Source organism: Hakea prostrata, chromosome 7 (assembly GCF_041222555.1).
Source record: "Hakea prostrata isolate BN-2017 chromosome 7, UWA_Hpros_2, whole genome shotgun sequence".
Taxonomy (NCBI): Eukaryota; Viridiplantae; Streptophyta; class Magnoliopsida; order Proteales; family Proteaceae; genus Hakea; species Hakea prostrata.
The window spans coordinates 26,565,664-26,637,752 of record NC_142606.1 but is presented as its reverse complement, the minus strand read 5'-3'; the positions used below and the strand labels follow the sequence as shown (position 1 = coordinate 26,637,752).

The following is a 72,089-nucleotide window of genomic DNA, read 5'->3' as shown; positions in this document are numbered from 1 at the left end:
CAAAAAGAAGTGAAAATAAAAGAAAGAAAGAAAGAAAAAAAAGTAGAAAGTAAAAGTTGAATTTCTTGGAACTAGACAGGGCACTCCGACTCAGGAATCGAGGTGACTTGATCGAAACTCTTAGGAATGATATTATTGAAAAGAACTCTCGTATCACTGTCTATGTGGGCATATACAAAGCAAAGCTACAAAGTAACTTGGGTTTCTGGTGTTTGCTCCACCATGTCATTCAAGCCAACCGTAGTGGAGTAAAGTAGAGTTCACTACTCAAAAGAAAGAAGAAAGAAAAAGAAAAAAAGAAAAGAGAAATAAGTGCAACTGTCATCAATGCCTTGGTAGAAATGTTTGGTCAAAAATACTTCAAAACCTTAGTCCTTGGTCCTATTACTTTATTAGTGGTTTTGCTTAAAGGAGAGGTGTACTTGAAAGATATAAGGTGAGTCTTTGATTGAGATATATGCTTAGTCTCAATAATCGATATGGGGTAATAAAGTTCAAGTGTGGGGGATCTTAAATCAATGGTGAGGAAAGTTGTCATAGCTATTGATTCTGTATAAGTACTTACCAATTGTTAGAGTTGAAAATTTGCAATATTTTATTTTGAGCTGAATTGGAATTTTGGATGTATATTCTCTGCAAACATCCACGAGACAAAACTCGTCCTCTAGGGGTAACCTAGTGGTTTAAAGGCTTGTTGCACATGCTAAGTGTAACCGTGATTCCTACGAAAGTGAGTTAGGATTTTATGTTGTTGCATTAGTTTCTTTTCTGCATATGTCATTTTTTTTTATTCTTGCTTGAGGACAAGCTTAGTCTAAGTGTGGGGGAATCTGATGAGCACATTTATGTGTGAAATCTTAGGGCATAAATCATGCATTTTTAACACTTTGAGTAGAGCTACCTTGGGTTTTATGTTGTTTTTGCAGATTTTATGAATTTTTAGGACTTTAGCGAATATCTGGAGTTTTGGGTATTAAACATGCGGTTTTACACATCAAGAGGTCCGTTCAAATTCTCAAGTGCAAAAGTGGGCCTGATTTGGAGCATGATGGGCTAGAGATGTAATTATGGGCCAACTCCAGAATATCTTATAAAATTAGATTAGGATTTTTATTTTATTTTTGTTTATTGTAATTGAGAATTGTATAGGGCCCACAAGTAGTCAAAGACTAGGATTTTCTATTTTTTTAAGAATATTTTATTTTGTTAGATTTTATTTATTTCTCTAATTAGTTTTTTCTCTTTCTTCTCACTTTCTATTTTCTTTACTTTCTTATTTCCTTAGTAACCAACCCACCTTTATTTTTGTTAACAAAATATATATATATTTTGTTTTATTTTATTTTCTTTCTCTTTCCTTCTTCCACTTTTCTTTCTTTCTTCCACCTTGTCTCCACGTGAACTTCAAAAGCAAGGTTTTATTTTATTTTATTTCTCCACTTATTCTCTCTCTTTCTTTCTTTCTCTCTCTTTCTTTCTAACGAATTTTTTTTGCTCCTTCTTTATTTGTTTTTTTCTTTTTCTATTTTACTCTTATTATTATTATTATCATTATTTTTCCTTGTTTGTAAATTATTCTCATTCTTCTATAAATATTACCTCCCTCTTAGGTCTAACATACTTGATTTTCTCTTTAGTTTTACACTTTACTTTCTCTTTAGTTTTACTTTAGTCTTGCACTTTCTATTCTCTTTAGTTTGCTCTAGTTTTCTCTAGTTCTTTGATTAATTTGTGGGCTCTAGTTCTAGTTTTTAGATTGAATGTTTAGGAAGATTGAAGTTGTGTAATTTTTCTTTTATGCAAGTGTAATTCCTTTAGTTTTATCAATGCAATTTCAAGTTCAAGTTCAAGTTCAAGTTCAAGTTTCAAGAGGATTCGCTTTCTCTCTGGGTCTAGCAATTGCAGATCTGGTTGTTAGGGTTGGTTGAGATTCGAATTGTTTATTCAAGTTTTGTTTAGAAGATGCAAGTAAGTAAGATTCTTCAATAGTCTTCTCTCCCCCCTCCATTCCCGCTTCTATCTACCCTTCAATATTCTTAATTTAGGATTTACTTTCAGCATTATTTACTGTTCTCCCATCCTTGATCAGAGATGCCTACAATCGTGCCTCTCTTTGGTTAAGGATTCATTTTCCTTTTATTGCTTTGTTATTTACTTTCAGTTAATTACTTTCTGCCTATTCATTCATTGTCTCGAACCACATAACCGGAGCAAGCCTACAGTCGTGCCTCTGTTTCTGGTGACGGGTGGTGTTGCATTTGCATTATTTTTCCTGTCTTTTATTTCTGCGTTGGTTATGTTTGCTTTATTTTTCGTTTCAATTCGATTGCATTAGATGTATGGATTAGGATTTTTGGTTTAGTTTAAGTAATTAGTTAACAAAAATTGAACCATTCCACTCTCGCATTACTATTAAGAAGTTGAATTCTAGGTGGCATATCTCCCTGAGATCGACCCGTTAGCTACACGATACTGTGCGCTTGCCGTTTTTTTTATTTTGCAAACAGCATCACTAAAAGTTTATCAAAGGCTTTTCTTTTGGAATGCAATTAGGTAATGATAGAGAGTTATTTAACAGCTCAAATTCAGTTAGTAATCCTTCTGGGCAGAGTACAGCTTTTGGAAGCCTTTGCTAACTGAAGAGGGTGTCTGTGTGTGAGAGAAGCATTGATGAGATGTCCTGTGTGACGGCTAGTTTACTATACAGCTAATTTAGAACAGCTAGTTAATGGCTAGTCTATGCTGCCTGGTTCGCATATAGTTTACCAGCTAAGTTTATGATGTTGATTAGCAGTTAACTATATGTTGTCTCAGAATAATAGATTTGTTGCAAGCAATACTTAACGTCAGTCTCTGTAACAAGGAACCACTCTTTGTATCATAGCCTATTTGATTGAGAACTAATACTGTCAAGTTTAGTTCTGTGCAAATTCTGAGGGAGAACACTAAAATTAGCTCAATAATTAATTTGATTATGTTGAGAAAGTCTCCAAGCTACAAGATTTATAAGTTGGCTCATCAGCTGCAAAACAAATGCTTTGTGGTTCCGTTAGATAAAAACTTGGATCATCATAATCTCTCCACTCGTTGAGCGTCTTGCATAATTGAACAATGCAGACATCTTGCCTGGTATATTTTCCCCATTTGTCTCTGGAATACTTATGCTCCTTCATATTCTTTCTTCCACTATTTAAGGACCCTGATTCTGCGAAAGATTTAATGGAAGCTTTCAAGATCTTTGACAAGGACCAAAATGGTTTTATATCACCTGAAGAGGCAAGACTCTTTATCGTTTCCTTCTCTATATGATGCTTGCATCTGTCTCCTGCACCTCCTGCACCATCCCAACCCACAACCCACCCCACCAAAGAGTAAAAAAGGTTGTCCCCCATGATACAGTTCCGAGGGCTTTCTACAAACTTCTGAGACCTTTGAATATTCATGGATAGATTTCATTGTTTTTTTTTCTTTGGATTTTGAGCAGCTGCGGCAAGTGATGACAGATCTGGGGGTAAATCTGACTGATGAGGAAGTGGCCAAGATGATTCAAGATGCAGATCTGGATGGTGATGGCCAAGTCAATTACCAGGAGTTTGTGAGGTTTATACGGTTTAGATGAAGGCTGCTGGTGGCAGTTAAGAGTGAGTTTGAAGATAGACTGAGCCTCTAATTTGTATGTCATAATCAGCAGCTGTAATTACGCCAAGACTGCCAGTTGTATTCTATCTCATTTGTTTCTTATAGGTCAAAGTTGTATTTTCTCAGCTTCAGAAATTCCAAATGTATAGGCTCATTGTAATATCTCCTATGTAGATCTAGCATACTGCTACCTGTTTTTTTTTGGATACTGTTACTGATCCCAAGCGTTGATGATTATGCTTATATATTGAGTAGTACTTGAATTACATAGCTTGGTCACCTGGTGTTGGTTGTCACACCCCACTCAGCCGGATCCGGTCATACCCGAATACCCGTGGGGGTGATACACCGCAAAACCTAGGTTCAGTGGCAATTTCATACAACATATAATATAAAATAATTAAAAGGACAAGAATAAATAAAGTTCAAGTATACAATTATCAAATCTGAAGTATCAATAGGTTACATCATCCATTATCTAAAGTTAATCAAAATGGACATCGGAGTTTAAAAGAAGAATAGTTTGTTGCAGCGGAGTTTAAACTAAACTGATTCTCTAATGGAATCCAACCCTATAAGAACAGTCCTGGCACGGGCATAAAGTTCCATGCGAGTCAACATCTTCTTTGGTCACTCCTTCAAGAAATTCTACCAACGACGAATCCTCCATTTGAAAAGAGTCCTCATAACCTATTGTCACATCCCCCCAGCCGGTACCCTAACTGGCATATCCGGGAGTGTGATCCACAGCCCCAAAGATCAAGTATCGAGGAAATCATCCTCCCACATATACAATAACATAATCATAAACAGGAAATAATCAAGGTTTAAATATTATAAACAAAAGATTAAAGTCAAGAAATGAATAAACAATAAAATCAGAGTGCGGAAAATGATACCAGATGTAATCACATCAAAAGAAATAGAGTGAGGCGGAAACTCACTCCACAGATACAGCGGAACGTAGCATAAGTCTAAAAGGAATAACAATTGAAACAAAAAAAATAAGAAAGATAAACTAAACTTAAGAGTCTTCTATTCTATAAATAACATATTCAAAATAGTGGACTTCGTCAGTCCAACAGAGATGCTCCAACTCCATGTTGCCTCTAATCGTAGTATGCAACTTGATCACTTAAGGGATCATCAACGTAATTTTGATTGTCGCCAACACCTTGCGTGTAGTACGCTTCATCGGCTTGCGCTTCATCGTACTGTCCGTCATAGAAATCAGTACCTGTAGAATAGTCTAACAAAAGATTGTACAAAAAGGAATGAGTTTCGAAAGAAACTCAGTAAGGCAAGTTAACTCATAACATCATAGATAACATATATCAGAACATAACAAGATGCAATGCAGTATGAAACAAATAATGTATGTATGCATCTAAACTCTATGTATGTTGGTCTCTATTGGCAGACATGCTTTAAGTCATAGCACCATACTTCTTTGGGTAGGTCACGCGTACGGCTCCAGTTGGTAGTGGGTCCGGCATCCCTCGGGACAATCCATGGCTGGGGGTTAAGTCACCTCTTTCTCACATCACCATTTGGTCTAAGTATTTGCGCATGTTAGGGTAAAGCCTAGCCCAATGCAAGTCATCCACTCAGTTACATCAACTCAGGTCCAGATACTTCCATTCCTCGCCTCGGGCGATCCTTTCCGGTATCCTTTCCACTAGAGTCTTAATAGTCCCGGACTATGGACTCATCAACCCTATTGGTTATCCACATATGGTAAACGGGAAGCTCTCACGTCCCCTCACGGATCATTTCACCGGTCTTGAGGGCCCATGAGCCCAAGTCTAGCCATATGCAACCCTCCAATAAATGTCCCCCACAATATGATTCCCGTCCTCTCACGGGTTGGTTACCGGTCTTGAGCGCCCGTGAATCACACTGCTACCATGGGTCGTTCGGTCTCAATACCCTTTCGATTTGGGTCTGATATAACGGGGACATCCTAGCCAAACACTGCTAGACAGCCCTAGGTATGACAACCAATGATTCGGGAAAGCGTCGATGGGCATCTTCGGAGAACATCCCATACTATTCCCTCTGATGTCCAAGGACAGAAGCGTCAAAAGGACACTTCCCAATCCCAAACCTTACCTAGTCAAACACATTCTTATATCAGTCATGACATACACAACCAAAAATTCATCGTACAAAAGAGAATGTAAAAGCATAATCCGATCAAGCAGTAATAAACATCACATATAAGCTTGAATAATGAAAAAGAATACATAAACAAGTGCTACTGTACTTACAGTAGTATATTAGAAGTATAAAGTACAAGACAGTAGTTAAACTCATAGTTTCATAAAGTAGAAACCAGAGAGTATGCGATCTATGTTATTATGAAATAACCGTCCTTACCTTGATTATCGCCGAAGATAATCCAAAGATCAAAGAGAGTAACTCCAAACTTGGCAAATAAACTCCTAACAATCATAGATACAACATTAGGAAAGATGCCTAAAAGATCAGAGAGCAAACAAATTAAATCGGGCGAAAAACGAAGCTACTGACTCCTTTGGTCGAGTGCTTGGTAGACTGGCCCAGTCGACCAAGCAAGTCAGTACGGAATTGTACAGACTACTTTGGCCATAACTTCCTCGTTTGAAATCGGATTGATCCGAAATTCGAAGGAACTTCCTAGGATGTATTAGAATCATATGGGAAGATAAAATCATCAAGTCATGGTCGAAAATTGGGTTCTTGATTTAACCCAAGAAATTAGGGTTTCAACCTTTATGGCTCCCCAGGAAAGGTTATGATCACAGGATGAAAGGGAATGATTGCAATCAAGAACATAATAAGAAAATCATAGAAAATCTAGTTTAGGTTAATAGAAACATTACCCATGAGGTTTCCCTCGCATGGGAGGTCACCAAAGTTTTCCAGAAATCAAGCAAGGGTTAGGGTTTTAAGAATTTTATTCGGCTAGGGTTGAGATCATGACGATGATCATAGATCTCAAAGAAACGAATGAGATCATGGAATAGATGGTTGCAAGAATGCATCATCTTCTTCCTGATCTCAATCAAGAACAAGATCGAAGAAAAGAAATTCGCAACGTTGAAGCGATTACTAACCTTAAATTGTCAGAACAGTGATGAGAGGCTTTAGATCTGCAGAGGAGTCTTCGAAATTACCAGAGAGAGTTTCGGAGAGATCTTCTCACTTTCAAAAAGTGTTTAGGAGGCAGCCGTAGCAAAGAAACACGAAGTAGGGTTTAATATAAGTGAAAAACCCTAAAATTACAAATTCTCGGATTTCACACTCCTTTGGTCGAGAATTTGTAATTTTAGGGTTTTTCACACACATCAAGTGACATATCTAGTGTATAGAAATACCTTCAAAAGGTTTAGGCTTTAGACCAAGGAGTCGACCAAGGCAGACAGTAAGGCCAAAATAGGGAATTGGAGGATCAAATGGGCTCTAAACCTTATGGGCTTTTGCACACACATCAAGTGACATATCTAGTGTATAGAAATACCTTCAAACCAAGTCAGATAATGTCACACCCCACCCGTCGGTCTCGGTTACCCGCCCGACAACCCTTGGGTGCGATCCTTCACAAGATCCAAGGTTTTAGTCTATCAACAATATTTAAGACAAATAAAGATAATCAAGAGCAAATAATATTCAATAACTGAATTAAATGAATTACAGGAGTCCAAAATACTCCAATATCAAAGGAAAGAAATAAAGAATAAGGATAAAACAAAAATGAGGGTAGCGGAATAATTCAAAAGTGTTTATATCAGTTTCTTTCCAGTTTGTTTTTCTAAGTCAATGAACTTAGACTCAAGTTTAATAAGGTGAGGGGTCCTCCAATTCTTCTCCAGTCTCTGTGCAAACTGCCTGACCACCTTTCGCCTCTGACCATCAACCGGTGCGATAAGCACACTCCATGCACCCGCAGGAACTCCCGCACATGCTATTTCCATCTCCCACTGGCGGTCCCACATCTTCTTCATATGGGATGGTTCCTTCATAGGAAACTAGCCCATCTTCAAATATAATTCCTTCTTCTGTGCAGGCTATAAACATACAAAGAATAAAGGAATGAGTTCTAAAGAACTCAGTAAGAAACAATCATAAATCTCATCCATCATTCAATAATGCCATGATACAAAAGTAGTATGAATGAATGCAAAATATGAATGATACTATGATTTCTAACTATGCAAGTCTCTAACAGTTGACATGCTTTAAGATAAACACCAGCCCTCCTCTGGGTAAGTCTCATCACTCTGATCCGGCAAGGACTGGTTACCTCTGTAGGGATCCAGGGAAAAAGGGAAAGTCCACACATGGCTCACAAACCATGGTTAGGGGTTAAGTCAACACTCTCTCACCACGACCATTGGTAATGAGTACTGGGGCATGTCGGGGTTTCTAATCCAATGCAAGGTCATAATGGTTACATGTCTACATGAAGTCCATATACATCCCCTATGGCACCAACCAACTCGGTTCAGTATCCTTCGCAACCTAGGAGTAAGAATCCTCACGGACTGGCTACCTCTGTTGGACTCCACTCCTTAACCCTATGGTCATCCACATATTATTGGGGCAGCTGCTCTCATGATTCCTCACGACACCCGGTCCGGTCCTTGGACATCCATGAGCCCAACCCTAACATATGCAACCCTACCATTCATATGACTAACAGTGGACCACCAAGTCACATCACTGTCATTACGGGTCACTCGGTTTCAATCCCCCTACCGAAAGGGTAGTAGCATGTGGGGTACCTAGCCATGCAATCTAGACTCATCCTAATAATGTCATCAATTAGTCATGATAGTGCTGAAGGCATCAGCAGGCATGTGTCCCATTCCACAGCCTTCTGATATCACTAGCCAAGATATCCCAAAAGGAACACCTCAACTATCAGAACCATATACCAATTACCATCATCATATAACATTCATAATTCACCAGGTAATTATGAAATCAAGGCAAACAACAGTAGTATATCAGAATTAAATACAACTACAGCAGCATATAACAATAGAAATTAAGACTAACAACTATCAGATTAACATGTTCAAGTATATGTAGATAGATAAGATAGATTGTCCTTACTTGCATATAATTGGAATGTCCGTAAAATAGAATCTAGTAACAATTAGAAGACTTTTCTTTCAAACAGTAAACACCTAAACACAGGGTTATTAGAATATATAAGTCACATGAATCAATTTGAATCAGAACCAAATGTCAATTGGTCACTGTTTACCAGCCGGTCGCTTAGGTTGAGTGACCGCCACTAGTGACCGCCCCAAAAACAGTGAGTTTCAATCCGAAACTCAAGCTTCTGATTACTCAATTTCAATCCAGATTTCGAGTAATCTTGACCTAAGTCTCGAATCAAACACTCCCTAAGCCAAAAGGGTGAGGGAAAACTAACCATTACCATCAATAGATTACCCATAACCCTCCCCTTGACTGGATTAACCATCTCACGGAAACAGGGTTTCGTTTACGGTTATTCCATCTCAAGTAGATTAAAAAGAGAGTTAAAATATTCAAGGGGGTAATCACAAAGACGAGGGAAAAAGGGTTAATACTAAATTAACGGACAAAGAGAGTAAAGAACGAAGGGTTAATTCAATACCTCACGCCAGAGAATCAGAGAAGGAAAGAACTGATCTTCCAAGTCACTGTCAGTACTCCAGAGAATCTTTCGGATCTTTCCCGCAGCCGTCTAACCTCCCAAATAAGCAACCACGAATTAAGTATTCGTTAAATAGACGGGGGTTGCCTTTTATAGAAGTCAGGGGGCAAAATAGGGCAAAATCCCCGAAAATAGACCTGGCGGTCGCTTGTGCCGGTCGCTTAGGTTGAGCGACCGCCCCCATGTAATTTGCCATACAAGGGTGCTTTTACTAGGGGGTTGATACCCAAGGCCAACCTAGCCTTAAATAAGAGATGGGGGAGATCTTACCTTCATTCCGGACATCTCTGAACAACACCTGACTTCCAGAATTCCAAAATCCAACCAAGGCAGGTTCTTCAGATAAAGGATTCAGATCCATGGGTCCTGGGTATGGATCATGGGCTTCAATCTGGATACTCCACAAGTTCACCCGACTAGACCCTCGGGTTCTCGGACCTGAAATACAGATCTCGAGTTAGAAATATGGGGGTTGTTACATTCCTCCCTCCTTAAAAGAAATTTCGTCCCCGGAATTACAACGTACCTGAAGGTCCAAAAAGGTGAGGATACTTGGACCGCATCTCATCTTCTTTCTCCCAAGATGCTTCTTCAATGGAGTGATTCTTCCATCTGATCTTCACCAAAGGTATAGTCCGATTTCTCAACTGCTTGTCCTTCTGATCCAAAATCTCAGCCGGTTCTTCATCATACGTCAAATCCGCACTCAAACCTTCTGGTTCATGCTGGAGCAACTGCTCTGCACTTGTCAAGCATTGCCTTAGCATAGATACATGGAATACATCATGCACACCAGCGAGAGACGGGGCCAGAGCCAACCGATAAGCTACTGGTCCAACTTTTTCAATAATGTCAAAGGGACCAATATACCTAGGGCTAAGCTTTCCTTTAACATTGAAATGCATGACTCCTTTCATCGACGAAACTTTCAAAAATGCACTCTCACCAACTTGAAACTCAAGGTCAGACCTTCTTTTATCTGCATAGGACTTCTGTCGAGACTGAGCAGTTTTGATCCTTTCTCTAATCATATCTACCATGGTGCCAGTGGTTTCGATTAGATCAGGGCCAAGAACACGCCTTTCCCCAACTTCATCCCAATACAGAGGAGCTCTACAAGTCTTTCCATACAGAGCTTTAAACGAGGCCATTTCAATAGTAGACTAATAACTGTTATTATAAGCAAACTCCACCAAGGCTAGGTGGTCATCCCAGTTACCACTCATATCTATGACACACGCTCTAAGCATATCTTCCAAAATCTGTATGGTCCTTTTCGATTGGCCATCGGTCTGAGGATGATGAGCAGTACTCAAATTCAGCTGAGTACCCAGAGCTTTCTACAGACTATTCCAGAAACGCGACGTAAACCTCGGGTCTCTATCTGACACAATGCTAACAGGAACACCATGCAGTCTAACCACATTATCAACATTGAGTCGAGCCAACTTATCCATAGAATAGGTGATCTTCATTGAAATGAAGTGTGCCGATTTGGTTAATCGGTCCACTACCACCCACATCGAGTCATTCCCTTTTCCAGATCGGGGCAGACCAGTGACAAAATCCATAGCAATGTCTTTCCACTTCCAACTAGGTACTGGAAGAGGTTGCAGAAGGCCAGACGAAGGCTGCCGGACAGATTTCACACGTTGACAAGTCCCACACTTAGCAATGAAATCTTCCACATCATTCTTCATGCCAGACCTCCAAAAATACCCTTTCATATCATGGTACATCTTCATGCTTCCGGGATGAATAGTAAAGATGGACTGATGAGCATCAGTCAAGATTTCGCTTCTGAGGTCTTCCACAGCAGGAACACAAACTCTTCCTCTAAAAACAAAAGCACCATCAAAGGCTAGGGAGAAATCTTCCACGTCTTTAGTCTTTGAAGTGATCAAGTCAATCTTCTTCTTCAATTCTGGACCAGTAGACTGTAGAGCAACAATTCGGTCCCTCAAACTCGGTCGAACTAACACAGCTGCCAAAATAGCACCAGAACTTTCTGACAAAATCTCAAGTCCAAATCTTACGACGGAGAACAATAAGGGCTTACTGAGACACGTCAGAACCACACTTCCTCGATTACTCTTTCTACTTAAGGCATCAACAACCACATTAGCTTTTCCTGGATGATACTGAATATCACAATCATAGTCCTTCACCAGTTCTAGCCATCTTCTCTGTCTCATATTCAACTCCTTCTGAGTAAAGAAATACTTGAGACTCTTGTGGTCAGTGAAAATCGATATCTTTTCACCATAAAGATAGTGACGCCAAATCTTCAGAGCAAAAACCACAGCTGCCAATTCCAAGTCATGAGTAGGATAATTATGCTCGTAGTTCTTCGATTGCCTAGAAGCATAAGCTACCACCTTCCCATGCTGCATCAAAACGCAACCCAAACCAACTTTAGAGGCATCGGTATACACTGTCAAACCTCCAGAGTCATCTGGTATCGTCAACACAGGAGCGTTAGTTAACCTTTTCTTGAGTTCTTGGAAACTCTCTTCACAGGCTTTCTTCCACTCAAACTTGACTCCTTTTCTGGTAAGCTTTGTCATAGGTGCTGAAATTCTGGAGAAATTCTCAATGAAGCGCCTATAATATCCCGCCATACCAAGAAAACTTTGAATCTCAGTGGTTGACTTAGGTCGGTCCCAATCAGCCACAGCTTGAACCTTTGCAGGGTCAACTTTAATTCCGTCAGCAGAAACAATGTGACCTAAGAACATAACTTTAGGTAACCAAAAGTCACATTTGCTGAACTTGGCAAACAACTTCTTCTCTCTCAAACGCTGCAAAGCAAAACTCAAATGCCCAACATGTTCTTCTTCGCTCTTTGAATAGATCAGAATGTCATCAATAAATACAATGATAAATTTATCTAAGACATCCTGAAATACTCGGTTCATCAGATCCATGAACGCTGCCGGAGCATTAGTAAGACCAAAAGGCATAACTCGGAATTCATAATGCCCATATCTAGTCCTAAATGCAGTCCTGCAGACATCACTGGACTTCACTCTTAACTGATGATACCTAGATCTTAGATCGATCTTCGAGAACACAGAGGCACCTTTCAACTGATCAAACAAGTCGTCGATTCTAGGGAGAGGATATTTATTTTTAATCGTCAACTTGTTCAATTCCCGATAGTCTATGCACATTCGCATACTACCGTCCTTCTTCTTCACAAACAACACCGGGGCTCCCCACGGCGAAACACTGGGTTGGATAAACCCTTTGCTTGACAAATCATTTAACTGAGTCTGAAGTTCCTTCAACTCAGTCGGAGCCATCCGATACGGAGCTTTCGACACAGGAGCTGCTCCAGGAATTAGATCAATTGAAAACTCTAACTCCCTCTCTGGAGGCAAACCAGACAAATCATTAGGGAAAACATCAGGAAAGTCCCTGACAACTTCAATATCAGACAACTGTTTCACACCTTCCGAGACATCCATAGAAGAGAAAAGAAGTCCAATATTCTTAGTCCACTGCCTGACTTCCACAGTTGCAGCCACTATCTTCTTGCTCAACTTCTCTTAACTACTTTGATACTCAAACGGACTATCATCCCTAGGATGAAACAGTACCTTCCTTTCCGAACAAAGGATAACTGCACCATACTTAGATAATCAATCCATTCCAAATATCACATCAAAATCAGACATGTCCAACTTGATCAAACGGGCTTCAAGGGTTCTACCAGCAATAACAACGGGACAAGATTCAACCACTTCATCTAATCCAACAACAGATCCGGTTGGAGTACTAATTACTAGTCCTCTTTCCAACTTCGCAAGTGTAACAGGAATACGACTCACAAATGAAGATGCTATGAATGAATGCGATGCACCAGTATCAAATAATACAAAAGCAGAGGTAGATGATACTGAAATAATACCTGTCACAACATCGGGATTTGTCTCAAATTCTGAACCAACAACACTGAACACTTTACCAGTGGGAACATTCGAAACAGGCTTCAAAGCTGACACCTGAGAATTCAGCTTCTGAGTGCAGTTACGAGAATAATGACCCTGCTTCCCACAGTTAAAGCAGATCAAATCCCTACTGCTCACAAGAGCTGCTGAAGAAGGATATGCGGTCTCTTGGTTATTAACCACTGGATGAGGGTTACCATAGATCTGTCCAGTACCCGACTACCCTGCAACAGACGCACCGGTGCACCACTAGAACCATAGCTCGAAGCAGAGCTGAAACTGGAACTAGCTCTTTTAGGCTAAAACGAAGGGGCAGTATAAGGAGTAGGCCTAGAGAATCTCCGGTTACGGTCATCAAAATGATTCCTGTTCGAAACAGAACGCTGGAGCAGATAATCCTCTCTCTCATTATCTTCTACCTTCTTCGCGCATTCTGCACCATCTCAGCATAATCCACAATAGGATGAATTGCCAGGTAAGTCTTCAGTGACGGCCTCAAACCTTTGAAGAACTTCTTTGCCTTCTCCACCTTTGAAAGCATCAGGGGCAAAGTAGAACAATTCTTCAAACTTCTTCTGGTATTCCAGAACAGTACTAGGTCCTTGCGTGAGTGCCATGAACTCAGCTTCCTTAGCATCTCTCACGGACTCAGGAAAGTAATTCTTGCAAAATGCATCCTTGAAAATTTCCCAAGTAAGAACCAGGTGCGAAGCTTCCAAAATAGGTCTGGTAGCATTCCACCACACATTAGCTTCATGCTGCAGTCTCTGCTCTGCACAAAGAATCTTCTGAGCTTCATTGCAACGGAGGTTGCAAAAAGCTTTTCCCATCTCTCGGATCCACTTGTTAGGGAACAATGTATCCAACGAAATAACAGTAAAAGCAGGGATCTGAAGCTTCAAGAAATGCTCCATCAACCTTGCATGCGGACCAGGGGCAAAATCGTCCACAAAAGTACCAGCTGCAGAAGTACCAGCTCCATTAGGATTAAGAGCTGCCTAGGCATTCTGCTGAGTAGTCGCAAAACCTTGCATCATAGTAGTAAACTGATTCTGCTGCTGATGCATCATATTTCCCAGAATGTTCATCACATCCTGAATAGAGACTACTTGCGGTGCCAGCGGAGGATTTCCACCAGTGGAAGGAATTTCAACTCAGGGAGGCTCAGTTCCTGTAAAACCCAGCCCTAACCTTGACCCGGAAACCTTGTTATTTGTAGGTCCGATGACCCGAAGTAAAGTAAGAAGTCAGCTTTGGGCCATCCCAGTGGAGGACTTGGTGTCTGGCTTTGAATCCATGAGAGTTGATGATGAAGTTCTATTTATGGAAACTGAATCTTGATGAAGATCGGATTAGTTGATGGACTTGGAGTGCTCTCTATCTTGGTTTGAAGGCATTTCTACCTATTAGGTAAGTCACTTGTTATGTGTGCAAAACCCCTTTAGGATTGGATTTGATCTGGGTCTTCAATTCCCTGTTTTGGAATTGCTGTAGCATTGGTCGACTGATTGGTCGACTGGACCAGTCGACCAATCCACTCGACCAATGAGTGCTGTCTTTGGCAATTAGGTTTTGCTTGCTCTATTTAAGTCCAATCTCGAGTCTACTTCGTATTTGCTGCCTCCAAACTCTTTGGAACGAACCAAAGACATCTGCAAGTCATCTCCCTTGCATCCTTGGTGATTTTCTTGACGGATCTTCGTCAAAACTCTTCCTTTTGCATCAAAGGTATGTCTACACTCTCTTCTTCCCCTCCATCTCTGTTTTTCTTTCCTTTTTGAGTTGAGACAGTAGAGGAGATGCTGCATTCTCTGTTGCAAACATCTCTGGACTTGTCTCTCATGATCATCCTAAGGATTAATGGCTAGAACAATGATCTTAACCATGATCATTGCAAGCTTTTGAAGGAATCATGATCAAACCATGATCTAGTCTTTGTTTAACTTCTGATTTGAATTCTGATCTCCTTGGATCTTCTATATTGATCATGTTAGTAGTCAATTGCTGTGTTTTCTTTTCATGATCCATGATCTATCAATCTCTAGTTGTTTCTCTTCTACCATACCATGTTTTCTTCATGAATCATGATAGTTACATATATGGTAGGTTTTGTTTCCTTATTTAGATTTATGCTTTTAAGCCTATTTCCTTGAAGATCTAAGTATGCTTTTCATGATACCTTTACATGAAGCAATGATCCATTCCCCTATTGTTCTTGTCTTTGATTTCTATCTTGAATTCTTCAAGATCCATGGTTGATCTAATTATGGTAACTTTTTGTTTCCTGATTTGGATCTTGATGGCTTGATTGGATTAGTGTTTTGAGGTCCCCTATATGTTAGGATACTACTGATGTAGTTTACCCCTTGATTAGTACCCTTTTGAACCACCAAATTCGGATTTTATATCTTAAAACTCTGTTTTTTTTAGGCTCTCGTTCGCATTGGTCGACTGGACAGTCGACCAATCCACTCGACCAATGAGTACAGACAACTCCAGAATTGGTCTGTGTTGGATGTTTTGGTATCTTTTCTGTTAGGGATCTTTCCTAATATGTTGTATACACTTGTTTAGGACCTTCTTCTCAAGTTTGCCAAGATCTTACTTGATTTCTTAGGATTCCTTTGCGAGTTATAAAAGGTAAGGATGGTTACTTCTTTAACAACATAAATTGCATATCTTAGTTTCTATATTAGAATCTTGTTAAGTTATTTCTTTAATTAGATTCTTATGATGTTATACTACTGTGGTACTATCTTGATATCAGTAGCATTACTTAATCATATTGAATTGACTCATGTATGATTTACTTACCAATTATATACAAAGTGATTGTAATTATTGATTTCTTTCCATATATAAAGTTACCATATACGTGATGATATGAATTGATGCATGTGTATGCTTAAGTATGGTTTGGAAAGGAGAGGTGTCCTTTTGACACTTCTGTCCTTGGACTACTACGGGAATATTATGGGATGTTTCCGGAGATGCCCTATGGACACCTTCCTAAACTGTTGGATGACATATCTAGGATTGTCTAGTAGTGTTTGGCTAGGATGTCCTGTTATGTCAGACCCTAATCGGAGGGGTATTGAGACCGAACGACCCGTGGTAGCAATGGGGATTCATGGGCGCTCAAGACCGGTAACCAACCCGTGAGAGGACATGAATCACATTGTGGGGGCCATTTATTGGTAGGGTTGCATATGGTTAGACTTGGGCTCACGGGCGCTTAAGACCGGTAACCAACCCGTGAGAGGACGTGAGAGCTTCCCGTTTACCATATGTGGATGATCAATAGGGTTGATGAGTCCGTAGTCGTGGGACTATGAGGACTCTAGTGTGAAGGATACCGGAAAGGATCGTCAGGGACGAGGAATGGACGTATCTGGATTTGACTTGATGTAACTAAGTAGAAGACTTGCATTTGGCTAGGCTTTACCCTGACATGCGCCGGTACTTAGACCAATGGTGATGTGAGAGAGTGGTGACCTATACCCCCAGCCATGGAATGTCCCGAGGGATGCCGGACCCATTACCAACTGATGATGAGTGATTGAGACCTTCCTAAAGAAGTACGGTGCTATGACTTAAAGCATGTCTGCCAATAGAGACCAGCATATATAGAGTTAGATTCATTCATTCATTGCTTGTCTCATACCATAATGCATTTATGTTTGCTCTGAAATCCTGCCATTTATGTTATTATGGATTTAACTGCCTTACTGAGTTTCTTTGAAACTCATTCCTTTATTGTACAATGTTTGTTAGACTATTCTCAGTGTACTTGAATATTATGACAGCCCCTATGAAGAAGCGCAAGGCGAAGAGGCATATCTCCAGGAAGGTGATTGCGGTTACAACAATTACACTGAAGATCCCGCGAGTGGTTATGCTCCGTACGATGCTTAGTCCGACCATTGAGTGGAAGCGCCCTTGTTCCGTTTATGAGATTTATACTTATAGGGATGTTGTCTATAAAGTGGAGAACAATTTAGTTACCCATTGTACTTGCTACTGGGATTAGATTTTGTCTAGCTTATTCTCTTTTAGAACTACTTTTCCGCTGGTTGTAGAGTGGGATTTTGCCTCACTTTACTTATCTGTTTTTGACACTCTAATTATATCTAGTACTCTGATTTATATATGATTCATTCTTTCCTTATTGGATCTATGGTTTATCTTCCGCACTTTTATTATTATTGTTCATGATTATGTTATTGTTTATGTGGGAGGTTGATTACTCGATACCTGATCTTCGGGCTGTGGATCACACTCTCGGGTATGCCAGATAGGGTACCGGCTGGGAGGATGTGACAGTTCCAGTGTTTACTGTAGGTATTTCAACACGGTTCGGATTCTCACCACCTTCTTCTCCATCTTGACCATTAACAGCACGATTCCTTAATTGAACCATTCTGCGAAAGAATTCCAGAGATTAGCAACACTCAATGATCAAGTCCGGAAAAGATTTCACAAGTCAAAATAACTCCACAACATGGCCAACATTCACAAACATAAGCAGCAACAAGCACAAATTCCAAAAATCAACAAAACAGAGCCAAAATCCAAAATTTTGTGCAACAGTAACCGGACCGGTCGCTTGAGCCGGTCGCTCAAATCAATCGACCGCCAGTAGCGACCGCCCCAAAATACGCGCGACAGCAACGCTTCAAATACGGTTTTTGGGTCTCATTTCATTTCTACTTTGTTCCAAACTCATTTTGGGCTCTGGGGATTTCGTGCAAAGGGTTAGGAAAGTATTTTGGAGACTCCGTTGGCTTCGGATCTACTTCCCACGCGATGCATACACACTACACAGGTAATCTTCTCATAAAACCCTTCATTTCTATGGTTTGAATGATAGAACTACAATGTGTAACTATTTTTAGGTTTTCTTTTGTGCAAAAAAGATCCTTTTACATCTCATAACATGTCTAAGCATAGATCTACTGTTCACTATGCATTTTTTACACTAATAGGTCATTATTAGACATCTCATGGCTTCTCATTTTGCATCTTTTTCACCTAAAAACAGATTTTCTCACTAGATGGCTGCTCGCGGAGGTAGGAGAGTACCCATTCGCGGCCGAGGTCGTGGTCGAGGTAGAGGTGACGCACATGACCCAGTCCATCCAGACTACTTTAGATCACTGGAGGCACAAGAGCTATACTTCGGCCACTTCAGTCAGTGCCTGATCGAGCATGGTCGACCAGTAGTGACTTCCGAGGTAGCACAGTTCCAGATCAAGAGTAGATTTGCGGCTGTGGGCTGGAGAGGTACCTTGTTTTTGAACGAGGATGCCTATCCAAAGCTAGTCAGGTTATTCTACAGCAACCTAACCTTCCACAGAGAGATGGATGGAGAGCACGACACTAGGCTAGTGATAGAGAGCCGGGTGAAGACTACAGGCATACGCTTCACCACAGAGGAGCTGGCTCACATCCTAGACGTGCCATACATCCACGGCGACAGGAGATGGTTCTAGCCGGGGGCTGAGTCAGACGATCTTAGTCACTGGGAGGAGAGAGCTCTCGTCTTCTCGAGCATTTGCCCACAGGAGTGCAGCGGGGTAGAGTCAGTGACCAAGCTGTATCCCTCATGCAGGATCATCTCCAGGATCATAGCACGGAACTTGCTGCCTAAGGCAAGTCATCAGAGTGAGATTTCACTCATGCAGGCTATGATGACCTTCTCAGTGTACACCCGCTACCAGATAGACTTGGCTTACATAATCCAAAATGCCATGATCTATCGAGTGACACATCCGAGGGGAGCAAACCTTGGATACGGGTGACTTCTGACGCGGATCTTCGAGCACTTCAGGGTCGACTTCGAGGGAGAGGAGGCTGTCCCAGTTGGGCATGGCTGTACGATAGGTCACAGATTGGTCGCTCAGATGCACTTACTGGGCGGACCAAACTCACCAGAGATGCCAGCCGAGCAGGAGGACATGGATGTAGAGGCTGATGATGAGGATCATGCAGACTCGCCACCACCTTCCCAGTTCGAGACAGGAGGCACATCCGGGACTCAGGATACTTCGGAGGTCGCACCACCTTGGGCTAGAGGTCTGTTCACTCGGATGGACCAATTCGAGCAAGGGCAGGTAGAGATGAGGGGCCAGATAGCAGAGTGCCTTGACTCCGCCAGATGAGACTAGCTCCACCACCACCACCACAACAGTAGATAGGTTTAGGTTTTGATTCACTTTGATTCAGTACTGACTTTAGGGTTTAGATATGTTTATTGTAGTTTTTATTCAGCGCATGTTCATTTCCTAACATTTTGTAAAGCGTAGAGTACGCTCCAAGTTATGTAAAGCTTTATCTTATTAATGAAATACAGTTATGTTTATTGCACTTGTATTATTGTCTCTTATGCACTTTCTTGATAATTACAATGTGAGAATGTATTTCACTTGACTTATTGTAAGTTATTCAAAAGATCATTCACTTACTTTCTCAGTTTGTTTCTAACGAAAGATGTTCTATTATTCAATCTAATTCTTTTGAGTCACTTCTGGATCTATGACTCAGATTGCTCATCTAACACTTGTATTAAATATTATTGACTTCGTAAAACCAAGGCTCTGATACCACTCAGTCACACCCCACCCGTCGGTCTCGGTTACCCGCCCGACAACCCGTGGGTGTGATCCGTCACAAGATCCAAGGTTTTAGTCTATCAACAATATTTAAGACAAATAAAGATAATCAAGAGCAAAGAATATTCAATAACTGAATTAAATGAATTACAGGAGTCCAAAATACTCCAATATCAAAGGAAAGAAATAAAGAATAAGGATAAAACAAAAATGAGGGTAGCGGAATAATTCAAAAGTGTTTATATCAGTTTCTTTCCAGTTTGCTTTTCTAAGTCAATGAACTTAGACTCAAGTTTAATAAGGTGAGGGGTCCTCCAATTCTTCTCCAGTCTCTGTGTGAACTGCCTGACCACCTTTCGCCTCTGACCATCAACCGGTGCGATAAGCTCACTCCATGCACCCGCAAGAACTCCCACACATGCTATTTCCATCTCCCACTGGCGGTGCCACATCTTCTTCATACGGGATGGTTCCTTCATAGGAAACCAGCCCATCTTCAGATATAATTCCTTCTTCAGTGCAGGCTATAAACATACAAAGAATAAAGGAATGAATTCTAAAGAACTCAGTAAGAAACAATCATAAATCTCATCCATCATTCAATAATGCCATGATACAAAAGTAGTATGAATGAATGCAAAATATGAATGATACTATGATTTCTAACTATGCAAGTCTCTAATAGTTGACATGCTTTAAGATAAACACCAGCCCTCCTCTGGGTAAGTCTCATCACTCTGATCCGGCAAGGACTGGTTACCTCTGTAGGGATCCAGGGAAAAAGGGAAAGTCCACACATGGCTCACAAACCATGGTTAGGGGTTAAGTCAACACTCTCTCACCACGACCATTGGTAATGAGTACTGGGGCATGTCGGGGTTTCTAATCCAATGCAAGGTCATAATGGTTACATGTCTACATGAAGTCCAGATACATCCCCTATGGCACCAACCAATTCGGTTCAGTATCCTTTGCAACCTAGGAGTAAGAATCCTCACGGACTGGCTACCTCTGTTGGACTCCACTCCTTAACCCTATGGTCATCCACATATTATTGGGGCAGATGCTCTCATGATTCCTCACTAAACCCGGTCCGGTCCTTGGACATCCATGAGCCCAACCCTAACATATGCAACCCTACCATTTATATGACTAACAGTGGACCACCAAGTCACATCACTGTCATCACGGGTCACTCTGCTTCAATCCCCCTACCGAAAGGATAGTAGCATGTGGGGTACCTAGCCATGCAATCTAGACTCATCCTAATAATGTCATCAATTAGTCATGATAGTGCTGAAGGCATCAGTAGGCATGTGTCCCATTCCACAGCCTTCTGATATCACCAGCCAAGATATCCCAAAAGGAACACCTCAACTATCAGAACCATATACCAATTACCATCATCATATAACATTCATAATTCACCAGGTAATTATGAAATCAAGGCAAACAGCAGTAGTATATCAGAATTAAATACAACTACAACAACATATAACAATAGAAATTAAGACTAACAACTATCAGATTAACATGTTCAAGTATATGTAGATAGATAAGATAGATTGTCCTTACTTGCATATAATTGGAATGTCCGTAAAATGGAATCCAGTAACTATTAGAAGACTTTTCTTTCAAACAGTAAACACCTAAACACAGGGTTATTAGAATATATAAGTCACAGGAATCAATTTGAATCAGAACCAAATGTCAATTGGTCATTGTTTACCAGCCGGTCGCTTAGGTTGAGCGACCGCCACTAGTGACCGCCCCAAAAACAGTGAGTTTCAATCCCAAACTCAGGCTTCTGATTACTCAATTTCAATCCGGATTTTGAATAATCTTGACCTAAGTCTCGAATCAAACACTCCCTAAGCCAAAAGGGTGAGGGAAAACTAACCATTACCATCAATAGATTACCCATAACCCTCCCCTTGACTGGATTAACCATCTCACGGAAACAGGGTTTCGTTTACGGTTATTCCATCTCAAGTAGATTAAAAAGAGAGTTAAAATATTCAAGGGGATAATCACAAAGACGAGGGGAAAAGGGTTAATACTAAATTAACGGACAAAGAGAGTAAAGAACGAAGGGTTAATTCAATACCTCATGCCAGAGAATCAGAGAAGGAAAGAACTGATCTTCCAAGTCACTGTCAGTACTCCAGAGACTCTTTCGGATCTTTCCCGCAGCCGTCTAACCTCCCAAATAAGCAACCATGAATAAAGTATTCGTTAAATAGACGGGGGTTGCCTTTTATAGAAGTCAGGGGGCAAAATAGGGCAAAATCCCCAAAAACAGACCGGGCGGTCGCTTAGGTTGAGCGACCGCCCCCATGTAATTTGCCATACAAGGGTGCTTTTACTAGGGGGTTGATACCCAAGGCCAACCTAGCCTTAAATAAGAGATGGGGGAGATCTTACCTTCATTCCGGACATCTCTGAACAACACCTGACTTCCAGAATTCCAAAATCCAACCAAGGCAGGTTCTTCAGATAAAGGATTCAGATCCATGGGTCATGGGTATGGATCATGGGCTTCAATCTGGATACTCCACAAGTTCACCCGACTAGACCCTCGGGTTCTTGGACCTGAAATACGGATCTTGGGTTAGAAATATGGGGGTTGTTACAGATAATACTCCAAGTCCTTCAACTAATCTCAACTTCAGACAGCTGCAGCTTCCTTTCCAAATCTGCACAGACATCCAAGTATGGAACTCCATCATCAAAATCCATGGTTTCAGAGTCAAACACCATGTCTTCTACCGAGATGGCCCATAGTTGGTTTTTTTCCTTTACTCCGGGTCTTTGGACCTAAAAACAACCAGGTTACCGGGTCAAGGTCAGGGTCAGGTTAGGGCTAGGTTTCACATCTATAGTATATTCTAATGGAAGCAGACATATAAAAGGAATGAGTTCAATGAGGTCAATTGAACATCATATCATGCATTCGTTCACAATATTTCCACACACATATAACATTAATATTGATAATGTAATTAATGATAATGATATGATATGTGAATGATTATGATATTATACTCCTAACTCTATTATGAAGTCTCTATATTAGACATGCATTAAGTCGTACACTAGTCTCCTTTGGGCGATCTCATTCACTCTTCTTCAATGGGTTCTCTGCGGTTGTTGGGTCAAGTCACATCAATCCGTGGCTAGGGTTTAAGTCACCACTCTCTCACATCACCGCTTGGCATGAGAACTGGCGAGTGTCAAGGATTACTCTAGGCCCAATGCACAATCATACAGTCTCATACTACATATGATCCAGATACTTCCCCTATGGCAGTAACCAACTCAATTCAGTACCATTTTCTACTAGAGTCATCGTATCCAATGGCACCAACTAACTTGGACTATGTTAACCCTTAATCCTATTGATCATCTACATATAATGGACAGGATGCTCTCCATATCCTCTCACAGTTTAGTTACCGGTCTTGAGCACCAATGAGCCATTATCTATTATATGCCACTCTACCATCTCATGATGGTAGTGGGCTTGCTTGATGCTCACAGGACCCATCCATTGACATCATGGGTTAACCGTTTTCAATACCCCTACCGAAAGGGTAGTAGTACTCATGAGGTTACTTAGCCAAACACTTCTAGACACTTAGCATTCATGTACTTAAGTTTAAATACATACTCTTATAAGTTCACTAGAGTAATAGGCGAATCCACAACTCTAGTTGGTAAATAGATATAAATATTCTTCATTCAAATGTTGTGAGGAAAGTGTGTTAATGTATTTTTTTTGGGGGTAAACTGTGTTAATGTATTTCATTTACTAAATTGGCAATTTGATTTAGGTTTGGGTTTGGTAGCCCTTATCATATGTTATCATATTTTATCATATTTAGTATTACCTATTCAAAGTGGGGGCAGGGCATAGATGTCAGTAGTACATGTTTGTATTGGCAAATAATCTAATTATATTTATTCCCACTAGTGTTGTCTTTTTTGGGTTGAAGAGAGAAGGATTGTTAATTGTGTAAAGAACAGATTTGTGTCAACTTGACCTTGTACTTGAGGGGACTCTCGTCATCGTAGCAGTGACTTTTATTCTTTGAAATATTAATGAGTAAAGTTTTAAGTTTAACCTAGGTCAATATTCTAAGAATAAATATGTACTACGAGTGACCGTGTAAACCTAAGAGTGTCCACTATCCGATGTGTGAGATATTTGAAATGGAGTTCAAGTGCATAATCGCTTTCTAAAAATTGGTGCCAATTGGATTTGAAAAAGGATTTTTATTTGAATTATTTTATTATTGTAAAACATATTTATTTACTGATTTTTCATAAATTGAATATGTATTTATGTGCACATGGGCTTCCTAAATGGGCAAAAATTGGACCTATGGATTCGGTAGTAATTAATTGTGCTTTGGAAAATGAAGGGTCTTGCATGTAATTGTGTAAACTTATAAGGGCTTTTTGTAAATACATAATTTGAATTAGATTTAGATTTAGACCGCGCTGCTCCCCCCCCCCCCCATTTGCTCTCTCTCTCTCTCTCTCTCACTCTCCTGATTTTGTAACTATCTTCCCTCATAATGAGTCTACGATTTTGATGGTTTGGACTTTGGACACTTTTTTTTTTTTTTTGGAGAAAAGGAGACTTTATATTAATAGAAATAAATAAAATACAAACAATAATACAGGCTTAGGTTCTAAAAAACCTACGACCCTGTCGCTCTTCTACAACATATTGAGAGAGCTGAGCAGGCAAAGAGAGAGGATCCAACAAGATTTCTTGGTCCGACGTTGCCATTCCGGCTAAAAAATCCGCACACCTATTAGTCTCCCTAACACCATGCACCAAAATATACTCCTAAAACAAGGATCTCAAGTGAAGAATATCCTCAACAATGATTAGTATCCCCCAATGTAGGCAGTAAGTACCCAGTAAAGTCCTAATTGCCACTTCGGAGTCTGAATGCACCAAAACCTTATTACAGCCGTATTGCTGCGCAAATTGCAAGCCACACAAAATTACAAGCATCTCAGCATGAAAAACACCCACATTAGGACAACCACCAGAACAAGCAAAAATAACATCACCTCTGCAATTTCGAGCCATAGCACCATACCCTCCAATATGTCCCCGGAGAGAACCGTTACAGTTGATCAGGATCCAACCCCATGGCGGTGGTAACCAATAATGAACAGAACTCTTAACCTGAGCAAAAGAAACCGAAATACCCCAATTAGAGAAGAATTGTCTCTGTCTCGGACAATCCTCCACCACTAGCTTTGCAAATTGAAACCGTAATCGGGTCATCTTAGCCACTAAGTAAAAGATGTCAAGGTCACTCCGAGAGCCCTTCTGAAAGGTACGATTATTCCTTTCCTGCCACAAAAAGTATCCACATTTGCATCAATATCTTGTACATCAAGTCAGCAACACAACCTCCAACTCCTCAGTTTTCTACTTTTTTAACTGACTAAAGAAAACACCTTTTTCTACTCCTCACCCATTCCTCTTTGGCTTCTACTCAAAACAACTAACCTCTAATTAGAAGTCACTGTGAGCTCTGTCACCAGAATTCTACCCATTATCAAGCAGGATTATTCCATTTCCCAAACTGAGGTTTTCACAAGCTGGGAACATTACCACGATAGATGCCCAGCCTGGCAAAGTTTCATCTAAACAAAAGGATCAAATCACTTTTCTTGAGTTGTAAATTACACCTCGGATGCCAAATTTTTGTGAAAAGGTCATTTTTTATGCGCAAGCACTGAAAATGGGCATTTGAGATGCCCTTTCTAATGCTTACAGAAACGAAAGCCCTTTTATTTCTCTCACTCAAATGATGTAGAATTACAAAATGACCAATCTTTTGTTTATTTTGTTGATTTCTAATTTTTACAGTCGAATTGATTTGATTGGAATAATGGATAAAGTAGAAATATTTGGTAATTTCGAATTTAGAATTAGGTAGATATTTTATTATTTTATTAGTCTTAGCCTTCGTTTTTTAGTGGAATAGAGATTTGATTGCTATTTGTAATAAAAATCAATTTAAATAAAATAAATATAAATGTAATAATTGCCCACTTATTAATAAGGCATACTAATAAGATAATAATATATTATACTAATAATAATAACTTATAATAATAAGTTCACTTTTGACTTATAGTAAAACTTATATATATATATATATATGATTCATATATATATATGAGTTATCTAGTTCTATGAACATTTATTCATTACTTGTTCAATATAATTAGAATGATATGAGAAGAGAAATCCTCCCTGGTAGGATGACTATGTCACTACGGGCTATACTCCTATTCATTTTCATTATTCAATATTTTTTGTCCTAGGCATAAGATAAAAGCACTGAAATGGGCATTTGAGATGCCCTTTCTAGTTCTTACAGAAACGAAAGCCCTTTTATTGTTCTTACTCAAATGATGTAGAATTCCGAAACAAAAGCCCTTTTATTGTTCTTACTCAAATGATGTAGAATTCCGAAACGAAAGCCCTTTTGTTATTCTTACTCAAATGATGTAGAATTCCCAACAGAGCAATATCACTCCAAAAAGAGAAAAAATTAAAAGAAAAGAAAAGAAAAGAAAAGAAAAGAAAAGAAAAGCTTTCTGCTGGGTATTTTACATCGAAATAAATTGAGCATATAACTTCCCCTCTCCCCTTAAGAGGGGGAAAAAAGGCTTTCTACAACATACAACTAGAATTTGCACCACAACAGAAGAATTCGAAAATGACAATTTTTTAAATTGAATTAAGAGTCATTAATTTCTTGTACCCTACTCAAGTCATTCAAAAGTCTAGTTACAAATAAGAAAAAGAATGTAAATATACCCAAACTTAGGATGCTGACTCAGCATTACCTGACACAAGAGGAGCAATTTTGTTCATCAGTAGATGTTTAGAAGTTTCAGGTTGAGATAATGAGAAGAAACTAAATCCAAGAAGTGATGTAAATGAAAATAAGAGGACAAGAAAGAACTTAAAAGAGGCACCCAAAAAAAAAAGCAATGCATTAGAAATCTAACTGCAGCTTTTATCGAAAAGAAGTTAGAAATATAACAGCAGGTCCTGGGGGGCCATGCAATAGAAATGTAACATCGGCAAAATTACAGCAACAGGTTTAACTAATTTTTCATGTAGCAGGATCCTTCAAGAAAGCATCCTTTACTTTTCACCCCCATGCATGTATGGTTTCTTCAGAGGGGGATAGTCATTATAGGTCCAACTGGTTTATTAGTTCTACAGAGAATGCAAGTATATAGAAAAGGAAAGCTCACCATGAGTATTGTTCTTTCTGAGCTTCGCAAGAGCTACAGCAGTCTTTGCACCAACAAAAGCATTGTTCTTCACCAATGCAATGTCTTTGAGTAGCTTAAGGAACTCTCCTCGGGTGAAAAATGAGTTAAAAAACAGACCAACCAACAAAGCAGTTAGAAATGTCGCAGCAGATGTGAAGTTTTTTATACTTACTCCCCTATAAACTTCCCCCCTAACCAACCTAAAAATAAATTGCTCCCAGACTATATTTCTTGACCATGTTTATATAAAGGATACTTGCAACCAGAGAGGCTCCTTCAGTGAGTTCATTTACTCTCGAAAGCAAGAATGGAGTTTCCGCATTGCCAGTCACATTTTTGTCCCTGTGGTTCTTGGTCGGATTAGGACAATTAACAAAAGGAGACTGGTAGAATGTCATAAGAGGTGACAAAATGAAATTATTAGAACCTTGCTTCTTGAAGTCCCCTCTGTATTGCAGACTCGATTAAGTTTCCTGATGCTGCATGTTCTTTAGGGATTGGTACAGCTATCAAAATACCAGTTCCAAGCCCAAGTTTCATGTTTGCATCTGAAGAGTGAAACAAAAAATTAATATTAATAAGGGAAAACGAATGCTGTCTGAGAGGTTGGCCTACAAAAGCACTCCCATGAGCCTCCCTCTCCCCCCCCCCCCCCCCCTCCTTTGTGAAAAAACACCTTTATCCCCTTATTCTGAGAAGAGATAAAAGGGAGTTTTATAGGCTGGACATGAAACTACCACACATAATAATAAAAATGGAAAGGTATCCTGCACAAGGCAATAAAACAGACAGCAACGTCAATTAACTTGCCTATGAGGTCAGCACAGTCTTCAGGAGAATCCACACGGCAAGGCACCTACGCTCCCAAATTATGTCACCCAAGCATTTTAGTTAATTCAATAGCATATCATACTATAAGGTCTATAATATAAAATCATGAACTAAAGAGTAATGACTATTTTTCATCACCTAAACTACCCTAAAAAAATATTTATAGTTCTGCATTTAACACTTTGACATTTGACCACACCACTTCCTAATAAATACTAATACCTCTCTCTGTTTACACCTATCCACTTCTTAATACATCAAGTGTAAACATTAACGTATGATTATAAAAGAATACCATCAATAAATTCCTCTCCTTGTTCAATACCTTAATTATTTATCACTAATAAAGAAAATGAGAAAATTTAACATTGAGGGGATATTTAACCATGTTAATATCAAGATATACACAACTGTTATGCATATTTTTATTCCTAATACCAAGCCAATAAATGGCAAATCCAGAAGAAATTTCTATATTAATTCAAATTTATTATTGTATCAGTAACTCTATACTTTACACCCTTTCTATGTCTCTATACAAAACACATAGTCATAAATAAACATAAAAATCAGAGAAAAAATTGCAACCTGGATAATATTAACATTATTTATTGGGTAATTTTCATATGAACCCCCTGAGGTTTGGTCTATGTCATTTTTAGTCCAAAAAAATTGAGACTTTGCATGTGCCTCCCCTATACTTTAGAAAAAGTCAATGTAAGGACAAATTATCGTTTCTATGACCAATTTGCCCTTATTCTTTTTTTTTTGGGCAAATTTCATTTGGACCCTTGAGGTTTGGTTTATGTCATTTTTAGTCCAAAAAAACTGAGACTCTGCATTTGCCTCCCCTGTACTATAGAAAAGGTCAATTTAAGGACAAATTACCACTTTTATGACCAATTTGCCCTTATTCTTTTTTCAATTTAATTTTTTTACATATACATCGTACCTGCCATAAAACTCGTGACTCCCCTTTTAGTCCAAAAATGGGGTTTAAACCCTATTTTTGGACTAAGGGGAGTTACGAGTTTCATGGCAAGTAAGATGTATATGTAAAAAATTTAAATTAAAAAAATAATAAGGGCAAATTGATCATAAAAGTGATAATTTGTCCTTAAATTGATCTTTTCTATAGTACAGGGGAGGCAAATGCAAAGTCTCAGTTTTTTTAGATTAAAAATAACATAAACCAAATCTCAGGGGGTCCAAATGAAATTTGACCAAAAAAAAAAAAAAAAAAAAATAAGGGCAAATTGGTAATAGAAATGATAATTTGTCCTTAAATTGACTTTTTCTAAAGTACAGGAGAGGCATATGCAAAGTCTCAATTTTTTTGGACTAAAAATGACATAGACCAAACCTTAGGGGGTCCATATGAAAATTACCCTTATTTATTAGCAATCAAGTGGCAGTTGAAAGTAAAACAACATAAAACAAAAGTTTTGGATTTTTTTTCTAATCAACTAATCAATTGTCCAATAATTTATACATCAAAGTATCAAACACATACTCACATGTAGCTTAACTAGTATAAACATAAATGTATGTTGCCAACTGTAATATATGAACTAGAAACATAGTAGAAACTCGAAATATGGTACTTATTGTTCATTCTAGTATGCGATTTGACTGTCATGTCTGAGCTTGTCATTATTTATTTAACTATATTGCAATAAAATAATATTCTAAAACAAAAGAGCAAATTACATTTTCACACCTTGTGTTTTCAAACAATTACATTTACAGCCCCTAGAATTTACTCATTATGTTTACACCCCTTGTGTTTTGAATTATTTAACAACCGCACCCCTACTATTAGAAAATAGGGTTAAGTGATGAGTTAGCATGTGTTGTATTTTCAAGATTCTAAATATTACACTCTTTATTTCAAACCCCAAAAGGAAAAGCAATTGAAACTGTAGAACTTGGCTGCACGGTAGAAGATCTTGTTTAAAGATGTGGGATTTATTTTCTTTTTGCATCAACAAAGTGGCCCATCTCGGTGGGTTTTAGGGTCCCGGTTGGGCTGAAACTTGGTATTTAGCTTATCTAAGGCCTTTTGAACACACTGGTGGCCTTGGATTTGTGAAAAAATAACCATAAGTATGTCTTCTAAGTTGACACTATGTGTGAAACCAAAATACTATAGGATTGGGGAATGCAAGATTAGACAACATGTCATGTAAAACATTTAAGGCATATAAATGAAAAGCTAGTGTATCAACTATCAAATAAGATCTTAAATGTCTTTAAAATTTTACAACCATTGGAAGTTTTAGTCAGTCATAAATCATAATCCATAAGTCATAAGTTCATAAGACTACAAGACAATCATGGAATAGGATCAAATCAGAAAAATTCAATCAAGATCCTCAGCTGCGCCACCAACTCCAAGATCTCCAGCATCAGCTCCACCACTAGCTCCACCACTAGGACCACCAACTCTAGCAGCACCATGATCACGAGGTCCATGACCACGACATATACAAGCAGTTACATGTCAACCCTCATATCCATGAGGTGGGCTACTATATATTCCCTCACAGGAGTAGGGACAGCACGACACGTGTGTTATCACAATGCCCACCAGCCAAGTGTTGCTTGAATCGGCATTTTCCTCTATAGAAGGCTCTTCAATAGTTGCATGTGATCCTCTGGCCTTGTGGATCCACAGGGACACCGTGTTACCACACAACATTATTGACTTCATGCCTATAAATAGAAATATAAAGCCACATTCAATTGTAATCAATGGTAAGGACTCAGAGTACTAAATTAGTTGTACACAAATAACACATCTGCACATGTAAAAAGTTAAAGTTTGGATATTAAAACCTGATGACTAGTTTACTAGTTGGTACCACTTAACATTCTCCATCAACTGATTCAGAATGGTGGCCACATATGACTCCCAAGTCAACTCATCACTGTAGTATGTCACATATCAGTTTGTGTGGCTTTGATATGTCTCTATGTCAGAATAATGGAGGAATAGCACTCTGGGGTAACCATCAATTGTGGGTGGGTGAAAAAGCCATTGTTGCTCTTTCTATTAGTGTTGCTGCTGAATATAGGGGTAAGGGTTTCTAAACCATTCAGTCAACAGCCCACCTTCACTCTCGTATGCCTACTCTCTTTAGGTCTAAGGTCTTAAGGAATAGCATGAACTTCGTAAGAAGACCTAGTGGTGTGATCCCCATATAGATACTCTGATGACTATCAACTTTGTTGTTGTGAATCATTGCGACTATGATCTATACTCATGCTCCCCATGTTCAATACAAGATCATGCATGCTCGCATCATCATTCTTCTGTCCGCGGTTAGATCTAGTCTTCCTACTCCTAGAATAAGTCAGGTTGGTAGGGGAACCGCCGCACGTATCCTATGTCGGATGACTCGGACTTGGTGGAGGTGATCCCCTTTTCTGACTAGCCTGATTCCACTAACAACACCACTAGCATGACTACCCCCATGACTTGAAGACTGACTTGAAGGGATGGTATCATCCACATCATCTGAACTCCCACTACTAGACCTCACCTCAATTGTATCAAGTTCAACTAGGTGGCTCCACAAATGGTACAATTGGTCCTATTGCTGTAGCTACAACAACCTAACCCTTATCAGAAAACATGTGCTCAACCACAACATCTAGGCCTATGGCAGCAGCAATAATAAGATTTGGCTGCCTTCCTGGCCCATCCACTGGGCCACCCTGATCCCAGACCCACTAATATATGACATCATCCTCCTCATCCTCTCGGGGGGGCTCATGATATATCAATCAACTCGATTAGATCCTGAGTTTCTTCATCCATATCATCTTTTATGTACCCTACTCTCAACCTCATGTTTTAATGCACATACATTAAGTCCTTGAGCTTTTTACTCCCCAATTTGTTCCGTACCTTACTATGGATGAATGAGAAGGAGCTCCAGTTCCTCACACAACTAGAGGGTGAGCAAGTTTATAAGAGGACCTTAATTGCTATACGGCCTATGCCCCTAAGATTTTGCGCACTAAATCCATATAACACCCACCGATCAGCTGCATAATCAAATATAAGAATGCATTAGGCAACTAAATCTTAACACTCATATAACTTATAGGCTATAGTCTTATGGACTTATCACTTATAGAAATGGACTACTTACCAAGATTAGTTTTATGCCTAATTGCAATTGCAAGAGGCTTTCCAAAACTCCCGATCTTGTAAGCCAAATGTTCAATTATTGTACTGTATATGCAAGAAGTTCAATAAATAATTGAATAAGTTCTCACCTCTCCATTAATTATCCCCTGCATGACGGGATCCAGCATGAGCTTCTCTGCCACATCTTGCACCGCATTCATCAACTTGACATCAAGCCCTATATTGTTCTTGTACTTGTAGTGGTACTTTGGGTTGAAGGAGTAAGCTTGTATTTTGGAAATAAAAAATTTGGTTAGTGACATAGTTGTTTACTTGTTTGTAACAAAGTCAATCAAGGTATATAACAAAAACTTAAAGTGACTCACCAGCCAAATGAAAAGGATGCATTAAGTGCATCTCCCATCTATCATCGATGATCCTCAAATAGAATTTGTAGGAGCCAGGGGCAGCAGCTCTAACCAACTCCTTCAATTTGTTGGAGAGCAACATATATGTGGCCAATGTGAGCTTCTTTTTTGCATCCATCATCCTTAAAACAAACACAATAGACCCTAAATGCCCACTTTCCTATTCAGCTCCTTCTGAAAGGACTCATCAGCAATGGTTCATTGGACTCCTACTGCATTAGGATGGCTAGATCCATAATAAAATCGACAATGTTGACCACCCCTCGCTCTTCTTCTTCGTCAACATTTCACCAACTTTATTGAAGTTAGCATTGTTATCCGTGACAATTTGGATAATGTTGTTTGGCCCTACCTTGAGGACCACCTGCCTAAGAAGCTTGTAAAGGTAGTCAACATCTTCGATTTTATCTAAGGCATCCACTGACTTAAGGAAGGTTGTCTTTCCATTGCAATTCACCATAAAACTAATAATGGATTGTCTAGTAAGACCAGTACATCCATCAGCCATCATAGTAACACAATATGTTACCCATCGTTCCTTCAATGAACTAATGGAGTTCTTCACCTCCTTTCCTCACCTTTGGTAAATATTTATTCATCACTTCCCAAGCTATTGGGCCTTTAGCCTCTACACCTGCCCTAGAAACTACATTGATCATCCCCTAGTAGTATGGTGTGTTGGCTACGTCTTGCAATATTGTTGTAGACCATGAATCTATTGATCGCCAACCTAGCTTCCTCCTCCTTATTGCCTTCATGACCTCCAACAAACAATATAGGATACTTTGATAGGTTTCTTGATGCCTGGAGAGGGTGGGGTCTTGGTCAAATGTGGCATCAAAATGTACAGTCTTCCTCCTTTTAGTCCTCTCACTTCCCCCACTTCCATGAAAACTATGTTTAGGTGGCATAGATAGCCTTGACCCTGACCACCTGTTCATATTGCCTCACATTCTCTAAATGCAAGGATTGTCTGCTAATTTCCATTGCAGCCTTCATCTATCTCCATTCAAACTTTGACTCAATACCCATAGTCCTCATCTCCTCATCATCGTTTAACTCCTCATCAACATCAACAAAAGGTCTCTATAGCATTACATCCTCGAATTCCATATGCTTTTGCGCCCTCTCATCCTTTCTTTGTCTCCCTCCTTTTAAACTCGTTGCAATTGCTTCTTGCACTTCATAAAGAACCCTGAGACACTTATCAACATCTTTGTATCCACCAGCCAAGTGTTGCTCCAATCTGGTTGAACCACCAGAATTCAAGGTCTTGAGGCAATACTTGCATTCAATGATTCAGACTTTTTTTCTTGTCGGCAGTCAATGGATCCTCATGTTACCAAGCAATGTCCTGGGCCCTATTGCCAGTGCCACTCCCACTAGTTGCCATTTAAGCAACAATAAGCAAATACATACATGTATGTTTACATATAATCATTAGAATAATTTTTACATAATTAAAAACACGTAAAAATAATTTATAGAACAATAAAACACACACTTTGTTGTAAGATAACATACAGACCATGTTCAAACAGACATGTTTGTATTTTTAAAATAAACTACATGACCTAAGCATCATTTAAAAATAAAATATTCCAAAAACATTCTATTTTTCATAATTATTTAAGGGTAATTTTCATCTGGACCCCCTGAGGTTTGGTCCATGTCATTTTTAGTCCAAAAAAATTGACACTTTGCATCTGCCTCCCCTAAGGTATTCAATAAGTATCAATTAAGGACAATTTATGATTTTTATGACCAAAATACCCTCACATCTAAAAACAAATCGCCATCTCTGCTTTTTTCCTCTTGAACTCCGGCAACAGAAGAACAAGAAAGGAAAATAACGTTTTTCATTCTCCCCGGCAAAAAAATATTGGAACAAGGAAATACCAATCTAATTCAGGGGCTTCTGCTCCGGTATTTGCCAGGTCAATTCAGATTCTAGAGGCAACTTTTCCATCTCAAATTTGGGGTGAAAATCCACTTTACAGTCGGGGGAACATAGGGAATCCATGCTATTCACGACCCTTCTTCGGGCATTTTCAGTCAATTATTGAATAAGAAGAGCATTTCTGGTCTCGTTTTGGAAAAAATCCCATCTAAGGTATTTTCGAGGGAATCCCAACCAACTTTTTTCATTCCATCTCACTGTAATTGATTTTCCGGTTTTGTTGCGTCTATATTGAAGTCGTTTAAATTTTCACTCATTTTTGTTGAAGAATTCTATTTGTTTTGTAAATTTCTTTACGATCTGTTGGCTTTTCGTTTTGGAAATTCTGATTCAAGCTTAAATTTTCCTGGGTTTTGCAATTCTTTTGGAAAATCATCTCTGTTTCAAGCCTCGACAACTGTTTTTGTTATGGTGAGATCCTTCTCTTGTGATGCTTAACGAGAAATGGCTCTATGTCATTTTCATTTGAATGAGCTCTGTGTTGAAGCCAACTACTATTGGATGAAATCCCAACTAAAGGTGTGTTTTGCTTTTTCATTTTCTAGGTTTCTTCCAGTTCCGTCGCTCACAAATTGAGTCTATTATTATCTGTTGGTTGACAAGATTCAATTTTTGTAAGAACTATAAGCTTCATGTTCTGAAGTTGGATTAATATCTCTGTAAAGATTTGGTTGCCCTCTAACTGATTTGTGAGTTGGTATTTTCCTATTCCAATCTTTTTTGCCAGAATTGAGGAGGAAAAAAGCAAAGATGAAGACGATGAAGGAGATGAAAGAAAATTGGGGACTTAGAAATATGTGAGGGTATTTTGGTCATAAAAATCACAAATTGTCCTTAATTGATCTTATTGAATACCTTAGGGGAGGCAGATGCAAAGTGTCCATTTTTATGGACTAAAAATGACATGGACCAAACCTCAGGGGGTCCAGATGAAAATTACCCTTTTTTTAAATATAAAATTTTAAAAAAATAAAGCAAGCATGAAAATCAAAATATGACAACTTGGGGTTGTAACCCTCTGAATTTAGTCCAACATAAGTTAGAATCACACTCATATCATAAGTATTTTACTATATTTTTTATTTTTCATATCTTAAAAATTATATATTTTTTAAATATGAAAATTCAAAAATTAAATCTTTTTCCAAGGAACTGTAGATCTACGCTAGTAGATCAACATATATCTACATCACATGCATAAACCTATTGTACAACATTGTATTTGAAATTTTCAAATTTTGGGCAACAATCTTGCCTTTGTAAAAGATGAAGCTGAAATGAGCTTGAATGTTGCTAATTTGAAGCTGCTGATATGCTAAAGGTGTTGGAAGTTGAACTCCAGCTGAATTCCCAAAAAAAATTGGCCAAAACTCAACTTTATGGCAAGATAGCAGCAAGATAGAGGCGAGAGAGGTGAGATATGCCTCCCTCGTACAAGATTGGGGATTTTAAAACCCCCTAAACCATTTGGTTGGACCAAAAAAAGGGGGATCTCATCATCTCGCAAGATCTAGGGGCATGATTTCGAGGCGAGATATGGAATCTCTCCAATCTCACCTCCCATCTTGTCTTGCTAAGGCCAAAAACCAAGATATCATGCTTGGCTGAACTATTAGTTAAACTTCAACAGTTTTTTCATATTCAAACACAACAACTTGAGTCCCTGATAAAGCAAATTTTTCTAAGCAGTTTCTTAAAAAATCTCCTAAAAAGAAGTCGATTCACCCTAAAAATTGACAGACTTTTATGTACTTTAAAAAAAAAAAAAAAAAAAAAAAAAAAAAAAAAAAACAAACAAACAAACAAACAAACTTAGATTAATATTCAATATGAGTAGACGTAATTGTTTGCAACTAGGGGGGGTGTAAACGTAATTGTTTGCAAATAGAGGGGGTGCAAATGTAATTTGCTCTAAACAAGAATTATGCATCCAAACATTACGAACACTATTGAGATTAGGACTCTAAATCTTATAGATAATAATTAATGATTGAGAGAGAATATCTAGTCAGTATAATAATGGATTTGAGAGGTAATAATAGGAATTATTTATTTTGTTTTACGTGTGATCAACCCTATATATATAATCCTAAAGCCCTTCATGTGTAAAACTTGTCTCTTTAAACTTAGGGGAAAAAAACATAATACTTTTCATAGCAGTAGAGCAGTGAATGTAGAAAAAGGACATATATCTATCATAGTATCATCTAAGGGAAATAAGCCAATCTGACCAAATAGAAATCTGTAGTAAACCGTTAAGGCCTAGAGGTATTTCAAATGAATGTTTTTGGTCTTGTGGCCCTAGTATATATAGACTGGTTTCTATAAAAGATTCCTGCCTAATTTTGTAATGTTTTTGGTCTTGTGGCCCTAGTACATATAGACCGGTTTCTATAAAGAATTCTGGTCTAATTTTGTAACATTTTCATGGAAACCTTGGGTAGTTTTTTACGAATCATTGGAGCCTGAAGAATATGAAAAGGAAAAAAAAAAGAAAAGAAAAAGAATGATATGGCAATGCATGTTCTCAAGCTTCATGTAGTATCCCCAGAGAGTATCTTCTGAAGCATATAGCCAGTCAATAGATTATCATTGAGAAGAATGAAGAAGAAATGTGTGACCCAAATTCTTGAAACCAATTTTGAAGATTAACCTGCACCAACATAGTTTGGTGGGAAACTTAATGACATATTTTCTTCTTCCCATACTATTACCACAACAATTTCCTTCCCGTATTTCCATAAGAAACATGATACCTAAACCGCCTCAATATTTTCTTGTTGGGAGTTTTACCTACCCTAAAACTTCTTACTTTTACTACCCTCTTGATGCAGCATCTCTTGGATGGATTATAATAGATTTCAAAAAATAGCAAAAAAACTTGATCTAAATCATCCGAACATGAACCTAACTGCAGAAGACTTTCACTTTCGGCACCCTTAAGGGTGGGGGGACATGAAACTCTTTACATAAACATCTACACTAGCAGCATAGTGGAGAAAACATTTATCAAAAGTACTGGACTGATTTTTTCTTTTTTTGGTAGAAAAAAGTACTGGACTAATTGAAACTTCAAGAATTATAAAAGGAAAAAGAAATCCAAATCATAAACCTGGACACCACTTGTTTCAGTGAAAAAGGCCGGAAACTCATTTGTCTTATATGCAGCAACTGTAACTCCTTGAGTTTCCTATAATTTAAAAGTTTGAAATTATAAGAACTATAATCTGTTATCAGGATGAAATGAAACTTGAAGCCCTTTAGAGATACAGAAGTATATTTACCAAGTACTCAAGTGTTCTTGGGATATCCAAAATTGACTTGACACCAGCAGAGATAACTGCTACTGGAGTTCTACCAAGCTCGGTAAGATCAGAAGAAATATCCATAGCTGCAGAAGATTAAAAAGCTGATATGCTAAACAAACTTAAAAAGAAAAAGAAAACTCTAAACTCATATGAAATAAATAAACATTTGCATTTAAAACTAATGAAATTAGTGAACAGAAACATGTGTAGACAATTCAACAAATTCCAAAAGATAAATTGTTAATTTTATTCTTTTCTTCTTTCTCAGCTACCAAACTAGGTATCTGTCTTGGCTTTCACAAGATTGACGTTTTACCATTAACATTGTAGTTCAAGTTCAACCACAGAAAAAATTTCATCTTGTTTCGCTATTTCAATCTGGTTGAAATCGGCAAAACTTCAAAATTTTGCCAAAATCTGGTTACAATTCTGTACCAGATTTCGTGGTCTATTTTGGCAGGTTTAGGTGTTTTTTTTTTTTTTTTTTTTTTTGGGGGGGGGGGGGGGGGGGCTGATTTTCTGTTCATTGTATAATTTGGGCCAATAAACACAATGAAAGCCTTATTTTTGCCTCTTTATTTGTTTTTATTTCCTTTGCATACTATGTAATCTAGTTTCACAAACTTTTCCCAAAGCCAGAATTTACTAATAATGTCTGCATGAGGAGCTTGCATGTTGCACAGCTCTCCCTCATCCTCATTATCTTCTCCATCTCTTCTCTACTTTCCCTCCTTTCCAGTTTTCTAGTTTCATGGGTTTACTCTTGTCATGGTCTCTATTGAAAGTAATGATTGGGCAAATATTTTCCTCCGGAAATGTGACCTAACTAGCTTGCATCACAAGGAACGGTCTGTTATCTGTGGTAACACACTAATCATCCAAGGTCTGCCTAAAATACCAAAATGTAATGGAAAGAGGATGAGTCAGTTAATAGCAAGCATCCAGTGGCAGCTTAGCAGGGCCTCATAATTGGGCATTGAATCCATGAAAAAGAAAGCCGATCACCGTGACATCACAACCTACTCAGAATTCGATTGTAGAATGTCCCACACCCCGCTAACCCCTCCAAGGAAGTTCATGACCAAGACATCAGCAGAAATCAACTCATGTATCCCTTATATTGAGCTTCTTCATCATACATGCAAGAAGAAAGTTGGGCACCATTATCAACCAGAACTCTACATATTAGTTTCCCATCTATGTGAGAACTAAGACACTTCTCCCATTCTGTACAGCATCTACATCTCGTCTCAGTTTCTCCAAAAACTGAGATACTTCAGAGATCTTGGAAGGTTCTCAAACCATGCCCTAGAGACATAAAAGTGGCTACATTGAAAACCATGAGATCAATGGCCTAACATGTATAAATCCAGAGCTAGAGTTATATCCATTAAAATAGCCTCTTTTGGAGTTTTGGTGATGCACCTATATCACATATGTTGTCTTTATGTAATTTTAATCTTTGTTATCAGTTCCAAGAGGAAATCCATTGTCAGTCGTTATCCAAGAATGCCTGAATTCAGTAATTGTTCTGCTGTGTGTTAATGAAGGGGGGGGGGGGGGGGGAATGTATGTATGTGATTTCAAGATGATCCCTGAGCAATTTACCAGCTCCCTATTTCTCACTAGAAGATCTCAAAAGTCAAAACCTTTGGTTTGGATTATTTTCTTGTCGGTATTGGTGGCACTGATGATCATTCTATGAACTAAACTTTTTATCAGTTCAAAAGTAACATTATGGTCATTCAAGAAGTTTTGTTGAATTCTTTTTTCCCTTTCTTTTCAAGACATGTCGGTTAGGCAAATTGAGTCAATGACATCTGTTGAGACAGGTGGTGGAAATGGGAACATGGTACCATGTGTCGGCAATGGAGTCGCTAGGCGGCGACACGAAACCCCCTAGCGACATGACTTCAACAAGAAATCGGTGGCAATATTTGTCGATAAAAAGGGAATTCGGGCAAAATTTCACCCGAATTTTCAACTTGATTTTTTTATTTTCTCTGTCTTGTCCCACTTCTCCAGAGCTTCTCTCTCTTATTTTTCACACTTTTCACCATATTTTGGTCCGATCTTCGACATCTACGTGTACATCTTGCTTCGTTATTGACGGATATCACGTTGTTTCTGGTCGGTCAGAGGGGTTTCACACAGATCTGGGAGTTTTTTCATAAAATAGGTAACCATTATTCTCCAACAAATTTTTGACAAAATGCATGCTATAATGATGTTGGATGATTATGAAATTAATATATGTTGAATACCATGAGCCGATCTACGATCTCACGGAGTCGGAATTTTTTTCCGCAGAGTAATTAATTTTTTATTTTTGTGAGTAAAAAATTATATTTCGAACACTAAAAATGATTACTTTTTAAGTGATATAAATGTTGTATGATAATAGAAAAAACATATGTGGAACTCCGTGAGCCGATTTACGGACTCAAGGAGTCGAAATATTTTTTGACCCAATAAATAATTATTTTATGTTTCAAAACATATTAAAATATTAATAAAAATATCAATAATTATGAAAAATGAAAACAAAAATGGGGAAAATGGGGAAAAATGTTTTGAAAATTATGGAATAATTATGTAAGTATTTTTCAACTGTTGGTTGTGTTGCCCATGTGGCTTCATCGCCGGTTTTGATATGGGCAGCCTATTTTTTTTGTCGAGAAAATTGTAAAAATTCATTTTGTATTTAAAAATAAGATGAAGAATTGCTAGTATATACTTAATACTTGGTATTTAATACTTAATAGTTATATACTTATACAGTTATGCACTTATGCTTAGGTACATCAGTACATGATTACATATTTACATCATATATATATTCATATATGATTGTTTATTTGTGTATAGAAAATTAATTTGATGTTGTTATTTGTTAAGTGACTTATGCAGTTATGCCATCATTTTGAATGCTACAGTCATCATGTCTGCTAGTGGGAGTCAGAGGGGAGCTGGGTCTTCCTAAGGTGGACGGGGACAGGCACAGCCAGAGGGACAGCCTGAGAGACCAACAGTAGGAGGGAGGACTAACCTAGCATGGCAATACTATGTGGCTATTGATGGAGATAAAAATAAAACAATGTAACTTTTGTGGGAAGAGAATATACTCAGGTGGCATCAGCAGGTTCAAGGGTCACATCACTGGGAGTTCAAAGGATGTGACTACATGCACAGAGGCCCATCATGATGTAGTGAAGGCATTTAGGGATTTGCAAAAAGCGAAGGGGAAGAAGAAAGATGATCGGAGGAGAGTCAACAGAGCACTAGATTATGCAGTGCGGGGACCATCATCATACGTAGATGATTCAGAAGATGATAGGGATGTTGCTCCTATTGATGTGGCGAGAGATCAAGAGGAGAGGGACATACAGCGGGCCATGGTAAAGAGAAGACGATTGCACCATCAAGAGCAGGATATAGCCAGAGCTAGAGCTTCAGGAGTTGGTCCCTCGAGGCCTGCAAGGGCTAGACCTTCTAAATCTGGGGGGAGGGGTGGTGTATTTGGCATGTTTGGCAGAGCACATTGTCAGCGGGCCCCTCGTACATTAGGTTCAATGCCACCATTTATCTACGCCGTGGGGACCCGATCATGGAGCAGGATCCTGATATATTCAGGAGGAAGGGGGCCAAGCAGCCCAAAATATCTGGTGCATGGAAAGGTATGGCCAAGAAGGTAAAAAAAGCAGTATCAAAGTGGATATATTATAGTCACATCCTAGCAAACACAACACTTGGTCCATACTACAGGCATATGATTGATACTATTGCAGAAGCAGACCCTGAATATGATGGTCCCAACCCTACAGAGTTAATGACCACCCTCCTTCAGGAGGAGAAACAAGAGCTGCAGCAATATATTGATAGTATGAAACCCTTATGGGAAACTTATGGATGCACCATCATGTCTGATGGATGGACCGGCCCGACGAGAAAGTCCATTATCAATTTTATGGTATATTGTGACTGGAAAACCATTTTCTTAAAATTAGTGGATGCTACTGGTAATATAAAAAATCATAGATATATAATGGGTCTCTTACAGGATGTGATAGATGAGGTTGGTAGGAAAAATGTGGTGCATATTGTCACTGACAATGGCTCCAACTTTAAGAAGGCCAGTGAAGTGTTGCTAGCTTCACCTGATTATCATCTTTTGGGACGCCTTGTGCAGCTTATTCTATTGACCTAATGCTGAAAGACATTGGAAAAATCAGCATTGTCCACAACACAGTTGAATGGGCAAGACAGGTAATCAACTTCATCTACAATCATAACATTGCTTTGGCAATGATGAGGAGATCACGTGGAGGTGAGTTGGTGCGATCTGGTCCGACAAGATTCTCGACGAATTTCGTCACCTTGAGCAGCATGCAAGATAAGAAGTCGGGCCTCAGATCCATGTTTGCATCGCAAGAGTAGTTTGATTGGGCTGGATCCAAGTAAGATAAATATCTATTATTTCATCTTATAAATTATTATATTTATACTCTAAGTTTATGATTATCTTGTATCTAGTTATCTACTGTCTATTGACTTAATGAGTTTGTGATAATTCAGCACGCCCAACGGCGCGAGGCACAGTATACAATATCATCTGATGAGTTCTGGAGAAGTGTTATTGTGGTGTTGTAGATCTTAAAGCCTATTGTAAAGGTCTTGCGTATGGTGGACTCTTCCTTGAGGGGACCCACTATGCCCCACTCGTATGCATCCCTTGAGTGTATGAAGGTTGCTATACAGGTAGCAAACCCTAGAGGACACCGGGCTTTCTTGGATATTGTGGATGCACGATGGACAGCTCATCTAATGCATCCCCTGTATAGGGCCGGTAAGTAAATATTGTGGGTTGTTGACTTGTAGTTGTAGCCTTGTAGGTATTGGTAATTCATTCAATCCAAGCTCTAAGTACTAATTGTAAGCATTTTTAATTATGCAGCCTATTTTATAAACCCTAAATATCAATATAGCGAACATTTAGGGTTGGACACAAACCTGTTGGATGCGCTATTACAGGTGATTTCTAAGTTGGAGCCAGCGATGCTCCAATCATTTTGCCACAACGAGGTGAGACATCAAGAATTTCAAACGATTAAAATTTGTATTTATTGTTTAGAGAATTTAGCTAACCAATCAATACTAATGATTGTATTATTGCAGATCAAGTTGTTTAGGGATGCATTTGGATCTTTTAGTGGAGATGATGTTGTACGGGGCAGAGAAACCAGTGATCCAAGTTAGATACTTATATAGTTAGATCCTTATTATTATTATTATTATTATTATTTATAGATAAGTTGATTTGATGTTAAGTATTAAAGTTATGAGTTTCTAAAAATAATGTTTGTGTGATAATGCAACTGAATGGTGGTATCTCTATGGCAACAATGCATCAAACCTTCGGAGATTGGCAATCAGGATCCTGTCTTAGACTTGCTCTGTCTCTGAATGTGAGAGGAATTGGAGTACATTCAGCATGATCCATTCCAAGAGGAGGAACCGGTTGGGAAGTCAGTGCCTAAATGATCTGGTATTTTGTCACTATAATATGAGGTTGAAGCTACAACATGTCAGGGAGCAGGCTGAGAATGATAGGTAGTACATCGATCTCGATGATATATTTGATGTGGGCGCAGATGAGCAAGATCCCCTCACTCAATAGATGTTGGACAGGGATGAGCCGGTGTTAGACCAACCTGGAGGAAGGCCTGACCCAGACCTAGCTCGAGCTGCAAGGGTTGTTGTGGATGAGTTTATGACCTCTCGAGAGGGTCAGGCACATGCAGAGGCAGTTGCCACTGTTGATGAGGATTGGATCATGGCACCATGCATAGAGGAGCGGCAGGATGACGATCCAAATGACACACTCCCGCCTAGTCAGACTACAAGGGATGATGATGATGATGATGATGATGGTGGTGGTGGTGGAGCCCTTGAAGAGCGTCTACATGTTCCACTACCAGAGACACAGCAGCGCCCACTCAGATACACTGGGGAGAGTCATTTCTTATATGCCACCCAGGATTATGAACATGGTGGTGATCATCATCGTGGTCGTGAATATTCTGATACAAGGCCGAGCCACCATTGGAGGGGGAAGGGCCATGAGATCCAGCAACAACATAGAGGTGGTTATGATGATGTCACCCTCCCACACGGATCTTATGGATCCTATGGTTCTTATGTTAATCCTTCGGATCCGGTAGGCGACTTAATAGGAGCGGTGGGGTCCATAAGCTTGGATGAGTCCGTAGGCTCCACATCAGGTTATAGGCCTATGGGTATTTATGGTGTCCCTCCTTCACATAGACAATATGATATGGATATGAGTATCCCCTCTAGTACTTCATATTATGGGCACTTGCAAGCCGATAGCCGCGATACTTACTATGACCATGGTCTCTCAAGGAGGCCAATGTCTATTGACGAGTCCATGTTTTCACAGTCATTGGCACCAACAATAGCATCATCAGGCATGCAACACCTTCCTTGGCCCTATTCTCACTTCCCTCAAATTGGAGTTCTCTTGGCGGCAGAAGATGACCACTATAGAGCTGCAATTGATGATTATCTGAAGCACTATCAGTATCGTATGAGATGGGATCAGTATGTGAGTTTGTTGGGGGAGCATCAATGGAGACAGTCACAGCACAGTCAAATGGAGTTCGATCCACCTAGGCACAGTACTTGGAATTGAGAGTTCGAGATTTTATATGATTGGATGACTCTATGTACTTGTACAATGAATTGTAGACTTTAGATGATTTGGTTTTTATGAGTTTTTAGATTTCTAGTTTTGGGGCTTTCGCCCGCAAACAGTAGGTCATGGGTCGATTAAGAACATTAGTTTAGGTGATGTTTTAGGTCAAAATAACACTCCTAATGTGTTTATCGGCCTCAAATTAGGCTACACGTCAAATTTTAGGTCAAAATGACCCCAAATACCCTTCGAAACAGGGGGTCGATTTTTCATCGAACCCCCTCAAAAAATCGGGCAACATGTCGCCTATGTTGCCCGTGTCGCCCGTGTCACCAGGCATCGACAAAGCAACACTAGGCAACATGTCGGACCATGAATGGGAGGAAGGTTAATTGAGCAAGACAGGAAGGAGGATGAGTGTTAATTGCAAGTGGTGAGGATCTGCAGGTGGCGAGACAGGAAACCAAGTGGAGAGATGAAGTAAAGGTTGGTAGAGATCAGAAAAGAATCAGGTTCTCAAGAGGGAGAGACGACAGTGAGGCGAGGGAGAGGCAAGATCATACATTCAAGAGCTCGCTATTTGGCCCTTGCAGATTTCAATATACATCTTTCATTCTAAAGAATTATGACAGCTAGGAAGAAAGTTGTATAAAATGCTGTAGTGATAAATATGAGCTTAGAAACTCTTACTATTTTCACCATTTCTATGCACTCCTCCAATTCCTCCAGTCACAAACACAGGGATGCCAACCTGCAAGAATTGGCAAACCTAACATGTCAAGGGAAAGAAAATGGATACTGAAGGATTTCATGTATGACTAATCATGCACATGGTACCACCTAACTGCATAAAGAACCAGAAAACACACAGACAAACACAGGCAAAGAAAGGGAGAAAGATATACCATTGAAGAGAAAAACATGGTGGAAGAAACAGTCGTTGCACCATTTCTATTGCTAGCCACCTACAAGCAGATGTTCATCAGTATCTATAGTATTAACCATATCTACATGGCATGCACATCATATCACAGGATTATCCTTACTAGGTTTGCTAATATACATTCCTGACATGATTTTATTTAGAATATTTAGACAATAATTAGAAGAAAACTTCTACTTTCTCTTCTATTCTTTTGGATTTTTTGAGGGAGTAACTACTTGCAGTGATGCTTTATACTTTCATTATAGTCTTAGGCAATACCTGGAATATATTTTTGAGCACTAATATGAAGTCCAGAGCCTGGATAAGAGGGAAATTGAAAAAGTCTCTTTTGTTAACCTGTGCATGTTTTCTTAACTTGAAAATCCATTGGGAAATACAAGAACAAATTAATTGCAGGTTCTAAAGTAATTAGACAAGCTGGCATTAGCTAGTGATGCAATATGGAGTTCAGGCTCAAATCTGGGCTGTGCAAGACAAGTAACGATTCTGTAAAAAGAATAATTCGGGGAAATAACTACAGATCTAGCATACAAATTTAGTTACTTTGCACTGTACTTTTTGACCTTTTACCTCTAGTCTATCTTATATTAGCATATAGGGACAAGGTTGTAATTTGTCTTTCTTGAGTTAGAAACCAATATATGTGACTGTACTGTGAGTAGCACACGCAACATGAAAACATTCTCTATTCTCTTTTCTTCTTCTTCTTCTTCTGCCTCAACAACATTCTTCCTCCACTATTTTTCTTGTTCCTAGCATTGATAACTTCCAATTTGATATTAGGACATTCAAACTGTTGGGTTGAGTTGCATAAGTTTCTACTTTCTTAACTTCCCTTTCATTCGAATCCTAACTCTCAAGAGGTTCCAAGAAATGGTGTTCTATGTTCAGAGGTTAATGGAACCATCATAGGAGCATGATTTGAGACCACAGATGTATAGTGGAGTGAAGCCTGTGACAAAAATTGAGTATTGAAGCCAACGATCAAAATTTCAGTTTCAAGGCCGGTTTTGACCAGCCTCGGAACCAAGTTGAGGTTGACATCTGGAAATTTTCCCAAGACAACTTGTTGGCTGGTTTCTCATAGATTTTTTATCTGGATATTGCATACAACCTATGTAAAGCATAGACAACACAATGGCAACGGTATCTGGCTAAAAACCAATAAAGGGTTATCATTCAAGTGGTAGTATACTTGAGAGGTCCCAACAAATACAAAGACTTGTAAACTTGAAAAAATTACGTAAGTACTTTAAATGTTTCATACAAATACAAATATACAATACCTGGAGCATATCTTCATGCAACTCACTGAGATGAACAAAAGAGTTACAAGCCTTGAACAAACCAGTAAGTGCACTCAAACATTCAAACCCCTCTGAGCACATTCATCAGGTGATGAATACTTTTAAGAAGGGGAGAGTTGATGTATCATGGGTTGGGATCCCCAAAAATTGGGCCCAAAAACCAAACCTAAGGCTGGCTAAATAACCCAGGGGTATTCTGGTCATTTTTCAAACCCCTCTTTTGCGGCCCAATATGGGTCTTATTTTGCTCCCCACGATCCCAAGGTCAGGGATATAATTTTATTTTATTATTTCTGACGAGTCAGTTAAGAGTTATAGTCCATCAAAGTTTGTGTTGAGTTGTTTGAATAGGGTTCCTTAATTTTAGGGATCTTATTTCAATTTGGTTTAAAGTTTTTTGTTGAGTCACAAATAAGTGTCTCTAAGAGATTCCAATCTAAGGGCCAGAATCTCGTAGTATTTGATTCCCTTTTAAGTGTTGTTAGAGTCCTAGAGTTGCTCTAAAATAGGAAAGTGTTACTTCCTTTTTGGAATATTAGTATGAATTATTTTAGTTGAGTCCTAATTTGGCAAGTATTGTTTACTTAGAGGCCAAGTTACCAATTTGAGTTTAGTTGGGTTCACAAGGCTATAAATTAAATAGCCTAAGTCTTTATGTAATTGTTAGTCTTGATTATTCAATGAATTGAGAGTTTGAGAAATTAACTTGAGAAGTCGTGGGATCCCTAAGAGGGTGACCTGCGGCTGGTATTGTGCATTGTGTCTTCAACTTCAAGGTTTTCTTCATTAGCATTCGATCACTAAGTTTTCTGCAGTTCTTCAACTAAACCCAAACACAGCCCCTTCCCTCTCTTGTTTGGCTAAGTTCTACACCACCACCCATCGAAATCCCCTTAGACTATTCCCCCTTTAGTTTCCTGCAATTCCAGCCCCTTCCCCTAGACCAAGAGACCCTCCCCGTGCAAACTTAGGCCATTCACCCCCCCCCCCGGTTTTTGCGCAAGCAGCAGCACCTCTCCTTGAATTAAAGCCACCATCCCAGCCCCTCTTGAGCCCTTTTCCCCTTTCCTAGATTTGCAGCCAACCCGTCCTAAATCTGAAATATAAAATCAGCAAAGACAGAGCCCAAACTTCTAAAACCCTAGTTTACCCTTAGAAGCCCTAATCGAGTGCTAGACCTGCTTCAGAAGATCCTAAAAATCAAACCCTAAATTTTGGGGTTACATCACTCTCTCTCTATCTCTCTTAACTTCTATTCTTCATTGGAAGGAGATTATTGAAGATTGTCTCTACTTCTACACCCTTGTATTGAAGAGTCGAGTGAGTCCCCAAGTTTACCATTTCCTTGTATCATCATTCAAGATCAATAGTGAAGATCATCATTTGTGTTTTATTTCAATATTGAACCTTTCGCTACATCATGCAACAGCAAGAGGGAGGGTTCCAAGGTCTTGCGCAGGCAGGGGAGGGGCTGGAGAAGGGGTGCAGTGGGTATAGGAGGTGGAGGAGGGGATGGAGGAGAGCTGCGAGTAAAGGGAAGGGGTGTGGAAGACTTGCAATGGGAGGGGAGAAGGGGTTGTGACTGCTGAACTTACTTGAAAAACCTGCTGTGATTGTTGATGGATATTGGAGATTGGGAGAAGATGCTGGAGTTCTTAATGGAGATGCTGATCCTTGAATAAGACTCTTAATTACTCAATCATGGCCCCCTCAACAAGGCCACAATCCTTAACTCAATTTTATTCAATAACCAGACTTAAGGATACAAAGAAATAGTAGGTTATTTAAAACCTACTGAAAGACCCTGACTCTGAGTAGGAGTCCTTTATAGATTAGGATCCCACCACATTAATCTCAACCGACCAAACAATAAAAGAACTAATGGATTCTAACTGACGCATGCTAAAATAAAATCCTAATTAATTAAAACTCTAGTTAACGCATGGTAAATTCTATTTGATTAAAAAACTCTAATTGACATGTGATGGAATTAAAGAAACTAAAGACTCAAGGACTTTCATTTAACTCAAACTGGACTTTCTAACTAACTGAAACTCTTAAAAAAATAAAAGAGAAAATTCTGAAAATAAAATCAGCAATTATTTAGGACTGGTTTTGACCAAAACACCCGCTTTAGGGTTTGGCCAGCCCTAAACACCCTGTTCACATCACTTCTCTTCTTCTTATGAGTGTTCTTCTCCTTATTCCCCTTCTTCAAGTCTAATACTTGTCAGATTTTCCCTTCTTTCCCCTATCTTCTTCATCCTTCTTTCTTCTCTATTCTGTCCCTCATTACTCACATATCGGAATCATGGATGGATGGAGACCTTACTATTGCTACAGTTCTCTTACACACTCTTCCATTATCACCCTCTTCTCTTGTCCATCTTCTTCTTCTCTTCTCCCTTCTATTCTTGACATTATCTCTGGTTTTTATTGCTTGTTGTCATGATTTCTAGGATTAGTTTTGGGGATGTGTTGAATATATTTTGTGCTCTATTTTATTTGGTAACGACTAACAACCCAATTCACCTCCACTCCCGGGTTGCATTTGAGCGTATAATATACAATAGATAACTGTAACCTTCCAAACAAAGCAATGAAAGCATCAGTGATGACACTAGGACAAATTAAACATACAAACTGCTTCAATTTCATGACACACTCTCCCATTATCACCCTCTTCTCATCAACAGAATTATAAGTTATAACATTGAGAAACTAAGAACAGTAAAAATTATTCACTGAATGCTTGGTCAACCATGTGGTCATTGACAAAATAATCAGTCTGCAGAAACCATTAATCATTTAAACATCCAAGTCTCAACCATAAACCATTTCCAAATTATACTCACAACATATGCAATATCCCTACGAGCTGTCTTTTGAGCCTTAGGGCCAAGCTTTGCAAGCTTCTCCAGTTCTTCACTTGTCAGACCTACAAAAGTTCAAAAAGGAAATTGGCATTGATGACAAATTAGCAGAAGAAAAGAAACTTTGCTAAGCAGCCTTCAATCAACCAGAACTCATGATACTCCACAAGCAAATTTCAACCAGAATATCAAAAGTCATAAGCAATACAAATCAAATTTCATATAAAAAATTGCTTGTAGTATATCCATCTTCTTTTAGGCTCAAAATTTTAAGCTATTAGGTGGAGGCCCTGGATTTCGAGTCATCAGCTTAGTTTAATACTTTAATAGTTTATCTATGTAAGGCCACGCATAAGAGGGGGTACACATGCAAAATATGTGCTGCCACCAAAAAGAACATCATCAGGTGACAGGGTCTTGAGAAAAAATCTAACTTTAAAAACTGTGGAGCCTCTAATTTTGATACTTAGGCCTGTCCACCTAATAGCCTACGCATTTTTGTTTGGATACTTCAACATGACTGATCCGTGTGGATACGACATCTATGACATAAAATATGTTCATCACAGACAAAAAAACATGTTGGATAAATTAAAGAAGTCTTATATGCTTGAGTCTATAATCCTCCTTCCCAGGAACTAGAGTTTAGAAGGGGCGAAGGAGAGAGAGACTAGTTGAACACCACATATGAGGTTAATTTAAGATAAAAGTTAAAGTTCAGATGATGAATAGTGATTGAGATAAACATTGTTACATCATAAACATAACAAATAGTAGAGAACATGATTACAAATAATCACCTATGCATGGTATCCCATCTAGAATAGCAATTGTGGCTGGAACTGCTCCATTCTCCCTAACAATTGCCTCCACCTCCTTTGCAGTCTGCAGGTTTTGAGGGTAGGGCATTCCTACATATGCGTGACAGGCAAACGTAGCTCTAAGCAATATAGACTATGTAATTTCATATATTATTCAATGTAGCACAGAGACAAATGGTTACATTCATAGTTAAGCCCTTAAATTAATAACAAATTGGCTTAACTTATATTTTGCTATAATATCTTTTGAAAATGAAAAGTCTGAAGTAAATTTTAGGCTTCACCTGGTCATAACCATAAGTAAAGGGAAATTATGGGAAGAAATAAATAAATAAAAGATGCAAACATTTTAAACTTGTCAGTTCACTGTTTGAACATTTATTTTGAAGGAGCAAGTTATAGTCCGTGTGGTTTTGAGGGCATAATATTCCTTAATTACTAGCACGAAATGGCAACTGCTCAGGTTTGAGGCTTGTTTCACAGAGACCAAATTAAACCTATTAAAAAATTGTCTCTAAGCCAACCAGAAATTTAGGACAACTCTTAATGACCACCAGGAGGCCTCTATGCTCTCTTGGCATGATCTACGATCCATCAACAGATGAATCCAAAATCCCAGGAAGTATCAGCAAGAGGACACCCAAGACTCCTCACTGCTCATTGATAGATGTAATCAGCATGCCTTTAGTGGTGGTAGTACTTCCAATTCTTGTGCGAAACCTGACACTCCTCGACTGCAGCTTATAGGGGGTGCTACTTTTTGTATCACTCTAGAAATTGAATCTTGGCTCTGATGCCTACCAGGATGTTACTGTTCAACAAACCAAGATACTACTTATAATTTAGACCATATATTGTTCATCAAGCAAACTTTTCACTTTGGCAAAAAAGTGTGAATAACAAATGATTTGCTTTCAGAAGCAAAGTTACAATACCTAATAAGTAGGAGTCTACAGCATGCAACCAAAGAGATAGCCAAATGGAACTTCAATTGCATTACAATCAAAAGGCCTACCATGGGAAATTATAGTGGATTCTAGAGCAACAACCGCATTCCCACACATCAGGGCATCAGAAACATCTGGAGAAACTCTCACATGCCATCTGCCGTTGCCGTCTCTTCCACCCTAACAAAGAAATATGTTTACCTGGAGTATCTTTAATTGTATATATTGATATTACGTAAATAAAACAGTCAGCAATTTTCACAACCCAGAATCTACATCTCCCCTCCCCCCACCCACCCCCCCCTCCCAAACAAACAAAAAAAGAGCAGCTTGAAACTACCATATATGGAGGGCTTGTTGGAGTATCCACTATCCATCAAATCCAAGGCAATTTCAATAAATAAATTTAAATTATAGTATCGCATGAATTTCATTTATTGGCTGATAAGTTTGTCCCATGGGTTTTCAACAAATAATAACTCTTGACTAGGGATGGGACTATACATCCTTTTCGTATGATCTCTATGTTGAAAGTCACTAAATATGAGGATCTCAGGGCACAAATTCAGTAACAGATCAAGAACGTACAGAAAAGAATCTGGTACCGAGTTTTAGGGGCCTACAGGGTTCGGGTAAGCTCAGGGTCTAGGGTTTATTGATTTCCAGCTCTTGACCTTGCTTGAATTAAAATTCAGAACTGAATCTGAGGTTTAAGGTTCAAGAAAATTAGGGTCTATTAAGAATTACAGTTCCTAGGAGGGTTAAGGTCGAAGGTAAAGCAGAGGTTGGGGATGATCATTCTTAAAGGAAATAGGATTTGGGTGAACGGCTCGAAAGATCTAAGTAAAAGCAGGCTAGGGTTTCTGGGGTTTTGGGAATTCAGGGCAGCAATAAAATTAGGGTTTAGACTAGGGTTTGGTTGGTCCGACTGGACTAGACTGAGAGGGAAGGTCACTGGGGTAGGGGGGATGAGGTTCCTAAAGTTTGGGACATATCTGAAAGGTTCGATGGTTGTAGATTTGACCTTGAATTTTAGGTCTTAGAAAAAGTCCGAGGAAAATTCCAGAAAATAACAAAAGATGGAAATATGGGAATTAGGGTTTTGGGGGATGAATAGGGCAGTTTCCAGGGTTCGAGTGTTAGGGAAGGGAGAGGGTGAAGATTTCTTAGAGGAATTGGGATGTGGGGGAGGGGAGGGGAGACATAGGGTCTAGGATTTGGTGAAGACTATGGCTGCCACAAGTTAGGGAGGGAGAAAGAGGGCTGAAATGGAGAAAGAGAAGGGGGAAAAGGAAGGGCATGGGTGGGAGCTGGCCGCACATACTTGAAGAAGGGGTGGAAGCATTGAAGAACTTCAAATTGCAGAAATTATAAGCACACACAGCCACAAGTCTTCCCTCCCAGGGGAAAACCCAAGAATCCACTCTTGCACTTACTGATCTCAAATTTTATTAATCATCCTTGTCTTTTACAAGCTAGAGAGGCTTTATTTATAGCCTTACATGTGTGTAATCACATTAGGACTCAACATAAGAAGGTGACTTAAACTTGGGCACTAACTAGACTTGAGACTCACATTCAAAAAAGGACCCTGTCATAACTCATCCTAGGATGATCCAAATTGCAAATAGGAGTAGACATGGACTCCTTGTAAGAAGTGGATTGTAACTAAGGGGATCCCTTTCTAATTTGGGACTCCTAAACTAATTAGGATTCTTCAATATCTTGTCCAAAACTAAACCAATTTCAAAAACAAAAAATAGAGTTGGAATCGTACTAACATAATGCATCCAACAAACCCTAATTAGACTCAACTAGAACAATGCAAAATTACCAAAATACCCTTGGTTTACTAGAGGGCAGTACGCAGTAGGGTGTTAGGCTATCAACCTAGGCCCTGTTTCGGTGCTTATTGTGGCCCTCATTCTGGTTACATCAGGGGGTTACAACTGCCTAGCCAGCAGTAGGGGAGAGCCTAAAACCCAGGTAACAGCAATTATATGAAGATTATTCTCATCTCACTTGGCTGTAACTTTTAAAGAATAGAAAGGAATTCTTTTGTGTTTTTAGAAGTTCTATTAATGAAATAAAGACAATTTTTCTTAATTATTAAGATTTTTCATTCAAAAAATGCTTCAATATATTCAACATGATATTTCTAATTTTTTTGATATACTTGGAACTCTTCACCAGACAAAGTGTCCCAACACCCCTTAGCAAATGGGGTTGTTGATATAAGAACCACACATCCTTGAGGTGGCATGGGTACTGATGTTTAATATGCATAACCCTAAGCACTTTTTCAGTGATGGAACTTCATTAGTTGATCCTTTTTGGTTCCTGTGAGGTTAAGTTCAAAATTTTCATGCCCCCATAGAATCCCCCCGGTTGACCCATTGGAATAAAAAATCATTTGCTTCCCATGGGATCAATAGGATATCCTATAGTTGCTTTGTAGCATTAATAAACCTAACCACATCCTTGATCCGAATGCACAATGGAAAATTTTATTTGAATCCCCTTTATTAATTATTATTATTATAGAAAAAACAAATGTACTATTAGCTACAAAAATGACTTTAACTACACAGCCTCAAGTGTTAATCCTCCAAATAATGGTTCTTTCCATATTTGAGCCACATTAATTATCCTTGAGCAAACAAACTTCCAGAACCAAACCCTAGATGCAGTGCACAGGGGCTGTATCTATGAAAATGTAGGAGAGAGGGAGAGAGAAAAATTGGAGAAAGGGTGCTGCCAAGCATATATCACACACACACCCTTCCCCCCCCCCCCCCCCCAAAAAAAAAAAAACCCCCAAATAGAGTGACTCAACAATGGAAGAACAACACAAAGAAGTAATAATAATAACGAACTTGGATTAAATGCTGAAACAGAACATAGCCTACGACCAGCAGCAGGAATACCTACAGCTACCCAAGAGCAATCACCCTCTCCCTTATTTCCCTAATAACTCAAAAGCATAACAACTTACTCTACCTTCCCCCTATTAATAGTAATTACTTGCCTACAATATCCCTGCATAGAATCTCCCCAAATCTAATAGAATCATCCCAAATCTCAACCTATAAGGCAATCTGAATGCAATCTGATCTCAATCTGAATCGCAAGATCTCACAACCATTTCCTTCCCAGTCTGAATGCAATCTGAATCTGGAGATCTTTTCTTGATTGCGTGGATCCCCTTGCCACGCTTACTAGTGTAGACTCGTGACACAAGGGGCTTATCACCCCAACCCAATGGTGTGGATGTATATAGGCAGCTCCTATGGCTGCCCTGTTGTGTTTGAAGTTTGAACAAAGTTGGTCCACTCTCCTGCTTTGGGGCCGCCCCATAGTGTTTGAACACAAGTAAGTTTCACTTGGGTAACACACAGCTAAGAAGTAAATCTAAAAGGAAATAGATAATCAACATAAGCAAATAAATTCACAAAAATAATTAGTTAATTAATTAAATATATGCATATCCCATAAAACCCTCTAGATATTTGCACATATGCCCCTATAAATTTGCATAACTATATATTGCACTCCACTTTCCAATCTAGAAAATAGAACCTATGGCACGTTATTAATTACGACCAACCCCTTGTTCCATTATGGCCCCAAAGAAGAAGTTAAGTGCATCAAATCCTAAAAAGTGTGATTAATCATTTCTAGTAAATAATAAATAAGTACTCTTCATAGTAAAAAATAATTTTATCGCAAAATAGTTTCTTAAAAGCATTAACAACAGTTTTGACCATTCCAATACCAATATCAACCACACTTGGAAGTAGATACTTGACACTCCCACTCATTGTTGTTGAAGCGTGTTGAAAGAAACGATTGTAGTAGAATGGACTCCTAATAGAATCCAACACTCCCCCTAAAGTTGAGGCATGGATATCACACATGTCCAACTTGACCAAATAAGTATAAAACATCTGTCCAGGTAAACATCTGCAATTTGATCTTCAAACTTATAGATTACGTCTGCCTTATAGACTTCCATTTGATTTGTCCTCATCTTTACTGCAACTTTATGTCTCCAAGGAAGAACGCCCAAGTAAAAAAGTAGAATCTTCAAATGTTGAGAAGACTAAATTTCTACACAAATCTGAGGGAAAATATATTTTTGGGGTAACAATAGCTAGGGTAAAACAGCCAAAGTGAAAGTTTTGATTTGTAGCAATGTTAGATCTTTAAAGGGAAAGTTTGCCAAGGGACAATCTCCAAAGGTAGGGGAAAATTTGTCAAGATAAGTGACAATCTCCAAAGGTAATAGAGATCAAGTTCTGCAAAGGTCAAACGACAAGTCTTTTGCAAGGTTAGATCTCCGAAGGGAAGATGTCAAGTTAAGGGGCAAATCTCCAGGGTTAACAAAGATCAAGTTCTGCACAGTCAAAAAGATAGCACTATAGCAATGTTAGATCTCCAAAGTGGAAGATTGCGAAGGTAAGGGACAAACTTTCAAAGGTAACAAAGATCAAATTCTACATAAGGAAGTCTACATGAAAGGCTTTGAATTGTAGACATCTTCAATCTCCCCCTCACGTGTAACGTTACACGTGGGAAGATAACAAAGGAAATTCCAATGGGGAAACTTGAAAAAGGAAGAGATTGTAATGGTAAGATAAAAGTATCAGGAAAACAAATCTAGAGAAAATGACAAAATTTGAAAAGGGGTTGACCGAGCCCAGATCAAGTAATTTGTGTCGTCAAATCTTACCGAAAGAGAATGAAAAGTGGAAAAATATTCGGATTCAGTGGGAGCAGTAGTATCATCAATGGTTGTCATGTTGACAAAATTATCTGCAGTTCTTCAGTCTTCACCCTTTCGAAGTAACAGAAAAGTCGCAGAATGCAATAGCCAAACAACTCAGACAAATTTTCTCCTTTTTTTTTTTTTTTTTTTTTTTTTTTAACAGAATAGCAAATTATAAGAAACAAAATAACAATATGGTTTGGCCAAATATGCAATGGTTTGGTTTGGTCTAAATTCAGAGAGAACCAAAATATGGTTCGACCAAGATTTATTGTTTACCTGGTTTAATCTGATTCGTTTTCTCTTCTTCTTCTTGAAGTCCCAAAAACTGAAGAGACGAAGCAAGTAGCAGCAGCGATGGTGTTTCTTCTCTTTCTTCTCTTCTTCTTTCCTTTTCTTCCTGATCTTCCCTAATCGAACCCACTGTAGTGCAGTGGGTACTGAAGAACAGAGAAAAAAAAAGGAGATGGGTTGCGAGGGTTTGCGATGGGTGCAGTGGAACTGAAGAACCGAAAAAAACAGAACTGTGGGTTGCGAGGGTTTGCAATGGGTGCAGATGCAGCGGTGATGGTATGCCAGAAAAAAACGATGGGTGAAAAAAAAATCAGGGAATTTCGATGGCTTCTGGCTCGATAAGAGATGCAGCGGTGATGGTATAAGCAGGGTTCCTCTTCTCTTCTTCTTCCCCTCCTTTTTTTTTGTTCTTGCAGTGATAGATTTCTGTCCAAAACTGAAGAATCGATAGGTGCAGAAAATTTCTGAATTTGAATATCTGCGATAGTTTGCAGAAAAAAAAAGGAATTTGAATGTCTGCGATAGTTGCAGAAAAATCCTGCGATGGTTGTAGAAAAAGTTCTGCAATTGTTGCAGAGAAAGAGCTCTACGATGGTATTACAGTTGCAGAAAATTCTTGCGATGGTTGCAAAAAATTCTGCAACTGCGATGGGTTTTATGGTAGCAGAAGAAAGAGAAAATCTGCGATGGGTTTTGCAGAAGGAAAAAAATTCTTTAATCGAACTTAGGCTCTGATACCATGTTGAAAGAAACGATTGTAGTAGAATGGACTCCTAATAGAATCCAACAAAGCGTCTACCTAGGTGACTCTTGAACTGCCGTAATTCTAGCCACTTTTTTAACATGCAAATTTTCAACGGATCACCTAGGCGCTACTGCTTTACTGCCTTGTGTGCCATATTACCGCCTAGGCGCTAAAGCAATCACTTTTTTATATTTTGTACATATTTTTTTTCGAATATTTTAAAAAAATCAAATTTTATTTTACAAAGCCATATATGAGTTTAATAGTTATTCATTTCGGATTTAAGAATCAATGAATCATTAAATGGAGAATTATTTGGAAATCAAAATAATGCAATCTATTAATTTATTGTGTTCGGTTCAAAAAGTGGTAAAAGATGGACATAACAAATTCAGATTCGAGAATTATTCATTTACTTAAAAAAGGTCGGGTAGAAAACAATTCGGTCAAATAATTTCACAAAACCATATAAAAATATATCGTCATTTATTTCTGATTTGGAATCATTAGATGGAGAATTGTTCAAAATAATGTGATTCATTAATCTATTGGTTCATTCAAAAAAGCGAACAAATTAAATTCGATTCGGTCTTCGACAACTATCCATTTACTTGAAGCTAGGTAAAAAAAAAATTGGATGTTTAAGTTGAACAAGAATCCAAAAATTGCATGTATTGTAGATGACATCATGCACAGTTTTCCCCATACCAAAAATAATATTTCCCTGTAATGTGTAAGATGAGTTTAAATTTTATAATATAAAGGATTTTCAATGATTCATCTATAGAAGCATGTCACAGCATATTGACATTCATTATACATAATTCCATAATTCATATAAAAAGGGAAATTTTTAGCACCACCGCTAAGTTTTTTTAAGTTGATTATCTCCTAGGTGAAGTACTCTTAGTGTGTATCGCGTCTGCTATTGCTATACAGTTCAAGACTAGTGCTCCCTTTCAAGGTTCTTACTTTGCAAGTTGGAGTTTTCTTTGTGTATACTCCATTTTGAGGAAGAATGTTGAGAATTAAACAACCTTAGTGCTCAAGTTATTGAGTTTATAATTTTAAAGATGGTGATTTGGTTCACAAGTTTTGGAGAATTTGAGTTACATACTTTTCTTTCTTGGAAAAGGTTCCTTGGTGATCAAGGTTTAGGACAATTAGAAAGTATTAATTTTATTTTCAACATAGTTTTTATTTTCAAGTTCTTTCTAATTTCATGTACTTTCCTTTTTTGTTCTTTCTATTTTGGACAAATACATGAGTCAATAAGATGTACTTATTATTTTCTTTTCTAGAGGGCAAGATGGCTTGCTTCTCAAATTGTAATCTAGACAATTGAGATCTATAAATAAGAGGCTACGATTCTAGGAGTTCTAAACCAGAATTGCAGCCCATTGTTGCTGCTGCTTCAGCTCTTTCTTCTTCTCTTCTTACTTCTTATTCTATTATTCTTCTTTCTTTCCTGAGGCTGCACCTCAATAGAGGATTCTGGTTTGTTACATGGTATCAGAGGATTAATATGGTTTTAGGTTGCTTCTTTTCAACTACCCGTTTGAGAGTCATTTATGTTTCCAATTTGAAGAACGGAACCCTAGTTCAATGAAGATGATAAACTATTCATTGAACTAGGGTTCTTGTGGAGATTTAATATTAAAAAAAATAGTAGTTTGTTTTTAGTTTTCTGACTTTCAATTAGAGGTTTGGAGGTTTCTGAAATTTGGCTTGGAGATTCTGAGCTTTCAATGGCAATTGTGCATCTTCAATTTCGGAAGTTCCTAAAAAAACTCTCATGTTGCACACTATCACAGACGTTATTATCTTCTCCTCTTTGATATTGCAGTGGTGGTCAAATGTTTGTTCAGTTTTCGGTTCAAAACAGAGTTAATTTTTGGTTCAGACTTGGATCAATTTTGGGCTCAATTTTTTGGTTCAGTTATGGGATCAATTCTGGTTCAATTCTTGGTTAATTTTTCTGATTCTATTTCCTAATTCTGTTTCCAATTCAGTTTTTTATTTTGTTCTGGTTTTTTTATTTTTATTTTTTTTTTTTCCTATTTTCTGATTCAATTTCCTAAACTTGCTTTATTTTGTGTTTCTATTATTGGAGTGCTTCCTTAAATTTAGGCTTCCAAGTTTACTCTTTCCTTTTTCTTTTTTTCTTTTTCCTTTTTTTTCCCTTTTTTGGGTCAATGTTTCTTGGGATTTCTCTAATTACATTCATGCAATTCCTATTCAATTTTGTGATACTTACAGATTTGCCATCCCTTTCCTTTATTCGCCATTCTCATCCGTTGGGAAATTTCTTATACTGGATATTAGTTGTCATTAATTATCCACGTGTAATGCTACACGTGAGGGGGAGATTGGAAACTCTTTCTATGTCTATTCAGGATGTGTTGAAGAATATATTTTGGTGAAGAACTTTATCCTTCAATAATGGTATTCTACAACACCACCTATACTACCATTTACCTACTTGTGGTCCGTAGTAACATGTACTACCTTTTACCTACTTGTGGTCCACAGTAACCTACACTACCTTTTACGTACTTGTGGTCCGTAGTAACCTATACTATATTTTACCTACTTGTGGTCTGTAGTAACCTATAATACCTTTTACTTACTTGTGGTCCGTAGTAACCTATACTACCTTTTACCTACCTACTTGATCCACAGTAACAAATATTGTTTCTTTACCTATCCACACCTTTGCCTACTACTCTACCTTCTTGCAAGAGGTTATGTGTGAACATTGAAGCTACGATTTTTTATCTGTTAGTGCGGAGATTCCTCCCTACTACTACTTGCATTATTTGGAAAGTGCCTTTGAAGCTTCTATACTTGTGGATTTTGTTCATCTTCAATATTGCCGACTATTCTCAGTATTGGATGATTCATTCAACGTGAAGAATTAAAAAAAAAAATTCTTTTTTAAATTGATTATCACTTGGGTGAAGCACTCTTAGTGTTTATTGGCATCTGCAATTGCTACACGGTTCAAGATTGGTGCTATCTTTCAAGTTTATTCTTATTATGCAAGCTAGAGTTTTCTTTGTGTATACTCTAGCTTTAGGGGGAGGATTGAGAATTAAGCAGCCTTGGTGCTCAAGTTATTGAGTTTCTAATTTTATAGATGGTGACTCAATTCACAAGTTTTGGAGAATTTGACTTAACATATTTTCCTTTCTTGGAAAGGGTTCCTTGGTGATCAAGTTTTAGGACAATTAGAAAGTATAATTTCTATTTTCAGCATAGTTTCTATTTTCAAGTTCATTTTAATTTCATGTACTTTCTTTTTGGTTCTTTCTATTTTGGAAAAATTCGTGAGTCCATGAGATGTACTTATTATTTCCTTTTTTAGAGGCAAGATTGCTTACTTCTCAAGTTGTAATCTAGACAATTGAGATCTATAAATAAGAGGATACGATTCTAGGAGTTCTAAGCTAGAATCGCAGCCCATTGTTGCTGCTTCTTCATCTCTTTCTTCTTCTCTTCTTACTTCTTATTCCATTATGCTTCTTTCTTTCCTGCAGCTGCACCTGTAGAGGATTCTGGTATGTTATAAACTTAATGCTACCCCCCATGTTTGTTTAGCTTATAATAGAAAGTTATCAGTTTAAAAGTAATTGTATTGAGAAAAATGGCCCCAACAGTGACCAAAGCGGTGCCCCAAACGCTTTGGTCACCTTGCCAACCATGCTTCAAATCACAGTCCATATGCTTATTTGAAATATCAGCCTATTTTCACTTAAATTTGGTCGTTGATAATCCAAAGAATAATTGTTTGTAGCAGAGTGGCAAGAGGCTGTCAAGTATAGGATCAAGAATACATATCTATTCCCCCACTGCAACTTGCAATAGCACATAGGAACTGACAAAGTCAGATTCTTCGCTAATAATGCAAATGTGTACTCACATTTGTACCCTGTCCCCATTGTGACTAGGAGTGCCAAAAGTGATTACTGTATGATAAGGTTGCAGAACCCAAACCCTAGTATGATTACCAACTTTAATGTAAAACTATAGACACACTTTGCTCGTGAAAAAATGACAATGAGTATGAATAAATTAAACTAAAGAATAAAAAGTTCAATTATATAAAGCATTGGGCCAAACCAAGCCCAAGTAGATTAAATGCACACATACATTCAATGATTTTAATTGCCTGCTAATTAATTAATTGTACAAATTCAGCCTTTCTTTCCAATCAACCTCCATTTTTTATGTAACCAAATCTAGGAAGTATAGGGTCCAACAAAACTTGGATCCAGTGGTGCACCAAGGAGCTGGCTGAATCCTCAAAAAGGCAATTTGGTCATTTTGCATGCCTTTTGAACACCAACAGGGTCTAGTTAAATCCATAATAATTTTAGGACCCTATATCTACGTTTTGTTTTTCAATTGGATTATTGGTTAGAGTCCTTGTGTGAATAGGAGCGTCCCAATTGGAATCCAATTTTCAAATAAGATTCCTTATGGAAGTTGGTTGCTTGTTTTTGCAAGTTACTTTTGATAGGGCCTAGAAGACTCCATTTTAGTTATTATTTAAGTTATTGAGTTGTAAAGGCAATCCCACTCCAAAGTGGATTCCCTAAGTTGAGTCCAAGTATATTTCCTAATTAGCGTCAAATTAGAGAGTCCTAGTTGCATTCCTTCAAGATAATGAAGCTATAAAAGAGCCCCCACCTTGTAAATCAGACTGGATTACTAAAATCTAGAGCACTGAAGGAGAACTGGAGTCAAGGGATCCAAGAGGGATCCCCATGGCTGAGTGTTTGAGTTTCTGCAATCATCTTCTTCTTCTACTTCCTGCGGCAGCCTTGTGCAAGCTTCTACAACAACCTAGAGTGAACCCAGTCCACTCCCCTACAAGTGAGTATAATCCCCAAGCCCATCCCAACCAAATTCCCTCCCTATACCCATCACAAGCTTCCCCCTCTCCCTCTTCTTCTTGTGGCAGCAGCACCCTACCCCTCTCATTTAGTTCATAAACCGCTGCCCCCTTCCACCTATTACCCCCCCCCCCCCCAAGGGTCCCTTGACCCAAAGCCTAAACCCTTCTAGGACTAATACCCCTCAAACCCTCTCTACCTTTGACTCCCACCCCCTATCCTAACCCTAACCCTATGAACCCTAGAATTTCAAAATCCTAGTTTCTTAAAATTTTGTACTGTTATATAGAAAGCAGAAAACCACCTTCTACTTTCAGGCCTATCTTCAAGCTGATCAAACCCTAAGTCCAATCCCAATTAAACCTAGACCTACCCTAACCTTGGCCTAGGAATTGAGATCCAATTCAGCCTTGCTGCAGGCATCCTATTGTGTTCCTAGTGAAGTTTTAACTGCTGTTTATTAAATTCAAACTTGGACAGCAAGGTTTCAATCCTTATTGTCCCTTTGTGAGAATGATAAAGAGATCAGTTGCTGTCCCTCAATTCCAGACCTAGACAGTGGGGTTATAATTTATAAGCCTAAACCACTGCTGTTCTTTGAGATTTGGCTCCAACAGCAAGGTATTGAACCCTAGATAGCCTGCTTTTTCTTAGAAAATATACTACTACTGACCCTGAAATCCAGGGTTACATCAATTTTCCATAGTGTTTGCTAACGTGCTACTTTTTCATACCACCTAGGATAATTGGTTGTATTTGTTTTGTTCAAAACTAATTTAGATAAACATTGACCCCGTCTACCAAGAGAATTTTCTAGGGTACTCTAACATTGAGAAGCGGTTCAGTGCTATGAGCCCCACGTATTTACCTCCAAGTTGTCACTGGAGATGTACCTTCTTTGAGGATGGTTCGTATTATCACCCTGCTTCTGTGGTTCAAGATGAAAATATATAGGCTGACCTACCTCCTATATTGTTCTTGCTGCTGATTCATAGCCCTTCCTCTTTGCAAGTATATCAATACCAACACAGAACAAGCACCATTGGTTCCAGTGAGCATGATCCAAGATCTCAATCTCAAGGCCCATCTCACCAACTCAAAAAAAAAATAATAATAATAATTTTTTTTTAAAATTGGCTTGAGATCTCACCGAGCTGGTGCAATTTTTTCTCCAACTCGAGGGGTATTCGGGGTCATTTAGGGCTGTACTTGCTGACCAGCCTATCTCAACCCTTTTGAACACACAAGACCCCTCAAATTTAAGGGGAAAATAAATGTAAATGTGAGTTCCACTTCGTACCCCAAGTGGGAAACCACTATACTGAAGGGAAACCTAAAATTGCCTATTGTATATATCATATAATATACATCATTGCTCAAATTCAAAATTTAAGCAAGTCTAATACATTAGACATGTTAATAGTTCAAGTTACAAAGTTAATGATAATCCGATCATCAAAATTACAACTCGAGATTGAGACTTGAGACCCTATTTGCTATAATAAGCTTGTGAGAAGAAAGATAGCTTGTAAGATTTTGGTGAGATCTCGAGAGTTCTCCAACCATGCAAGTGAGGCTCCTCATTCCCAAGTTAGAATGACTTAGCTATGACTGATAAAAAGATAAACATACTTGCAGTACTCATTCAAGTGTTGTATGCCCCATTGCTCAATTTATCTGTCTCACCTACTTCCTGATGTAACCCAGAATCTGGGTTAGACCTTCAAGGACCCTCTTTAATAAGAACCCGCACAAATTAGGGTCTAAACCCTTGATGTTTGGGTTGAAAACTAAGTGGACAACAGCTTTTTTACTCAAAATACCACATGGATAAGGCTATTTTGCAGCCAAAGTCTTAGGGTTAAGATTAGTGTAGTGTAGGGTTAATTTGTAAGGGGTTTTAGGGTTCCATCAGGTTAGGTCTAGCACTGGAACCAATGAAAGTATTCTGTTTTAACAAACATGTAAGTGCAGAAAGTTAGGGGTTGTATGTTTTAAGGCTTCTAGGGTTGAGTATGGAATGATTCAAGGGTTCGGTTAGGCTAGAACTAACTCTCATTTTGTTGTTTTACAATTTCATAATTAATCTTTTAAGGCTATGGTTCAAACTAGGTTTCTTACTTGGATTAGGACTCTTGGTTAGGATTAGGGCTTGGTCTGATTGGGTTGAAATTAGGACACAGTGTCAATAGGGTTAGGGGGATGATGTTCCTAAAGTTTGGGACAGATCTAATGGTTGGATGTCATAGATCTGACTTTGAATTTTAAGTCTAAGAAAGGAAAAGTCCAAAAATTCCAGATAAATTCTGGAAATAAAAAGAAGTATATGGGAAGGTGAGGAGAAGCTTGCAGATGGTCTAGAAGAAGAGGGAGGAGCTTAGGAAGCGTCTGGGGAGGGATTAGGGCGTCATAGGGATGAGGGCAGGGGGTGGAGCTGTTGTGGTTGTAATGGCTGCTGGAGTTATTGAAGGCTACATTAGAGAGGATGCTTGAACTTTGAAGAAGCTTGAAGGAAGGTGCTGAATATTGACGAAGAACTTAGCACAAATCTGCCGAGGCCCCCTCAATAGGAACCCCAATCCTCAACTCAATAATTTTTTAATCAATAATCAGACTAAAGCCATTACAAAGAAACAATAGGATATTTATAGCCTACTAAAAGACTCTAACACTAAGTGGGATTCCTTAATAGAATAGGATCCCATCACTTACTCTGGACTCTTGAAATGGAATATACAAATCTAAAGACACATGCTGAAAATAAAAGATTAATTTAACTTAACACTCTATCTAAGGAAGTTCACTTGAAAAAGAACTAGTTCGGACACTCAACTACTAACTACTAACTCAACAACTAATAAAGACAAATCCTAATCAAATGCAAACTTCAGAAAGATAAGAACCTTTCTTGTAAACGAGTCTTATCTTATCCACAACTTAACCAACTCAAAACATCAAACTCCACTTCCTAACTAACTGAAACTCTATAGAAAATAAAAGATAAAATTCAAAAAATAAAAACCAACCCGCTATATTAGGGCTAAAGTGAGCAAAATAGCCCTCCTAGAGGGTTCGGCCAGCCCTAGAGGGTTCTTAGATCCATCTTGTGGACCCCACTTATGGTTTCGGCCTAGGGTCCAAGTCGTGTTCACATTACTTCCTCATGTTCACAACCTTGCTCTCTTACTTTCTACTTCCTCTGTACTAATCATCACCTTGTTGCTCTCCAGATTCCTGGCTGAAAGGTTGCCAAGGATGCTTCATTGACCCGTCATGCATGGTGTATCGGTGATTTACCTCTTGGTAAGGAACTGGTCTAATGTATGGATTTACACTAAATATCACTCTGATGGCTCACTTGAGAGGCTCATCTCAAAGCCAAGAGTTCTAGGTGGTGTTCCAGAGTTGATTATTTTAAGGCATTCACTCTTATTGCCAATTGAAATCCGTACACCTAATCATTTCTCTTACAGTTAACTCTGATTAGCTTTTACTTAAATTAGATATCAAGAATATGTTTCTCTATGGCTACTTTCACAAGGAAGTCTATATAGAGCAATCTCTAGGGTATGTTGCTCAAGGAAGGAATTAATATCATGTGTGCAAATTACTTGGTTTATGAAATTTAGTATAACAATGTCTAACTATAGCATCTCAATGCTACTCTAACCATACGATGTTTGGTTATCGAAAAGGAGATGACATTGCTGTAATGGTTGTGTATGTGGTTGATGTAATCATCTTTAGGAAAGGTAGCACTAGTATTATGTTGGAATTTGAAGAAATTATTGCTCAGAAGGTATTTTTCATTTATGGCCCAACAGGGTATTTAGAGTTACAATCTGAGTAAATCCTACTCTGAATAAGACAAGGAAATACAAAGCAAATAGAATAGAAAAACCAATCCTAGATATTAGGAAACCTAGTCTTACACAAAATATGAAACCAATATAAAAGATATAACTAAAAGAGGAGTCAACTCCAATTAAGAAACCTCAAGTATACTTTCAACACTCCCCCTCAAGTTGAGGCATGAATATCACACATGCCCAACTTGACCAATATAGTATAAAACATTTGTCCAGGTAAACATATGCAACTTGAACTTTAAACTTCATTAATAGCTTATAGATAACGTCTTCCTTATAGACTTCCATTTGCTTTGTACTCATCTCTACCGCAACTTTAGGTCTCCAAGGAAGAATACCCAAGAAAGAGGTAGAATCTTCAAATGTTGAGAAGACCAAATTTTTGCACGAATCTGAGGGAAAATATATTTTTCGGGTAACAACTGCTAGGGTTCAACAAGAAAGTGAAACTTCAGATTTGTAGCAAAAGGGAAAATTTGCCAAGTAAAGGAACAATCTCCAAAGGTAAGGGAAAAACTATCAAGATGAGTGACAATCTCTAAAGATAAGGGGAAATTTTCCAAGAGAATGACGATCTCCAAAGATAAGGGAAAAAAATGCTAAGATAAGTGACAATCTCCAAAGGTAATTGAGATCAGGTTTTGCATAACAAATGCCAAATCTTAAGCAAGGTTAGATCTCCAAAGTGGAAGATGTCAAGGTAACTGTCAAATCTCCAGGGGTAGCAGAGATCAAGTTCTGCATAGGTCAAAAAGTCCAGATCCATAGCAATGTTAGATCTCCAATGTGGAAGATTGCCAAGGTAAGGGACTAATTTTCTAAGGTAACAGAGATCAAATTCTGCACAAAGTATAAAAAAAAGGCGTTCAAACAATGACCTAAAAAATGTAGACAATACTCTTAAAATAAACATAAATTGAAGACATCTTCAATCTCCCCCTCACATGTAGCTTTACACATGGCTAAAACAATGACAAAGGACAAAATCTGAAAGGTCCAACTAACACACTCTCTCTTTTCTTTTTTCCCTTACGAAATTTTATTAATTTACGAAAGAGATCCTTGGATATATGAGAAACATAAACAAACCCCTAAATATATAAAAATTAACACCCCTAAAAATATAGGAAATCACAATTAGTCCCATGGAAATATGAAAATTCACAAAAGGACCCCTACGAATATGGAAAATCACAATTAGAACCCTAAAAATATGGGAACTCACAATTAGACCCATGGAAATATGAGAATTCACAATGAACTCCTTGTAAATATTCGAATTCTCAATAAAGCCCCCTAGAGATATTCAAATTTATAAAATGACTCCCTGGAAGGCAAAAAATAGAATTTGAGGGGGTTAATATGTTATTTGAGGTTAACAAAAGGGCTTATAAGGTAAAAAATAGAAATCATAGGACTTAAAGGTTCAGGTTGGGTTGGGTCAATGGGTTCATCAGTTTTGGGAATAGTTTAATGGTTCATCTAGTTCAATGGTTCAATGGTGTTATATAGTCGACTGTAAATAGCGCTTTCTCTACACAAAGAGTGAGGCTCGATGAAGAAGACGATGGCAGAAGTATTGATGGTGGAGCAGGGATTTTGATGATGGAAGAGGGATTTTTTCTTTTTTTTCCTTTTCAGGTTACAGCGGTGGCTTCTTCTGAGGACGATGGTAGTAACAAGATTCTGCAATTAGGTTGCTACGATAGAGGAAGAGCAGCGGTGGTAGCGTCAATGGGTTTCTGCAATTAGGTTGTTGTGATGGAGGAAGAGCAGCAGTGGTGGAGGAAGTGCAGTGGCGGCAGTGAAGGTGGATTTCTTCTTCTCTTCTTCTCTTCTTCTTTTCTTTTTTTATTCTTTTGTTCTTGTTCTTCCCTAATCAACTTGAAGCTCTGATACCATGTTGGAATTTGAAGAAATTATTGTTCATAATGTATTTTTCATTTATAGGCCCCGTAAGGTATTTATAGTTATAATATGAGTAAATCCTACTCTGAGTAAGATAAGGAAATACAAAGCAAATAGAATAGAAAAACCAATCCTAGATGTTAGAAAACCTAGTCGTACACATAATATGAAACCAATATAAAGAATATAACAAAACACAAGATATAACTAAAAGATGAGTACTCCAATTAGGAAACCTCAATCATACTTCCAACATATTATTAAAATAAAGGCCTAGTTACAAAGGCATTTCCAGGCTAAAGACCTAGGAGGGATCTTCACTATTTTCTTAGCATTGAAATGGTTTGTAGCAAAAAGGGAGTATGATTGTCACAAAAGAAGTATCTTCTTGAACTTTTGATTGACACAATAATTTGGTATTGATGATGACCAGCAACTGGATGATGTCCATTGATATAGTAGCTATGTTAGGAAGTTTATTATCATACTTGACCAGACCAGTTATATCTATTCCTAGTTGGAGTTTTGACCCAATATATAGTCTCCTGAGAAGGCTCATTTGGATGGTACAGCTTGTATTCTTCATTAACTAGAAGGAACCCTTAGAGAAGGCTCATCTATCATCCCAATTGGAATATGGAGCTTGTGGCCTTTTCTGATGCAAATTGGGAAGGTTCTGCCCGTGTCACCATTCTACTGTAGGTTACTGTACCTTTTTGGACAAACTTGGTCACGTGGCTAAGTAAGAAACAAACTACTATTGCTTAGTCAAGTTCAAAGGCCAAGTATAGAGCTATGGCTACTACTACTGCAGAGCTGATATTGCTTCAATCATTATTTCTTGAGTTGGGTTTTTTGGTAGATTCTCCAATGAAGATTTACTGTAACAAGTTAACAACCAGCTTGCTACTTACATTGCTAGCAATAAGTGTTCATGAGCGAAGAAAGCATACTGAGGTAGACCGTCACTTTGTTCATGAGCCAGTGTTAAAGAAACTGATTGCAAAACTTTGTGTGTCTTCATCTGATCAATCATCAATTAGCTGATATGTTCACCAAGCATGTGGTTTGCTCCTTGTTTTCATGTTCCAGTTGTATCAAGCTAAGTATGGGTGGTTTCATACTCCTCAGCTTGAGGGGGAATCTTAAAACAGTGATAGGGGCATTCTTGGCCCTGCTTATTTAGTATACTTGCAGGGCTGTAATCTGGTCTTTTTGGTGTTCTTTTTATTATCTGTAAATAAACAGCGGCAACCTGCAATTAGTATTCCAATCACAGAGCCTTCTTCCCCTAGCCTGTGATCAGTTTGTTCCCCTTCTCTCCTTCTTCTCTCGCTTCTTAGGTTGTAAAAAGGAACAATCTAAAACCTAATGCACAAAGGTGTTCATACTCAATCCAATTTGCAATGCCTTCAGGTAATCCAATTGTTAACTTCCAAAAGGCTAAGGTGAATTTCGATGAAATAAGAAATGCAAGAACAGTATTCGGATTGAAATGGGAAGTGGATGAATGATCAAAATTGAAAAATAGCCCAAGCCACAGAGAATTATTCAGGATATTGTTCCTGACAAAAGAGCTTTTTGAATTACCAACAGAGACTACGGTGAAAAAAAAATATATGCTCCAAAGTGGATAAAATTAAACTCACAAGAAACAGAGATAGGATTAAGCAACTAATCTTATTCCGATCAGAAAAAAGTTCAGATTATACGGTATAAAACGGATAAAAACAAAATTTACCAAAAATCGAGACAAGTTAGGAGATAATCTTCTAACAGAAAGAAAATGCATTTACCTGCTTCATCTGTTGAAAATGCCCTTGAAGATTAAGCAACCTCGAGAAGGCTGAAGATGCCATGTCTCTAGAGAAGAAGCAATTAATTACAGCTAAAAAGTTAACCAAGAAAATGATATGTGACCTACAAGTAATACGATGTCGAAGGAGATTGAATTCTCCAAAAGAACAAAAAAAGAAGCAGGCTTCACTATAAAGCAGCTTTCTTTTTATATATATTGTAAATCTCTTTGCAGGGAGGATTACCGGTGGTAGATTATGGTAGCTGCAGAAAAACAGGAAAAATCGTTATTCTCTTCTATATAATGAATGAAATCACTGTCCGAAGGAGTTGAAGATCGAAAATTATGCTTCCTGCTCGAGAGTAGCGGTGCTTGGAACTACGACCCTTCGACAGATTAAATTTGAACTTTCCAAGGACTAGAAAATTGTAACGCACGTGGTTTTGTTCAAGGTTTTTTAAAGAGTGTTCCTGATATTTTAGGCAAAATTGATCCGAATCACTTCAAAAGTTAAAAGGGGTTGTTTGGTTCTATGAATATAGAGATTTCAAATATTTAGATTCACAAATGAAAGATTTATACCCGGTTGGTTGTTCCTGGATTCATGAAATCTAAGGATTCACCTTTTTATACTAAAACATAAATCTGTAGATTTATGAGTATGATGTGAAATCTAGAGATTTCACCACATTATAAAAACACTAAAGATTTGAACCATAACTCCATAGATGTTTTTTCATAATGAATCTATAGATTTCATTCCAAAAATTCAGGCCAACCAAACAGTTAATTTTATGAACCATAAATCCATAGATTTGAAATCTATAGATTTAAACTCTCTAGATTTTTTGAAATCTCCAAACTCAAGTAACCAAGCCGGCCTTAAAAAATTTATTGAATAACATTTTTTTAAAATTAATAAAATAGATTTTATTTTATAAAAAAATTACCTAACTCCTTAATTTAGTGTTAATTGTTTTTATCCAACCAATATTTTACCCCAAAGTACCCAAATTAGAGTAAGCTTTCACTCCTTTCATTAAAGAACTCAAGTCTGCTCCAATGGTTAATATTAAATCTATCAACACCAGTGATGATGAGGAAGCGATGAAACCAACCCTTGCTTCTCTACCTAACCAAACATAGAGAGTTTATGGGCCTTGATCAAAAGTCAAAAGCTTTGGCAAAGAGGTAGGCTTTTAGAGTTTAAAGTGGCAAGTTGTGGGCTAACAGAGAATCAATCTCTTCTCCGCACAAGTATTTGGCTTTGCCCCATGATCAAAAGTACTTCTAGTAATGTCTCTTAGAAAGTTAGAGGAAATCTTCAATAGCAAAAGACAAATCATAGGAAAACAAATCTTTAAGACTGCAATGAAAGAACCATCCATGCCTAGTTGTTTGTACTATCAGATAGAAATAAAATGTGACCCCCAAGAGTCATTCGTTACCCATTTACAGGGTGGGCTGAAGGGGGGGTTTATTCAAGAATTATTTACCAGACATTGTGTAAGAAGTCAAGAAGAATGAATTCATCTCCTTAACACAAGGGATGATGTCAGTATTAGAGTAGCAACAGAAGTTCGAGACACTTATGCTTTGCCGCAAACCATGCCTACAACACTTTGGTTATCTAGGCCCTCGGCCAGGACACATTGAGGTTGTTATCAGACCGCCTAGAGGCTAAAGACACCAGTCTACAAGTCAAGTTACGAGCTCTAAAGTGCAAGACTCAACACCATGAATTAAGAAATTTAGGTGACAAACAAAGGCATTGATCCATCGATGCCTTATGGTAGATTATAGTTTGAGTCTTTACCATGAATTAAGAAATTTAGGTGACAAACAAAGGCATTGATCCATCGATGCCTTATGGTAGATTATAGTTTGAGTCTTTTCATCCCTATATGGTAAAAAATACCTCTTTATATATTCTGGATAGACAACATGAGCTTCAAAATGCCTTACTTGTAGCATGTTTCTAAATAGTCCTAGACATGATTTCTACCTATTGCAATAAGTATTCTATAGATCTTGAAAGAAAACAAGACAAGAATAGAAGCATCTGAGAGAAGGAATAGTGCTTACTTGTGGTTCACGATTAAAGTATGCAATGGAGTTGTTGTGGGAGCTTTTGAGAACCTTGGAAACCCTTTCTCTAGGGCTCTCTCACGAAACTTGGGAGTTAGAATGTATTTAGAAATGAGAAAGTGGGACATTTCAGTGATTTTTCATGCACTGAGATGGTTGGTCAATCACCTGGTTGATCAGACTGAGTGACGAAGCGAGCGACCAACAGAGTCAGAGAGCTTAGTTT

The 72,089-nt window shown here is 38.3% G+C and overlaps 1 protein-coding gene and 1 pseudogene across 5 annotated transcripts; one reads left to right on the top strand and one right to left on the bottom strand.

Annotated features, from left to right (window-relative positions):
- The window catches only part of LOC149010831 (calmodulin-2-like), an 11,917-nt pseudogene extending 8,298 nt beyond the window's left edge, over positions 1-3,619 (top strand).
- Positions 3,620-26,086: 22,467 nt separating this feature from the next.
- On the bottom strand, positions 26,087-70,297 carry LOC149010830 (indigoidine synthase A family protein). Of its 5 annotated transcripts, XM_089161108.1 has the most exons (14): positions 70,020-70,297; positions 69,774-69,840; positions 51,564-51,675; positions 50,528-50,638; positions 49,710-49,792; positions 45,507-45,566; positions 45,292-45,352; positions 37,863-37,969; positions 37,691-37,768; positions 28,032-28,077; positions 27,649-27,769; positions 27,478-27,563; positions 27,201-27,284; positions 26,087-26,783 (listed from the first exon to the last, which is right to left on the bottom strand). In XM_089161108.1, the coding sequence occupies exons 2-14, from the start codon at positions 69,834-69,836 to the stop codon at positions 26,761-26,763; spliced, it is 1,035 nt and encodes a 344-aa protein (XP_089017234.1). In that variant the 5' UTR covers positions 69,837-69,840; positions 70,020-70,297; the 3' UTR covers positions 26,087-26,760. The 5 variants fall into 5 exon arrangements, with proteins under 5 accessions (XP_089017234.1, XP_089017236.1, XP_089017238.1 ...); XM_089161110.1 differs by lacking the exon at positions 50,528-50,638; XM_089161112.1 differs by lacking the exon at positions 51,564-51,675 and having other exon boundaries at positions 70,020-70,296.
- Positions 70,298-72,089: the final 1,792 nt, after the last annotated feature.

Bases quoted from the DNA above. Each gene is read 5' to 3' on its own strand.
- LOC149010830 (XM_089161108.1), bottom strand. From the start codon at position 69,836: ATGGCATCTTCAGCCTTCTCGAGGTTGCTTAATCTTCAAGGGCATTTT. The intron at 37,970-45,291 runs GTAAGAGTTTCT...AATCTTCTGCAG, and splicing joins GCATAGAAATGGTGAAAATA to CTATGGATATTTCTTCTGAT. The intron at 37,769-37,862 runs GTAAATATACTT...TTTAAATTATAG, and splicing joins CAAGAACACTTGAGTACTTG to GAAACTCAAGGAGTTACAGT.